Source organism: Leiobunum rupestre, chromosome 9, assembly GCF_980474605.1.
Source record: "Leiobunum rupestre chromosome 9, qqLeiRupe1.1.hap1, whole genome shotgun sequence".
NCBI classification, from domain to species: domain Eukaryota; kingdom Metazoa; phylum Arthropoda; class Arachnida; order Opiliones; family Sclerosomatidae; genus Leiobunum; species Leiobunum rupestre.
In genome coordinates, this window is record NC_143392.1 from 14234272 (window position 1) to 14306360 (window position 72089).

Consider the following 72089-nt stretch of genomic DNA (forward strand, 5'->3'; position numbering starts at 1 on the left):
TAAATGGTGAGTAGTTTACAACGGTTCAATTATGCCACCGTCGGCTACGATACATTCTTGAGCTCGTTTAACGACGGAGTTCATAGTGTTGTCAACATTTCAATTGAAATGTCACGGAAGGCATTAATAATTTATTCTTGTTGTCACACCAATCTTACAGAAATCCGGTTCAATTCATTAACTTTCAATTTCTCGGCTTCTGATTGGTCAAATCCGATTGAGTCTACGCTATGTAAACCTAAAACGTGACGGGGAACACTTTTCTAATTGGAACCAACTTTCTAACACTTACGGTTCTCGAGATAGTTTTTGGATGACCTTGAAGACATGGTTCGAGGTCATCTAAATTTTCAAAAAAAAAATTTCCCTACACACTCTATGCGACCTAAAACTGTTTTGGAGATATTCGCCTTGGTCCATATTTTAGTGGACATCCTGTATAATAACTAGATTTAATATATAATAACTAGATTTAGTATATAATAACTAGATTTAGTATATAATAACTAGATTTAGTATATAATAACTAGATTTAGTATATAATAACTAGATTTAGTATATAATAACTAGATTTAGTATATAATAACTAGATTTAGTATATAATAACTAGATTTAGTATATAATAACTAGATTTAGTATATTATAACTAGATTTAGTATATAATAACTAGATTTAGTATATAATAACTAGATTTAGTATATAATAACTAGATTTAGTTTATATTAACTAGATTTAGTATATAATAACTAGATTTAGTATATAATAACTAGATTTAGTATATAATAACTAGATTTAGTATATTATAACTAGATTTAGTATATAATAACTAGATTTAGTATATAATAACTAGATTTAGTATATAATAACTAGATTTAGTTTATATTAACTAGATTTAGTATATAATAACTAGATTTAGTATATAATAACTAGATTTAGTATATAATAACTAGATTTAGTATATAATAACTAAAATTAGTATATAATAACTAGATTTAGTATATAATAACAAGATTTAGTATATAACAATTATATTTAGTATATAATAACAAGATTTAGTATATAATAACAAGATTTAGTATATAACAACTAGATTTAGTATATAACAACTAGATTTAGTATATAATAACAAGATTTAGTATATAACAACTAGATTTAGTATATAATAACAAGATTTAATATAGAACAACTAGATTTCGTATATAATAACTAAGCAACAACCAACAAATCTCTCTGGTCTTCCTGTACAGTGCACCCTTTTTATACTCCTCTCAACCCTAGAGCCATCCTAGTGCCACCCAAGCCATTTAGTCTACAAAGAAATATGGTCATATACTATTTGTTCACTAACATGTAGTAAGTACCCTAGTTGTTGGTTGAAATGAATGAGCCAGAACTCTGAGGATTGTTAAATGTTTGCGGAGAAAGCAGCCCAGTAGATTAAAACATTTTTAATTGCTTTGTACTTCTTCAATTTTGAAATTCGTTTTTCGAACGTCCTTTGTAATATATATTTGTTTTGGTGGCGCTGTTCGTCCAAAATAGAGTCTGCCATATAATTGAGCTGTCAGCTGTTGCAGTAAAAATATGAAATTTGCGCCATAAACGTAAAGGCTGGTTCACACGGGAAGTGTTTTCCTGGTTTTCTCTATTTCTCGTTTTACCGCCTTTTGCTGTCGTTGCGCCGCACAGGAATTTGACTGTACAAAATTAAGGACCTAATTGCTGGGTTTTACCACCGCCAGCGCTGCCGGTAATGAAGAAAGCGGAGGACCTTTTTTGAGGCGCGTTGGGCTCGACCAATCAGCAAGCGTTATGCCGTCACGTGATAGACGCAAAAATTCCAAGCCTACTTTTAAAGACTTTAAAAATTGCTCCTTGTATCACGTGACAGCGTAACGCTCGCTGATTGCTCGAACTCAAATTGCTTCAAAAAACCGGGAAAATAAAGTAGAGGTATTTCAACATTTTTTTCTCTGTTTTCTCGTTTACCGGCAGCGCTCGCGGCGGTAAAATCCGGCAAATTTTGTCCGTCTGAACAGTCGTTTTTCCGTTTAAGGGGTTTTCCCACGAGTTCTTCGGTTTCCCCTTCCATAAAAACTTGTCTAGGTTAACGTTAATAGTAAGTGTAGGGAGCTGTTGGCTCGATCTTGTGGCATGCAGGGCTTTCCACCACCCTCCTACGCATTGTAACCCGGCCACCTGAATTAAGGGCTTCAAAAGTCGCATGACGACTTAGGCCTAAGGTGGTGCCTCGGGTATTAGCCTAGCTGATTATTATTATTATTATTATTAACTGGAAAAGGTGGTAAAACTAGGAAATCAGGAAAACACTTCCCGTGTGAGCCAGCCTTTAGGATTATACCTCGAAGTCCTTTTTACACCCAATCCAAGGGATTTGTGTGTATTGGTTTCAAGTAACAGTGTAGCCAATGCCGCCAATGTCTCCGTGTCGTAAATAACTATTTACCAGTTATGGTTATAAATTTCAAAGATATCTAGTTCGACGCTTCATTTACCGGCCTCGGTATCCCAATATTATTTTTTTAAAGAAGTTAATAATTTTTCAATTTTTGTGGTTTTGGGCGATTTTCGCCTTAGAATCTACTTGGTTGAATATTATATTTTTAGTTAGTACTGATCATTTCTGAACTACGATTTCGGTTGCATTAAGAAATTTCAATTTTAAGTCAGATTTCTGGCCCGATCGCGGGACCCCACAACCCGCGTACGCACTTTTGTCAAAAACTAATTTCGTGCCAATTGTTACAGGCGCCATCTAACTCGTTCGAGTTTCGTTACCTAATTTCAAAAACCAGGTAACTTGCAAAATTCGGGTTGTCTGAAAATTAATTTATATTAACGTGTTCGCGTTTCGCTTCCTTATTTCCAAAACCAGGTAACTAGAAAAATTAATTTTCCTTTGGGTTTATTAAGATGTACAAAATTATTGGAAATTTGTTCAAATTTAAATTTAATGTTTAAAATATATTTAATACATCGGGCGGATTGAGTGTTTGTTATGGAATGTTTTTCTTTCTTAAAAAATGTAAAGATTAACAGTTAGAATTTTGCTCAGACATCGCATTTTTCTCAAAAACTATAAAAATTGGATTTTGTAAATTGTCATAGAAGGTAATAGCAGTTTTCGGGTACAGTAAGAAAACACATTTTAACATTTAAGCATAACACAAATGTACCAAGGATTAATGTTTTTATTCAATCAAAACCAAAAAAACACACAAACCAAACACGGGGGGGGGGGAGGGGTTAAACTATTGGGATTCAATCAAAACCAAAAAACAAGTTGGCAAGCCAAAATATACCTCTCCTCGGAAGAGGTTTTAATTTTCAGTGAAGCGTAACTGTATCCGTGGTTCTGCGGTAGAACGCTCACATGTCGTGCAAGAGGACTCGGGTTCGAATCCCGGCCGATTAAAATTTAAACTATACTCAATGACCAAAAGAGGGCGCAGGCCTGACAGACAGACACGGTGGTTGTATAACCCCTCCTAGGGTACAAAGTCCCCTCGGAGAGGTAAAAACTTATAGTTTATGAGAAAAATACGATGTCAGAGCTAAATCAGACACCCTGTATATTATTTTCCCATTTTTAGTTTGAAACTATTTTTCGCAAGATGGAAATAAGAATATCAGCCACGACTTATTTATAAATAAATTTTATATTATATGTTGGGTCTACAGTCACTTATTTTCCAATTTGGTCAAGATTTCCACCTATAGGATGTAACGGGGAGCCGTATCGGGAAGCCTCGGTGGGTTCGTTTACGTTCATAGTACCCTCGGGAGTGGAGAGATGGCGCCACCAGTCCAGCGGCGGTCGGCCGTATCTGGAGTTCAAGGGTCGACAACAGCGGGCTTTCGGATGGATATAAAGAACGTGCTGGAGAGTCCGAGGTCATTACGAATCTGGGGACCGATCAACGATCGACCTACCTCCTGTATTAGTTTAATTTGTAATCGTTGGCTTAATAAAGAGTTTTAAGAATGAATCCTGTGGTTTTAATTCGGTTGGACAATAAGTAACTCAGTGACCAAACCTTGGTCCCCCGTACCCCTACAAGGGTACACGACGTTAGGAGAATTAGTTTTCTGGGAATTTTATTTATAGGCAAAAGGCTGAACATACAAAAACCACAGCTTACTTTAATAATGTCATATATGTTTTTCAACAAATATGAGTTTTATAAAACTTTCCAAAGGCCTGAAGTCTTATAGAAACTAAAATGCAGTTGACTGAACGACGCTCATCTAATGTTGCTAGGCGCGTGCATCACATTAAGGTGAAACTCTTTGGCGATCCTCTCAGTAGGGGCGCTAAAATCCTGTTGCTCTAAAATAAAAATTTCTAATTTGATAAAGTAACTGAAATGTGAATCAGGAAACAGTCCAGCAATTTAACGAGAACATTTTTCATAATTTTATTAATAATGATTATACTTTACAAAGTCAATGTCAGAGAACATTCATTATTTACGTTCTTATTTTTGGCTTTTCTTTTATTTTATTAACATTATTTATTTTTCATTTATTTGTCAAAGTAACTTTCTTTAGATGGAGCAGTTCCTCATTAAAGATTTTTCTTTAGGCCGCGTTCATTAACGCAAAGTATATAAAGTTACCGTTGTCTTTAATTAAAAGGTAGGAGGTGTCCCGTATTATGGCAAGCGGAAGTCCAGAAACCAATTAACTAAAATCCGGATAAGGTAGACACATAACACTTTTAATTAAGCTACATTTTTAATTATCCAAATGCAAGTGGTTTTCTCCCAGAACGATAAGAAAATATTACAACTTATGCTATACAAATAATTAGTTACTGAAGTGCGTAGGTTAAAGATTTGGCAAAGATTAATGTCGTTAATTTTTTTCCTTTGCTCACGCTATTCATTGTTAAAAACTTTATATAAGTCTAGCATAAGAAACATAATAACAATAAGTATGACATTTTTCATGGTTTCAATGTTAATTTTCTGACCGAACTTTTTTCGGCACTTACAACTGAACTGGGCAGTTCGCTATCGTCCTTGGTAGTAGCATTTATACGTTTGGAATATCTAAGGACTCATTGGCACCGGGCCACTAATACCCCTCGAAAAACGCGCTGGGTTTAAATAACGTCGAATATAAGACGTTATAGAGCGTTTTTTTTTTCAAATTGATGTCGCTAAGAACCCTCGCCATGAAACCTGAAAACAATTTTAAGATACCCCTATCTATTCCCCGTAAAACCACATATTTATAGGCTTTAATAAGAGCACAAAGTAATAGAACATTTTTCTTGGAGACAAGATTTAATGTCGAATCCGCTCCGAGATTTAGTTAACCACTGCCAGACCGAAAATCTCGGTTGTAATGTATTTTGGCTTGGGAATATTTTAGACAATAAGCTCTGTACCGTACCAAACCTTAATTGCGTAATAACTCTGAAAATCAGTTTAGTAATATTAGTAATAACAAAAGTGACATAAGACCCAAAAGTGTGTCAACTCTACCTTCGCGCCCGTTAAAATATTTACTGAGAGCTAGTCTCACAATAGACTACATAAACTACTAGTTGGAATAGTACTAGTAACTTTATATTTAGTCTATGGTCTGCCGCGATTTTCTCTCTTCGATTTATTTTCCCGTAGACATACGTTCTAAAACGCCTCACTCGGCGGCGCTGAAGTGGAGGAAATTACAAATTTTGATGACGTATTTTCAACCCCCTCTCCCACTCCCTCTTTTTACTTCGCGACAAACTCTCATTAAACATTATACCGTTCTGACACACTTTTGGGTCTTATGTCGCTTTTGGTAATAACAAAAGTGACATAAATACCAAAAGTGTGACAATCCCTGTACTTTCGTATGCTAAAGGTTTAATGAATGCTCGACTCGAGATCGACCACATAAAAGACTATTTATTGTCGCCTCTCTGGATCTTTTTTTAGTTAATCCAAAAAATACACTAACTTTGACCAGTGCTACTTAGTTCCCCCGTTCCTCACTACGAGGCGTTATTTGTTGGTTTTAACTTCCTTCCCTCCCCAAGGCACAAGGTTAGTAAATTTTAGGCTATAAAAGGTTGCCTCGATACGCTGGGGTTGCTAAGGGCTAAGGTTGGTAACTTCGTTGCTAACGAACATCGTGACGTCACTGAGATGAGATACTATAGAAAATCAATGGGATCTCATCTGGGTGACGTCAGCAATAGACGAATTTTGGAGGCAATCCAAAAATTATTTCAAACCGATTCTCGATCGAGACCCCGTTGCCCAAGGCATACTTTCCCTTCTCCCCTCCCAACTTGTATTTCGCTCGTAACATTCATTAAAAATTAGGTCCGATTGACACACTTTTGGTAATTATGCCACTTTTGGTAATAATAATATAGTAATAATTTTTATTAATAAATAATAATAATAATCAGCGTAGGCCCAAGTCATCTAGCGACTATTAAAACAATTAATTCAATTTAAATTGCGTAGCAGGGTGGTGGCCAGCCGTTCATGCCACAGTTCTCTACACTCACTATTACAGTTAACCTCAGCAAGATTTTATGGAAGTCATACTTATGTTATTATGTTAGTTATGGTCTAGCAGACGACTTTAGGAGCCAAGAGTTCGATTTTGGTAATGTAGATAACACTGTATTGTATACGCACAGGGATAATTATCAATCATTTATATGACATTCGTGAAATCTGACGAACAAGACGGACGGAAATGTAATTCATAAATGCAGAGTTTCATAATTAACGCACCCAATTATGCTTATTTTATAGCTATAGCTACCAACGGCCAACTGATCACGTTATTCAGGTCGCAATTATCCGAGGTCTGAAGATATTCAGGTCGCAATTATCCGAGGTCTGAAGATATTCAGGTCGCAATTATCCGAGTTCTGAAGATATTCAGGTCATAATTATCCGAGTTCTGAAGATATTCAGGTCATAATTATCCGAGTTCTGAAGATATTCAGGTCACAATTATCCTATATCTGAAGATATTCATGTCGCAATTTTCCGAGGTCTGAAGATATTAAAGTCGCAATTCTCCGAGGTCTGAAGATATTCATGTCGCAATTCTCCGAGGTCTGAAGATATTCATGCCGCAATTCTCCGTTGTTTGAAGATATTCATGTCGCAATTCTCCGTTGTTTGAAGATATTCACGTAGCAATTCTCCGAGGTCTGAAGATATTCATGCTGCAATTCTCCGAGGTCTGAAGATATTCATGTTGCAATTCTCCGAGGTCTGAAGATATTCATGTCGCAATTCTCCGATATCTGAAGATATTCAGTCAGATCAGGTTCATATTTTATATTCCCCTCACTCGGCAATCTGATCTCAAATTGTATATGATTCATTATCATTATCCCATGTAACCGATCTGAACTGGTCGGCTATAATTCATCTCATCAGATTCAATTAGCTAAACAGTTGTCGAAGGAAATTTAATCTGGGGATATGTTAAATCGATAAGTGTGCATCTGAAATAAGCTCAGTTCGGTTTTTCTGTTAGCAATGAGTTCATAATATATCAACGTATATTTGATATCTGATCTATCATAATTATTTGATCAGGCACATATGTTATATGAAAATCGATTGAAAGCGGTATTTATAGCTGTATTTTGACAAACATAAACTTAAAATGAAAAAAAAAATTATCGACGGAGACCAAAATGCAAATTGCAATTTTACAAAAAACAGGATCAAATGGTTTAGAAGGTAATTGTTAATGGCTTCTGCTTTTCCTGACAATAAATAAACGTTTTCGAGAGTGATTTGTCTCGTTCTTTTCTTTAAACTTATTTTATCAAAACAGTTGCGGAAAAATTCTTTAAAAGATTAAGGCGACGACTAGACGACTAATAAGAGCATTAGAGACAGTTATTCACTACAAAGTATACAGGTTGGAAATCTGGCTTGGAGAGTTTTTATCAAAACAAACCTATTAACAGCATCCGCGGCTTTTCAGGTTGATCCCATGACGCGCGCCTTCGACAGCGTTAAATATCGAGAACGTGGTCGCGTGGTAACACTGCCCGGCTGTTTCCAATTTGAATACAAATTGGTCGTCTTTAGCTTCGTCGTATTCGAGAATACCATCTGGTGGAAACGCGAAACCTTTTGAGCTTTTCCATTTTCAGCGGAATCACGATACGCATTCCGCAAATATTTCAATCCACCAAAATTAGGAAAATTTAGAAGTTGGATTTCACATTTTTACGGTTGAAATTTGAATAATTACGAGAACCGAAGAAAGGTCTTTGTTAAGATTGGAAATTCGGAAATTCACAGAGGAGACGAGTTCCCCATATCGCATTCCATTTCGAACTTTCCATTGGAATTTCTCGGGGTCAATTTCACGTGTACCCTCAGACCGCCCGACCTGTCGTCGAGACGCACCAGATTGGTTTCGGACATCCGGCTCACGTTGGTTCTTCGAATATTAAATAAAAAAGATTTTAAAGGTTTGCTGTTTTTTACCTTCATAGATGGCGCTCAATAAAGATCGAGTTGATTTGGAAATATACCTGAAACTGTGTTTGGTGGAACGTCCAGCCACTGAATCGTTTAAATTCCCGTCCTGACTTCGACCGTAAAAGCAAGGGAATTTTCTCCTGAATTCCCTGTTAAATCTCTCCTGGAAAAGCAAAGAAAAATAACTTGTGTAGAGCGACTGGCAAATAGGCGCTTCAATAAAACTCTTCTCTTTTTACTCTACCACCCCCCGCGTGGCGAAAGGCGATCGCTGATTGAAATATTTCCGGTTCGTCGGTTACCAGGGAGGCTATTCTATCATTCTCCGTCAAAAATGTCAATGCGCGTGTGTCGAAGATGCTTCTATCGAAATATCAATCTATCGATAGTATTTGTCAAATTCAAAATCTTGGCGTTCTGTAATGCCAACGTTAGTCATTTTAATGGAATCCTACCACATACGGTCGTTTCTTGGAAATTTAAGCCTTGGGCACCGAAAATAAACCGATATTTTACGTCCGCTTAAGCATAAAATTTAGTTTATGATTTGACTAAAATATCGGATATAGCGTAACTTGCTGCCACCTAGGAGCAACAATTACAACACCCCGCACAAGGAGAACGCAACCCGTCAAAAGTCGTGGAGTTTCTTGTGTACGTTTTTCATTGGCTAGACGCTTTAGCGCCTGCTGCCGTCGGACGGCGAAAATTCGGAAAATGTCTTCCCCCCGCCCGTAATACGTTCAGCGTAAAGGCTCGTGACGCTCGTCCAATGAAATTCGTACACAACCCTTCGTTAGCGTGTTTAAAGGCTAGCTGCGTTCTCCTTGTGTTTGTTGCTCCTAGCTGCCACATACGGTCGATCGTGGAAATTTAAGCCTTGGTCACCAAAAACAAACTTATATTTTTAGTCCACTTAAGCATTTATTTTATGATTTGACTAAAATATCGGATATAGCGCAGCATACTGCCACTACTTAAAATTGAACTAAAACAATTGATAGTTTGATATTTCGATATCCACCCCTTCTCCATATGCCCATTGCCCTTTTTGACGGATCAAAGTTTTTTTGTCAATTTTGATTTTTTACAGAATAGACTTCCAGATTCACCTGGCTTGAAAAAGAAGTCAACTGCAATCGATACTCAGGGCCAATCAAGTCAATTAGGTTTAAAAATGCATAAACGGCGACCAAAAAATGTAAACCTCGTAGATTCGAAATAACTGCCTCGCGTCAATAGCAACTTTGATCTCACGCTGTTCGCGACACAGCGCGTCATCAAAGTTGGCCGTGATAGGACAATACAGCGACTAATGGAGGCCAATTTTTCGGAGGTCACGTGCTGGAAGTGGGTAAACGCTTCGTTACAAAGTCTTTAATCGGAAAGCTACCAGAATTCGAATCTATAGTACGGAGTTCTATATTATCTTTGGTTCGGCTTAATACAGTTATTTCTCTCCGACGCAAAAATTATCCGTTAGGCCTAACACGAAGTTTTACGGTCGACGCTCACAAACTCGTCGTTTTTGAGTAGATGGCATAAATAATTACTAGCGAATCTTTGAATGGTTTTATTGAAGTGCCTTTCGCTTACAGGGAAACAAACATTAAGAGCGAAGCCCTTTCGCTTACAGGGAAACAAACATTAAGAGCGAAGCCCTTTCGCTTACAGGGAAACAAACATTAAGAGTGAAGACCTTTGAGGTACGATTTTATTGGCACCAATTTCAAAGTTTTGGTGGCTAGGGGATAAATACCGACGAATTTATTTATTTAAATTTTTTTATTACGAAAACAACTTCTAACGCTCTTTAAAGCGATGATTAATGTGAATATTTGGAGAAAATTCGGCATAAACAAGAAAAAAATTGTATTTTTCGCGGTATTTAGATAATCTAAAAGTTCTACTTCTCAGACTATTAGCGCCATCTGGTAAGGCTACGGGTGTTTAAAAATCGGCATCTAATGGCTTTACCCTTTTCAAATGTTTCAAATGGGGATCGGCCTTTTTAAAGAGGTGGAAGTACGGCTGGAAAAATACCAGATCTGTGAAGAGCTTCTTGAATTTGACCCAGATTTTTCAAACGCCGTATTTTCGAAGATTATAACTGTAAAATTTAAAAGCGGGGCTAGCTATTGAAATTTATTTAATACATTGATACCTCTGATTATCTGAAGTTGCGTAAAAGCCCCCTGCAAAACCAAAGCCACCCTACAAATCCATTAAACACTCTACATCGATTTAAATATCAATAAAATTGTGGAAAATAGAAAGAAGGGAGAAGATCCTTTCACAGGAGTAATGCCATTAGAGGGCGACCCGAAGACTTAGCAGATGGCGCCAGCAGTCGGAAACGCCGGAACTTTAAATTATCTAAAAACGTGGAAATTTAAGAATATTTTCTCAGTTGAACATTTGTTTATATATTTTACCACAGCAAACATCGCTTAGAATAGTGTTAGAAGTTTTTGTTTGTAATAAAAATCACTTTCCTACTTGCTAAAACGTTCGCCAACCAGTATATCCAAAAGAACTTAAATAGAACCGCTAATGGGTAAACATTTTCTGATTCTTTATTTTACATATTTTTGCTCCACTTTACCGTTGTTTTTCTTTCATTTATATAGTTGAAAGGGTTATTATGAGCAACATCACCGTATTTCCCGTTATGCACTTACGCACGTGCGTATTGCGGCACATTTTTAGTCTAGGGGCGGAAAATTTCTTTCTTCAAATAAATTGTTTATTTTTGTTTGTTTGTTGTTTAATTTTAAGGGCGCCATTTTCATTAGTGCCTAGGGCGTCAAATTTGTAAATCAGACCCTGATGAGCAAGAATGTAATTATTTCTACCATAAGTGTATAATATTAACATAAGTGCGATACTTCCTATTCTTCCATTGTAAAAGTTTTACTATTAATTTTAAGAGCTATTAACTGCATTACGGGCTTCGTCGCCGTTTTGCGTCCGCTTGCTCCCGCGTCACACGTCGCCTTAGACAGCACCTCGCTAGGGGGAGATTTCCATCTGGTGATGACGTCACTTCGTTACTAGCTCTTAATAGAATATTCCACAAAGTGACAAACTTATGGAACCATATTATAGACTTCTGTTTCTACTTTGGGAGACTGACTAACAATTGTAAGTAGAAATGATTTTCAACTTGGCTCCGAATCCCAGTCATATTCTTGAGTAAGCATCAAAATCTAGCCTATATGGTGCGGCGTTGATTGGCTTTTCGGAATCACGTTACTATTAACTTATTAATCACGTGGTTTCGGGAAGCCAATAGATCTCAGACAATTCGCCTTTGCCTTAAGTCCTCGGAAGGTTCTGCCACCTATAGACGCTTTTAGAAGCATTTTTGTAAACTTGTTTTACTTTTTTGATAGAGCCGCCACTTGCTAAGTTTAAGCAATAAATCAAATCAGCCCTGAATCTCATTGGTTTCCTAAAACTGACGTCATCCGAAGCGATTGAAGCCATTACGGTCAGGTTCTCCCGAAATAACATTTGTAACATAATTACTCATAAGTATGCCACTGGCTCTATTTCATCACTAACGGTTCGTTTGACAGATATTGCGTCATCCGTACCCTACGTAATATTTGACGTCATATTTGATGTCATATTTGACGTCATCGAATCTCAAATGCCGATTATGCCATCGCACAATTAGCTCTACGTCTGATAAACCAACGGCCATTATTTTATTAAACAAACCGGTTTGACCAACCAAGGCTTAGGAGCTAAAATGAACTATAATATACTCTCAAGTGCTGTTAATGCAATTAATGTGCAAATTAATGAAGTTTTCGGAGACTCAGGTTCTAAAATAAATTTGCATTGTTAAATAAAAGATCAGGTGTATTTGAAAAAATTGTTGAAATTCAGGTTGAGCTTTTCTGGGGCATCTACAAAGTTGAAGTCTTTGGCTTCTTTGCAGATTCTTTTGAGTATAGGCCTAACTCTTCTAGGCTTGGTACGGTTTTTAATAACGCTGATGGAATATCCCACTTCGACGACCTGTTCCATTTTCGGAAAGCGATCACTGAACCGTATTGGTAATTTTCCCCAACCTTTTCTTTTTCTAAACTACTCATTATTTAACTTCATCCGCACAAGCCGAGAGAGTTTATAAATTTCAATAAAGCTACATTGGTCTAACTAAAACTTCGACACCAAAATTTCCTTTTAAATTTAGAGGTTTTCCATTGGCTTAAATACATATGTTAGTAGCCAATACTGTGACTCCCAAAATTACTAGGATGAATAAAAAGGTTAAAATCTAACGTAGTCCACCTTTTTACTGGTTCGTGGTGAAACCAACCGTTAGTGAAGATTTTTACAGTGGCATACTTATGAGTAATTATGTTACATATGCTAATAATATAAATAAATACATTTTTGATAATTCGCGACCGAAACGAGTCTAGGTGGCGTAACGGCGCTAGCTTCTCCGAGGTAGCGCCTACGATATAGTGTCTACTACGGACAAACTAAAAAGTCATAAGAACGTTTTTCTTAAATAAACTTATCAAAATATAAGAAAACGATTCAAAAATTATATTAAAATGCAAATCGCATTATCTATTAAGTCAAATTTACGAATAAAGATGTGGAAAATCTAATAACGTCTACTTTAGCCGCTACCAATCTAGGTTCCAATGTCGAACCAAAGGGGGCGCACGGTCCGCACCGAAAGTTTTCGGTGGCGAATAGTAAAAATTTACTTATAATTTGGATTTCTTTCAAATTTTCTACTGAAACCAACAAAATGGGCTCATTTCTTTAACAGGTGATCGATTATAGGTTTACTTTTAAAAATTCTAATCTATGGACGACTTTTTTATTTAGTTTGATTTTCATTTGAGTACTTATACCGGATTGAAAAAGCGACGTTATTATTTCAATATTACAACAATATGAAAAGCTTGTTGAAATAATTAAAAATCTCGAACAATGTAAACTTATCCATTTTCAAGCGCTTCCCGGGGACTTAAAGCAAAGGCGAGTTGTCCGCGATCTATTGCCTTTCCGAAACCACGTGTTTAGTAAGTTAATAGTCACGTTATTCCGAAAAGCAAATCAACGCGAGAAGCTCCCAATTTGCCACGCCTTAAGGGGGGGGGGGGAAGACTACAGTTACCATTGTCTACTTTCGCGCCATTTCAAGCTGAACTATTTTAATTTTGTATTTTAACTTTATTTGCAAAGGCAAATAAAGATATTATTATTATTATTATATAGTTCATTACTTCCCACATATACTTTTACTCTTAAGGTTCGACTTTTACAATAAAGATTGAAGTGAGATTGGAATAGCTCGTAGCACGCGTCGCGATAGACTTCATCGCCATCTCTTTTTAATAAAAGAACTAAAAGCTACCTATGTGAGAAAATTCAGTGCGTTTAAGGATTTATTTTGATGCTTACTCAACTTTTTTCATTTATACGCTAACGACATTTAGTGGGAGCGAATGCAACTAGACCATAGGGCGCCAAGTTTCAGGGTCGCCTCAGTGGTAAGGAAAAATAAAATTAGGGGCAAGCAAGGGGGCGCCATGATCGGATCTCGCTCCATCCTAAAACTTGCCTCGGGCCGGCACTGCAGACAGGAGCCGCTACTTGCTTTAAAATTGTGACTCTATTTTCGTTGATTTCGGGGCTTTGTGTCACCATTCGTCTACTTATATAACTTATCAGTATTTTCCAGCAGAGTTTATGTTTTGTTTTTTAAAAGATTTTGGAAACCCTAGTTTCGTGTTATTAATTTTCATTCCGATATAAAGCCGTGAATTTTATCCGGATTAGCGTCTACGTATCTGTTTATTTTCACGTTCAAAATGTGACAATTTAATCTTGGAATATCCGGTTATTTTTGACACAAAGATTTTTTCTTTAGGAATTGTTAGTTTACCAGTATCGCGAAATACGAAATACAAATTGTTATTTGTGTCAGTTTTTCCCGACCGAAAATAACACTAGATATAACACCGATTGCAAAATATTTTTTGTATTGGTTTTAGAGGACATATTTTTTCAATTTAAGATGAATAAAATGCGTGAATAAAGCTACAAGTAACATAATAAGCATAAGTTAGACACTTGCAGCCTTGTATATCGCATACCCCTGTTGAAATATTCGTGAAGGAGTTTGAATCGTCAAAATTCGGAAGCTTTGTATTCATTATAATTTATTTCTACTTGTCAGTCAATATTGAAATTTATCCATTCCATGAAATTTCAATTTCAACTTGTGTAAATATAATATTTAGCACTTAGACACGATAAACCTTTTTAAGTCAATTGAATGTTAACAATTTTATTATTCATCTTTGTGAAAATATAATATTTGAAATATTTGGCAATTAGACACGATAATACTTTTAAACGTCAATTGAATGTTATCAATTTAAGAATTCATCTTTGTGTACATATAATATTTGAAATATTTGGCAATTAGACACGAAGCTAATGCTTCTAAACGTTAATTGAATGTCACGATTTAATAATTAATCTTTGGGTAAATATAATATTCGAATTATTTGGAACTTAGACACGAAGATAATTCTTTAAAGGTCAATCTTGGGGTCAATTGAATCTAACGATTTATTAATTAATTTTTATCTCACCAAAGTAAGCGTTAGTCAGTAATTTAACAGCTTTAAATATTAAAGTATACTTTACGAAGTCGCTACTAGATGTATTTCGATATATTTTTTAGTGACACCGAAGAAAATATATTTTTCAAACCCCGGAAATCATTGTATATTAACAGTACATTTTTTACAAGAGAACCTAATTGATGGAGAACAAAATCAACCACTAATGAACACCTTTGTTTGTTCGAAGAAAACAGGTTCATTTTGGTTTCTCCTTTGGTCAAAAGAACACGGACCAAAAAAACTAGAAGATGACAATCAATTTTCGAAGAGAGCTAGGCTTTGTCAAAGTTATTTTTTTTCTTTCCGGTTATTTCGTTAACTCGGCTTCCATTCTACGAAGGGTTTCTCGTTTATTTTTATAAATGAGGTTTACAGAAACGCTCCGGGAGGTTTTGGTGGTTTGGCCATCTTAGTATTTGGGGAGACCATAGATCCCCCCATCTCGTCAATTTCTACGAAGAAAATTGAATTGTCCCGTTACTTACGTTGTAGATGGCGTAGATGAAAGGGTTGCAGCAAGAGTTACTCATGGCCAACCAATGGAAGCTGAACCAGATAATATTGATGTATTTGAAACTGAAACGAGATTAGAAGAAAGTTTAAAGTTAGTCGATAATATTTCATAATGTTGTTAATTTTCCGGAAAAATTAAATGCGGAAATATTTACAGAAGTTTTTACGGAAAAATCGGAAAAATAAAAAATTGAAACATAAATTACTTTTTAAGGGATTTTAATGTTTTTAACTTTTTATCGATATAAAATGTATAATAACAGTAATCATACTACAAAACATTAATAGTGTTACATTATTAATCAGTTTAAACTAGTCTAGAGGTTTAGTTTTACTTTTAGATTAGGCGAAAATGCCGCTTTATTTAAATTGGCAAACAATATATTAGACTAATCATGGAATTAAAACTTTTTTTTATTTTTTTCGGAAAAATACGGATAATTTTCCGGAAAAAAAGGCCTCGGTAATTTTCCGCGGAAAATTTTCCGACTAAAGCCTGGTTTTCACTGGGCTAAAAAACGGCGAAAATTGTTTTACGCAAAAATATTTCCGGCGGATTTTCCAAAGCTTTTCCGCACCTGGTTTTCACTGGGGATTTTTTCAAGCGGTTTGTAATTTGGCGGTTTCGAAAATTGTATCTTTACTGACTCACCGAATTAAAATGGACGCCACAGATAGCTCCAATAGCAGTCCACCGATTTTCTTTCATTTCATGGTTTTTAAAACATCTATTTGCTTTGTCATATAAATAAGGATAAGCGCGAACCTCTTCTATGAATAACTCCTGTTGACTACCATTCATTCTTTTTTGTTTAGAAGTCATCGTGATAAACTGACTAAATTACAATAACAATGTCTAACAAATTGAATCAAACCGAGAGTAGTGAGCTAGTGACGTCAACGCATGATCTTCACTGATTGGTTAGCACATTGCGTTGCGTTTTAAAAATTCGGAAAAATAGAACTTCCATTCCGCGCTTGTTCGCGGAATATCGCGAGCTTTCCGTAAAATTTTGCGGAAAATATTTTTCCGCAAACGGCGCGGAAAGCCAATTCCGCTGTTCTTTAGCCCAGTGAAAACCAGGCTTTAAAATACTAATATTTCATCTAGAGAATAATTTAACCTTAATGTTGAGACGTCATGGTAAAATTTCCCCCTAACGCGAAAAGGAGCGAAAGAGAAACGTCGCCGGGGGCGCTTCAATCGCTTGCGAATACTTATGTTTTGGTTTGATTTTTTGGAGCGGAAGGAGCTTACTTTTAGGTGGTGAGTGGGATTACTCATTCTCCCGAAATCAAAATAAATACATTCTTCGAACGGCTGCGAAAAAAGAAGTATATATACTTTTTTTATAAATAAACCTTACAAAGTGCTTCAATAAAACACTCTCTTTTAGCTTCTGCCTTCGTGGCTATAAGTTGGATATAGCATTATAGTACGGGTAAAAGAGGCTAGCTCACCGGCAAAATTCGTCCCAACTTGCAATGTGGCCTAAAAATTCTATTTTGGTGTCTACTTTGAGGATGCGATGCGATGTGGACAACACAGGTTTTTTTTGGGAGTTGGGGCAAGGGGGCAGGAGCCCGCGAAATTTGCTTTCACTGAATTGGGCCGTGTTTGGTGTTTTTCCCGATGGTAAATTTCACCCTGAGTCGAATTTGTACTGAATCACGTGGTTTTTTCTCTAATATGAAAAAATAAATCCCCAAATGTTAAATTTAGCAATCGAGTCAAGCTGGGACTAATAGTTTCGGAGTTATGACCAAAAGTACACTAAATTTATTTTTTTCGAAATTTCACTAAATGTTGAAAAATTATATCAACCATTTGGCCAGGATAATAATCAGCTAGGCTAATACCCAAGGCACCACCTTAGGCCTAAGTCATCAAGCGACTTTTGAAGCCTTTAATTCAGGTGGCCGGGTTACAATGCGTAGGAGGGTGGTGGCCAGGCCTGCATGCCACGCGTACGAGCCAACAGCTCCCTACACTAACTATTACCGTTAACCTCAACAATATAACCATACGTGTTATTTTGTGCCGAATCGAATGAGACCAACCGCAATTCCGTAGGATGAATCGTTTCCAAGTTGTAACGAAATATGTGCCAACCATAAATGGTGTTTTTTTTTCAAAAAGTTTCGAAAATATTCACGTAAACCGCCACCCGTGTCTAAAAATTGCTCCCCGAGGCGTGAAATAAACAAGTTGACCTAAAGGTCATGTACAATATCTGGATTAAAAAGTAAGTTTATAATCTAAAAAATGTAAAAACAACACCATCGCTCTTCGGACTATATTTATTCACGCCTCGAAAACAAGTTGGCCCGTTAGGATAAGTGTTTCACGCGCTTCCATAGGGCCTTCCACTCTATGTGAGTGGGTTACTCATGGCAAAAACTTAACGACAGGAAATGTTTATGGAGAATCTCTGTTCAGGCTGGTTTTCACTAGGATCAAAACTCCACGACTCAAAAATATTGTAATAGGCCTAGCGGTGATTAGGGGCGTATTAACCACTAGGCAGAGTAGGAACGTGCCTAGGGCGCCAAAACTCTGATAAAGCCCCACGGGGGAAATACTTGACTTGCACCTACTTAAAACAACGCCGAAAAGGTAAAAAACAAGTCGTACGACGGTCAGAATACACACAATACTTCTAATGTGTTAAGTTTGTTTGAGCTATTCACAGCAACCTGCAACGCCGGTATCGCAACCAAAATATATCCACGGTCACATATATACATTATAACAAAAACAGTTCTTCGAACTGAAAAAAACAGTTTAGAGCTCGTTAAATGTGCAGCCTTAAAGGGACATATATTGTTTTTATTGTTGATTAATATGTCAAATTCATTTAAAGTATTAAAAAATATTCCTGTGAACAACAGAATGACGTCATTCCGCCTTTCAAATCACAGTCCACTGCTCCTCCAATTTTTAACACAAAATCTTTGATCCAATTTTGCCCACAAAGGTATCCATATTTATATTTATTTTCTTCCCTACACATTTAACATAAAAAGTTATAAAATTTATTCTTTTTATTATTTTATTTTTGTTGCAGATTATTGCAATAAATAAATAATAAATAATAATAAATTTTAAACCTTTAATTAAAAACCTTACTTAGAATTAAATTTAAGGAACGTATTTGCAATTCTAGGTTAAGTGTAAACCACAGCTATTCAAAAATATAACTCTCGTGAAAATTGGACTTAAATATGTAGATTTTTAGGCGAAAATATTAAACCACCAAAATTGGGGTCCCGTAAATTACCCTGAAAACTATACTTACATTTAATATTTACTGATATAACCGAAGTTGTAGGTCCGCTGAATCCTAACCTATCCAATAATATTTTTTTTAACGTTATCGGACTTAATTTTAAACAAAATATCTACCACATAAAGGAAATCACCGAAAATAGTAAATTGGGCAAATTCCCAACTTCTTGGGCTCCGATTTGAAAACTTTATAAAAGGCTATCAATGGTAATGTCTGTACATCCAAACGAGATATCATTGACACGTCTAGCCCTAACCGTTGAAGAGGTATGCGTGACACGGCGCCATCGGCGGCATCGGCGTCATCGGCGGCAACGGCTACACTGTACGTGAGACTAATACACACAAATCCTTAGGATTGTGTGTAAAAACCATCAACGTTTGAAGAAACTAAAATATATTTATTTATTCAATTATTAAAAACCGATACGCCCCTACTTAGCTGACCAACCCTTTAGACAATGCCTAGGAGCTCACAATTTTTCTGAGCCTAGAGGCGCCGAAAGAGTTAATCCGCCCCTGGCGGTGATATTTTGTATCGACGCTCCCCGTCGTGGCATTTTGGTGCAAGTGAAACCAGCCTTTAGACCTAACACAAATGTTCTTTAGTTGGCGCTTGCCATAGCGGCGTTTTTTCGCTTTTGAAAACCAATCTTTAGGTTGGTCACCGCTTTACGCCCTTGAACCTTCTTTAAAAATTAAAACTAAACTCCTTTGAAACTTTAACCGGAAATACTTTTATAATATTCGTCATAATAAAAATATTATCGTCTAAAAGGTCTCAAAATACCATCGTATGGCTAAGACGTTATATATCCATGATTGACTATTTTTCCTATTTAAAAGATCCTCATTTTGAAGGTCAGGATCACCAATTTAAAGGTCGAAATTGTACGGTTTATATTAATTATTTTGTTATCATGTTTTAGTTTATGTTCGAGATAAACATTTTGAAGGTCAAGATTGCAATTTTCAAGGTTGAATCCGCTATTTACTAAATACTTTTTTAATGAATTCGTCTTTTACATTTGGATACGTTCGAGCAGAGTATATCTAATACGTGGATAGATGACGCTAGTTTACTGACATCGCATCTCATATGGCACGCCATTCAGGTCAAAATTAATAAAACTTGAAAATTTCCTCATTTTTCCAAAAAAAGTTAAAAACATAGCCTTTTTTTTAAAAAAAAAGGTAAAATGTTGATATATTTTCTAATTTTACAACCAAAATCAGCTTTAAAATTTTGGTGCTACGTTATTCCGTATTACTTCCTTGTTACAAATATGAAATTATCAAATGTGTCTGGTATTTTTTAAGTTCTGCCGCATTTTGGGGTCTTCCAAACACTGTGGAGGCGTGTGTTGAGTTTGAAGATCTGAAGATTTTTCACACAAAAAATATTTTTTAACTTTATACATCCCTGAAGGATTTTTCTGCTATTATCGGTTGTCGAATCCCATTTTTTGATAAGGCTTATTACTAAGTCCCTTTAGAGCATAGGTCGTCCATGATTTATTTTACTGTTATACAAAGGGTGCCATCTATGTTTATTATTTCCGCAAAATATTTTAGAAAATATTTTTATAACACAAATTTTTTTCACACACTGAAATACTTTTCTCACACACAGAAATACTTTTCTCACACACAGAAATACTTTTCTCACACACAGAAATACTTTTCTCACACACAGAAATACTTTTCTCACACACAGAAATACTTTTCTCACACACAGAAATACTTTTCTCACACAGAAATACTTTTCTCACACAGAAATACTTTTCTCACACAGAAATACTTTTCTCACACAGAAATACTTTTCTCACACAGAAATACTTTCTCACACAGAAATACTTTCTCACACTGAAATACTTTTCTCACACACAGAAATACGTTTTCACGCACAGAAATAGTCTTTCACGCACAAAAGTACTCTTTCACACACCAAAATATTTTTTTCGATATTTTTTAATTTTGACCTAAACGGCGTGCCATAATCTCACATTTAGCTTAAATGATTAAAAAAAAACAGAATATTTTACAAAACTCATCCAAAATAAATATTTCGTTTTGGCCTTCAGTACTCACCCAACCGTTGAGGGAAAATTAACAAAAACAACACACAAATATTTATACTCAGTTGCAGGTTAAGAAAGGTAAAATATCTAGTACATATGGCGGAAAGATACTATCACGATTTTCCGGTAAATCGGCGGTGGAATTTCGTATTTCGCCTATTTTCTGTTGAATTCCTAAAGGTTCCTACGCCTGTTATATTAATCCATTTTAGAAATGTCTGTTGCGTAAATTTCAAAGTGATCAATAAATATTTACCATAGATTATTATTTTTAAGCTTAAAATAATATTATGCTCCGAATTAAGCTTAATTATTGCGAATTTTTAATATCATGCTCCTAAACAATCATCAAATGTACGTCAACGTGGTAATCTCGGCATTACCCGTTCTATACTTACCCTGGAATCGCCAAACGGGAATTTTTTAGGAATGCCTCACTTGTAGTATAAAAAATAAATTATTACAACTGTTTTTAAATTTTATTTATATTAATTAATTAATTATCACTTTGAAATAAAACGCAATAGACGGTATTTTGAAAAATTATATAACGCACGCTAGTATACTTAGAAATTCAACCGTAAACAAGCAAAATTCAAAATTCCAGCCGATGATTTACCGGTAATTCGTGCAAGGATCTTTCCGCCAAATGTATTAGATATTTTGGCGGCTCTAGCCTAGTGTCTGGATGGTACGATAGATGTCGTTTCCAACTTTGAGTATTAGGTACGATTGGTTGAGATTTTGAAAGCTTTCGAACAGGGACTAAATAAAGGCTGATAGAAGGGAACAGGATGTCGTAGAAGCGAAGTTTGAAAACGTGCAGAATTCATCGCGCAAACCTCAAGATTTAGTTTCCATGGCAACCTTTTCAAAAAGCAAGCTTCAATAATATCTGACACTTGCGAAGTTAGACGGAAAAGCGGATGGTGATGATATTTTGACGTCATACCTCAGCGTGACCTCGGTAGCATCCTAATAGTTACCACGGTAACCTTTACCACAAAGTATCATTGAAAAAATTTTCTATTGAACTGTTATACTAAGTCATACTTATGAATAATTACGTTACTTATGATCATAGCGAAAGAAAGTTTTATCCTCCCCTGCCTCGATAAATTCGTATAAAAAATATTATTATATACAGGGTGTTTCAAAGGTTTATGCAAAAAATTTAAGGAGTTGTAGGGTGTGAGTTGAGAAGTATGCCTGTTTTTTGCCCATTTTCCTACGATGAGTTTAAAGAGCGCCAGAGAGCTTCAAAGTGTGGCCTACTAGCCCCTGTAATTAGGCTGCAACAAGCACAAAACTAAGCAGCAGGGACTTCAAATACTGTTTAAGATTACTTTTTTACGCTGGTTACCTCGAATTGTTTACAAAGTCCTTTTTTACCTATCACACGAACCCAAACCTTAATGTTCGCGTTTCCCTGCTGCTTGGTTTTGCGCTTGTTACAGCCTACTTCCAGTGGCTAGTAGGCCACACTTTAAAGCTCTCTGGCGCTCTTTTAATTCGTCGTTTTAAAATGGGGAAAAAACAGGCATACTTCTCAACTAACCCCTTATAACTTCTTAAACGTTTTGCATAACTTTTGAAACACCCTGCATTTTAGTTAATAATAAATTTAAACATAACTTTTGGAACTTTTACAAACGGCTTCAAACCATAGAAATTAAAATTATATTAATTTTTGGTAATTGTTTGTTGCGTTAGAAATAACTTTTAAAAATACAATTGAAAGAAATTGTGTTTCACTACCGCGAACTTTAGTTTTAACTTTATTAAATACGCTAATATACAATGTTTCATCTTTCCGGTGCCTCTATTTAATATCCCCGAGGAGTCGAAATACGGGCTCTAGTCGGAAATGAACTCTAATTAAATTAAAGATAAATTCAGCAGTGAAACGGCGGTCAAAATAGAAGCCGAAATAGAGAATGAATATTTGTCATTCTCTTAGGGCATATTCTCTGAAGCTGAAACTTTTATTAAACAGAAATATTGAACGGGAAAATGAATGGTTAAAACGAAGGTATCTCACCAAGGTAAACTGAATTTGCCTAGGATAAGCTTTGTCAAACTTTCGCTAGATTTTAATCAAGACAGGGCAGCTTTGCCAGGTCGTTAATTTAAAATTAGAGTACCAAGAGAAGTATCAAGATTTGAATTTGGTCGGAAAATTGACTTAAAACTTGGGCAGGTAGATAATTTAAAATTAACCACGAAAAGTATCTGAAAATGGTTTTAAACTTACAAGGAGAGCCCCCAAGGTGTTTATTTCCGATTTTGTTCAAAGTCGGCCGTAATGTAGACCTATATGAGAGATGAAATTTCCCAAAAGGAGACGTTGCACTACCCATTCGATTTTCCATGGCAACCAAAAATGTTTTCACCACTTAAAACCAAAAAAATCTCCATTTAAAAAAGTATGGGATTTTCTCGGTTTCACAGGGACCTACGAAAATTTTGAAAAAATTTGAAAATCACCAAATGTGTAATTTAGGTAAATGTCATCAAGTTTGGGTAAATTGGAACATTTTTGGGGCAAAATTGTAATGTTTGGTTAAAAAAAGGAAAAAATCTTATTTTTGCTTTAAGTGGTCAAAAACATTATCGGTTGCCATGGCCAATCGAATGGGTAGTGCAACGTTCCCTTTGGGGAAATTTAATATATCATATTGGTCTACATTTCAGCCGACTTTGAACAAAATCTGCAATAAACACCTCGGGTACTCTCCTTCTTAGTTAAAGTTGTATGAGAAAAATTATTTACGGCTAATTCAAATTAGAACTATTGACAGTATTTTTGACAAAATAAAAAAATATTTCAAATTTAACCTGTTTTCCGTGAAATAGCGTAAAATATGGTGCCACTTGAGATAAAAAGTCAAATAAATCGAGGTACGCGACTTTTGAAAGAAATTCTGAATATGAATCGTACAGCGTTTTTCATAGTGCTCCGCAGATCCGGCTGTTTGGAAAGAGCCGAGCCGGCTCTTGCTCTTGAGCCGACGTTGGCTCCTAAAAAACCCAGAACCGGAGCCGGAGCCAAACGTCGGCTCCCAGATTTTTAAGGAACCGCCTCAGGAGCCGGCTCTATTCTCTTAAAAAAACAATTGAAACAATAAATTAACAAATGAACGAATACTACATAATCATTTTATTATGGGTATTTTAATATAAGGAAATACAAAACTCATTTTTAAAAATGAAATTACGCAGAAACACCAAACATTTTGTCTTTTAAACTTTCCATAACAAACTTTTTAAACTCTATACTGCGCTTGCTTTTGATCAGAGGAAGACGTTCCATTATCATTTTCCTCGTCTTTAATTCGTTATCAATATCAATATTAATGACCGACCTATCGCGCTCCATAATAATCCGAAGTTTGTTAAATCAGTTATAAATTGGATGCAGTCACTGACAGGAGACATCCCGAAGTGTAACCCACCGCTTTTGTTCAAACTCGGCGGATTGGTAGGGATTTTATTCAATGGGCAACCGTTTTCCCATGGCAACGAAAAATGTTTTTGACAACAACAAATTGAAATATTCCCATTGAAAATAACCTGGGATTCTGACCTATTCCTAGTCCCCCCCCCTTCCCCCACTGTGAATTTTTTTAACAAATTTCGAAAATGCCAAAAATAGATAAAAGTATACAAAAAACATCAAAATTGATTAACTTTTGATCAATTTAAAATGAGATCTATGCAAAGTTAGTTTGGATAACTATAGGAACTAATTTTTACAGGCAAGTCTTCTTCCCTTTTCTTTGTAATAGATTTTTCTGACTGAAAATCTCTCATGGAAGGACCATGCAAAATACTTAAATACTAGCGCGCTTATTGGTTTTTATATTATTCATAATACTGAAGCCTCTTTCTGCTTCTGCACTTGAGGCTCCAACACAGCATCCCCGGATCGCCACTACCCACCAGGCGGATATCCCTCTCTCTTTAGCACAGCACAGATTCACAGTTACAGAATAGACTATCAAGTATCAACTTCAGTAACTCGGTACTCTCTCATATTTTTTGCAAAAATGTTCATATTTTTATTTTCTAGAAAAGAACATTCCAAGTTTATTGAAAAAGTTGTCGGACAAATGTCCAATGACCCCCCTAAGATTTTGAAAAGTTATCGGACATATGCAAAATTTATCGGACAATGTCCAGTGTCCTGTACTTATTTCATGCCCTGACTAAATGTAGTAAATATAAACCCAATAGGAACACACTACAGAAATTTGAGATTGAAACCGTTTACCAGTCCATACTGAAATTTTAGACAAATGAACGTCAGTTTGGTATACAATAATTGTGAAAGCATACCGCTAATAGTAGACGACTACTACAAAACATTTTCACTATTTGATGCAAAAAGGGAAAGAGCCGGAGCCGTTTTGATCGGAGCCGGAGCCGTGCGGAGCACTAGTTTTTCACTAGGTTGTCCGATTAATTAATTTTTAATATTTCTTTCACAGGTCTTCTTTTTAGTATATTTCAATTATAAGATTAATACTATTACTCTCGTGGTTAGTTTTTCTCAAAATTAGGGTTGTTAAACTTGCTTCACCTTTGCTCTGGCGTAGCGAGGATTGGTACGATGTTGAAATTATCGTACGGCCAAAAAAATTAGCTCGAAATTTACCAGGTTTCGACAAGATCTCCTAAGAGAAGACTATTCTTTTGGATGGAGGCGATAAGAAGGCTTTTGTACCCGACTTTTTTCTGACGGTTTTTTTTTCGTTTCCGTTTTTGGTTCCTATGTTTCGTTGTTCAAGGCACCGCTGTTGCCTTATTTCCTGGTCCATTTTTGTAGTACGCTTGATTTTTTTGGGATTTCATCATTGAAAGACCAAACCTTCTACCAGACTACCACCTCTCTTAAATTAATTAGCAAATGGACACAGATGGCCAAAATATTAATTTGGAATATTGACATTGTGGAAATGAAAAGATTTTTGTCTAGTACCAATTCAAGTCATCGTTTTAACATTTACGCCTAAATAATATTTTTATGTGTAGATAAAATATTCTTCTGTTACTAGCGTTGCCAGATGTACGATAATTATCGTACACGTCGATAATTTAGAGCCGATATAATACGCTTTTTCTGATAATTCTATATAAGCGTACGATAATGTGCGATAATTTTTGAATTTGCTGAAAACCTAATAAATCTGTAACTTTTGATATTATTTTATTTGTTTTAGGCATAATTATAGAGATCGGCGTTTGAATAAGAAATTATCCAATTATTTATTTTTATTCAGAACCGCAAATTATCCAAAACATATACGAAAAACCGATTATTTTTGCATGTTAAATCGTTGTTTATTCGCATAAAATGTTCATAAAAAAACAATTAACCCAACTTTTTATGGTTAATCGAAATTTTGCTGGTTAATTTATTCGTTCCGCCGACCTCTACATAAATATAACCTTCGCTTAAGTTTAACGTCAATATTCAAGCCAATTTTCAAGCTTATGATAATTTGTTTTTCTGAAATCTATAATTATCTGCCTTTGGTATTATAATTTGATTTCCAGGACCCGGCCAGGTTACTTAAAATAGTTTTCGTAATTTTTACTTGGCTTACATTGCAAAACTCAAAGGTAGTTTTGTGGGCGTAGTCAACTCTAGTTATGAAAAATTTACCTCTTTTATTGGTTCCGAAGTTCAAACTAATTAGTTATTGAAATTAAATTTTCCAAAGTTATTTTTAACGCTAAAATAGATGTGGGCTGGTCAGGTCTGGTTCACACGGAAAGTTTGTCTAGTTTGAAAACAAGATAAAACCTGTGTCTGAAATTATTACGACGACCACTTGAATTTCGTAATCATTTTGTAATCGCGATAATCGATCTGTAAATAGGGTAATCAGTATACAGAAGAATGTAAAGTAACCAGCAACCCTCGTACAGGTATCAGTATGTGGTATATCATTTCAACGCAAAACAGATTTTAAAATGTATTAAATCTTAATTCAATCACGGGTAACGAATCAATAACGTTTTATTACGAGTAAATTCGACAAGGTGCCCTGTTTTTAAGCAAAAAGTGAACTGAACTTCTATGTAATTCATGACGAATGAGTAGTGATCGGCATTCGATTAATTTTTTTCCACGAATAAAATAGCTCGGCGATATTTAAATAATATTTATTTAAATAACCAATAGTTGAATAAAAATTGTAAAATGTTTAAATAATCGAAAGTGAATAAGCCTATTATTTAAATAAAACAAACAATTATTTAAATAAATACCACTTTTGTTCAAATAAATGCTTGGATGCGTAAAAAACATAATTAAATAAGTTAAAATTATATTCTTTTTACCAACGTTTTTTAAATAAATCGGAAAATTTGTGGATAATGAATAAACAATTCCGAGCACTACGAATGAGCTACATAAAACAAGTTCAGCAAGCGTAGCTTATTTTATAGAAAGGCCTATTTAAACCAAAAGATAAATAATACCAATGAGAACCAAACTTTAAAATTTATTTCAACGTAATTTTGTTTCGCGAAAATTTTATTCAAGCGGGCAAAATCCGCTTTTAGTGAACAGCCCGTTTGGGAATAATGAATTATCAGAGTTTCAAAAACTCAAAGCTCTCTTTAATAGTTTTACGTGATAATATATTTCGCTTCCGATGTCACGTAGCGTATGAAAGGGATATAGGAGCTATATTAATTCATTCTATCTCACCTTACACTTTATTGTCGATTATTTCAAGACGGGGTTACGTAGTTGAATCACGCGCTATAGACCACGGCGTTACCTCGTTTTAAATTAATTAGAGCTAATGGTCAGTAGTAATTGACTCTTCCCGTCTCACGTATTCTGGAGAGTAGTACTGTTGGAGAGTACTTAGCGCGTATTGGTCCGTGTTGCGGATTTATCTACTTACTCGTTAATGTCCGGGTAGATGTCCTGCACCGCGTTGTACACCTGCAGCGGCAGCCAACAGACGGCGAAGAGCGTCACCACGATGAACATCATTTTGATGACCTAAATGGAATTGTAATGAAATATTTGGGATGGCTCTTTACTCTTCAGTGGATACGGCTCCGTTATACAGGCTGTTTCAAAAGGTTAGGCAAAATTTTGTAGGAGTTGTAGGGGGTGAGTTGAGAAGTATGCCTGTTTTCCCCCATTTTACTACCATGAGTTTAAAGAGCGCCAGAGAGCTTCAAAGTGTGGCCTACTAGCCCCTGGAAGTAGGCTGCAACAAGCGCAAAACCAAGCAGCAGGAACTTAAATACTGTTTAAGTTTACTTTTTTACGCTGGTTACTTCGATTTGTTTACAAAGTCCTTTTTCACCTATAACACGAACTCAAACCTGAATTTACGCGTTTCCCTGTTGCTTGCAACAAGCGGAAAACCAAGCAGTGAAATATATGCACGCCGATGAGTTGGATAAGTCGGACGACTGTGTGTCTTTTCATTGTTTTTATTTTTGGCGCATTTTATATTTGTATTTAAAGTGCTAGCGTATTTCGTTTTTTATTTTTTACCCGCGAATCCAGTAAATGGTTTCCTCCCTGTTATAAAATGGATTTGTATTTCAAAGGGAAAATAAATATTCATTCATTCATTCATTCGCCGCAGGGAAATGTGAACATTAAAGCCCCATTTTCATCGTCGCTGGTAGCGGGTAAAAATCGACAAAATCCGCTTCCGCTACACACTTGTTCACTTACCGCGTCGTTCTGTTTCAAACAGATATTTTAGCTTTATTTTCACGCTTGCGAGTGGCGGATGCGAATTTTGATGATTTTTATCCGCTACCAGTGAGCATGTAAATGAGCGTTTAGGTTTGGATTCGTGTGTAAACAAATCGAGGTAACCAGCGTAAAAAAGTAAACTTAAACAGTATTTAAAGTCCCTGCTGCTTGGTTTTGCGCGTGTTGCAGCCTACTTCCAGGGGCTAGCAAGCTACACTTTGAAGCTCTCTTGACGAATATTTACTCTGGGAGAGTTTTCTCTTTTTAATTTGTTCCCTAAATTTAACCAACTGAAAAATTAAATCTAGGGGGGAGCTGCGCCGCTTTTGGATTATTTATTTTTACCGCTTATATTTATACCGATGAATGAAATAATTTCTCAAAACAATTTCCGTTCCGAATTACCTTTGTTTATTTTTTCCGAAATCCGAAATTTGGGATGCTTCCCAACCGACTTCAATACTCCGTTCTCTCTCAACAAGTACCTTTTTTTTGAATTCAAACAAATTTTCAAAATATCGAGGGAGCCTAGCGGCCAGTTCCAACCAATGGTTGACAGCTGACCCCTTAACCCCCTCGCTCAAATTTCGCTCGCCTGATCTCTTGGCATCACGGGTTTTTTCCAAGAAAACCCCGCGCCACTCTGAATCTTACCTTCGCCTCGCCTTTTTGGCGTCCACAATACAATACAGTATATAAAATAAAAACCGTTAAACATTTCCACAAAAAATACAAATTTTACAAACATTTAAATGTAAATACAAATTTTTACATTTTCCCCAATAATATACACTTAACACCAAATAAAAAATAATATATTTAAAACAGCTAGTCAAAGTTTTCACACTCTGGCGCTCTTTTAACTCATCGTAGGAAAATGGGGGAAAAACAGGCATACTTCTCAACAAATCCCCTACAACTCCTTCAAAATTTTGCATAACCTTTAGAAACACCCTGTATATAGTTCTAACAGGGACCTTTTACACCTTTTAATTTACCTTCCTTTAGAGGTCACCTTCATTTAATTTCTTTCGTATCAACTTTGTTGGCTTACAAAATTGGTTTTCGTAATTTATGACGTATTGAGGGGTCTACAATTTTTATCTTTAATAAATTTATTTTCGGTTTTCATCATACCTTAAAAAATCGCGCTTCGTGGTCATTTTTCATCGGTCTATCGATTAACTATCCTTTTAATAGGATCCTAACGCGGGGCCTTCGAGCCGCGATAAGAAATGAATTTTCGGGTTTTTCGAATTTACAATAAAGTATTAGTTCTTTTAGTTTTACGCGCGGAAGTTTTTAGTATCGATTTAGCGCGTTAACTAGAATGAAAGTGTGGTCTTAACTTACTTTTTTCTTGCTTCTCATAACTATCGCGTCCCTATCGGTTTGAGCGTTTCCTGGAGCGTTCCATTTCTTGAGCTGAATTCCCATGCGCGCGTAGGCGAAAGAAATGAGGCACAGAGGTACGAAATACTGAACGAACACGAGGGAATGGTTGTACCACCTCCAGTTCTCGGGAGACAAGCCTTCGTTCTTGCAGAAGGGAATGGTACCGTTGGGAGCCGAGTCATCCTTCAGGATGGCCACCTTGAGCGCGATCGCGCACGGGACACTCATGGAGGCCGAGAAGACCCAGATGCAAGTAATGATGACCTTGGCCTTCAACGCGCTGGTGCGAGCCATCAACGGATGGATGACGGCCCGGTACCTGTCCAGGGCGATGGCCGTCAGCGTAGAGATACTGACGTTGACGCTCAACACTTGGACGAATGGGCAAAAGGAACACATGAAATAGGGCAAGACCCAGCGCTGCAACAGGGCAGCCTGGAACTGGAAGGGGATCGCGAAAGCCCCGATGGTGATGTCCGCCACCGCCAGATTGGCGATGAAGTAGTTGGTCACCGTTTGCATCCTCCGCGTCGAACACACGATCCACAGCACTAACAAATTACCCAACACGGCTAACAAGGAAATGACGCCGTACAGCGTGGCCAGAAGGCAAATTAACGAATTCGGGACGTCGTAGATCTCCACGCTCTTGCCCACAGTCCCGTTTGGGAATAAAGTCGTCACGCTGAAATTACGGTCCAGCGTGTAGTTGAGCGCAACGTCCAGCGGCTGTCCATTCTCGAAGCCCGTTTCCATTTTCGGGACCGGACTTGCTCCGCTCTCACGCCAACAAAGTTTCAAGAGAATCCCGCTTCCAGATCGAAGAGGAGGACTTTGTGGAGGGAAATACAAATCTTCCGGGTGCCGGTCATGCCTTCCAACTAACCTCTCCGGGCGTTGGGAAGTAAAATGATCAGCTTCTCCGTTTCCGCCTTTCTCCGCTCTCCTCTTTTGGCGCTGCGGTCAGGTGATGCCGCATTTTTTTATCGTTCTCTCTTTACTCAGAGTCCGGGATAGGAGAGATCGAGGGGGGATGAAAACTGTCAACGCTTCCACCCCCCTACATCCCAAGTTCTCATCTTCTACGTTCCTATAGTCAATTCCATTATCACCCGGTTGCCTGTTCGCTACCATAGCAACCCCGCCTTTAACTCTATATCACCGGCTCTCGATATTGTTGTTGATACATTGTTGATATTTTTTTTCCAAACAGCGGAAGAGAAGGTATTCAAAGGACATGATTAAAAACCCGTTAATAGGTCTTGAAGATTATGCCGAAAGTTATTTAAGGACCAAACTATCCATAATGCTCTACGCTTATATTGATTTAGTGATTTAGATTAATCAAGGAAAGGATTTTCAGTCTTTTTTCCCGGAGCTAGGCCGAACAAGCTGCGACATTTTGACAGCCCGCTAGAAACGCCTCCCCACTTGGACCCCCCTTGGGATATTTTAATTGTGATTTAGTAAGTCATTAATTTTATCTAAAACGATGCCTCTGGGTACCTGTTCGGTGTCCCTGTCGCTAATAGACAGGCTAGGCATCCGCTAGAAAACGCGTACGGAGATCGCGTACAGTCTGCGCGCGATAAAGACCCGTCTACACTCGTACAAGTTCCTTACACAAGTTCACCCTCGCGGGATTAAATAGTCTAATTAAGGGAGACATTAGTCTCTTTGATTTTTCCCTCGTTACCTTTCTCCATTGATTTTCCTTATTTTCTCTTTTGAGATTTTTTAGATTTTCCGATTTACGCGGTTGTAGTCGCCATCTATCATCGTTTCCATCAACTATGCATTTAACTTACTTAATTTTTTCGTATATTCACGTATTTATTTAAACTTACTAGACGTTGATTTTTATTTTCCGGCTGTTTTCAAGGGTTACGATTAGATTAGGACGCCATCTTTGATTAATCACGTCGGATGTCGCTGTACTATTTTCTACGATATCAATATATCGATCTTAAGCCAGTTTTCGGAACGTTCAATTAAGAACGCCATCTATCCTTGAAATATTATTATTATTATTTTAAATTTTTAATACTGCTAAGATATATTTTACTCAAACTTAAAATTCGGTATTCGTTTGATTTTAATATTGACCAAATCAAATTAAATATTTTTAATTTTGGAAATACATAATCATTTAAAAGCTTATATAAATTAAACTTCATACTTATCATTCTAAGCAAGAAATAGCACTGTCTACTACTTCATCCCTTTGAAAAGCACATTTCAAAAGCTCCATTTCATTGACAGATGGTGCAACCCATACGTACCATTCGATAGTGAAAGTTCAACTAATCAATACGTTTTCTTGCAAAAGGTACGCAAAGTACAACAGAAGCCTTTCAAATCTTCATTACGATAAAAAGCACTTGTCCTTCTTTTAAGCTATTCTGTAAAAATCAAAAATTACAAAAAATCATGATCCGTCAAAAATGACAATGTGGTTGTGCGGAAGAGGCTGCTATCGAAATATCAATGCTGCCACTACTTTAAATGGAACTTAAACAATCGATAGTTTGATATTTCGATATCCGCCACTTTTCCACATGCGCATTGCCATTTTTGACGGATTTATTATTTCTTTGCCAATAGTCTTCTCGTTAACACTAAAATAACCGATTTGTTTTTGCCAATTTGGTTTTTCACAGAATAGTCTTCCTGAGGAAGTCAATCGGCGATAAAAAATTGTTAACACTAAAATAACAGAATTTTTTGCCAATTTTGATTTTCCTGGGGAAGTCAACCGGCCAGAAAAACTCGTTAACACTAAAATAACCGATTTTTTTTGCCAATTTGGTTTTTCACAGAATAGTCTTCCTGAGGAAGTCAACCGGCGATAAAAAATTGTTAACACTAAAATAACCGAATTTTTGCCAATTTTGATTTTTACAGAATAGTCTTCCTGAGGAAGTCAACCGGCGATAAAAAAATGTTAACACTAAAATAACCGAATTTTTTGCCAATTTTGATTTTCCTGGGGAAGTCAACCGGCCAGAAAAACTCGTTAACACTAAAATAACCGATTTTTTTTCCAATTTGGTTTTTCACAGAATAGTCTTCCTGAGGAAATCAACCGGCGATAAAAAATTGTTAACACTAAAATAACCGAATTTTTTTGGCCAATTTTGATTTTCCTGGGGAAGTCAACCGGCCAGAAAAACTCGTTAACACTAAAATAACCGATTTTTTTTGCCAATTTGGTTTTTCACAGAATAGTCTTCCTGAGGAAGTCAACCGGTGATAAAAAATTGTTAACACTAAAATAACCGAATTTTTGCCAATTTTGATTTTTACAGAATAGTCTTCCTGAGGAAGTCAACCGGCGATAAAAAAATGTTAACACTAAAATAACCGAATTTTTTGCCAATTTTGATTTTCCTGGGGAAGTCAACCGGCCAGAAAAACTCGTTAACACTAAAATAACCGAATTTTTTTCCAATTTGGTTTTTCACAGAATAGTGTTCCTGAGGAAGTCAACCGGCGATAAAAAATTGTTAACACTAAAATAACAGAATTTTTTGCCAATTTTGATTTTCCTGGGGAAGTCAACCGGCCAGAAAAACTCGTTAACACTAAAATAACCGATTTGTTTTTGCCAATTTGGTTTTTCACAGAATAGTCTTCCTGAGGAAGTCAACCGGCGATAAAAAATTGTTAACACTAAAATAACAGAATTTTTTGCCAATTTTGATTTTCCTGGGGAAGTCAACCGGCCAGAAAAACTCGTTAACACTAAAATAACCATTTTTTTTGCCAATTTGGTTTTTCACAGAATAGTCTTCCTGAGGAAGTCAACCGTCGATAAAAAATTGTTAACACTAAAATAACCGAATTTTTTGCCAATTTTGATTTTTACAGAATAGTCTTTCTGAGGAAGTCAACCGGCGATAAAAAATCGTCAACACTAAAATAACCTAAATTTTTTGCCAATTTGGTTTTTCACAGAATAGTCTTTCTGAGGAAGTCAACCGGCGATAAAAAATTGTTAACACTAAAATAACCGAATTTTTTGCCAATTTTGATTTTCCTGGGGAAGTCAACCGGCCAGAAAAACTCGTTAACACTAAAATAACCGATTTTTTTTGCCAATTTGGTTTTTCACAGAATAGTCTTCCTGAGGAAGTCAACCGGCGATAAAAAATTGTTAACACTAAAATAACCGAGTTTTTGCCAATTTTGATTTTTGCAGAATAGTCTTCCTGAGGAAGTCAACCGGCGATAAAAAAAATGTTAACACTAAAATAAACGAATTTTTTGCCAATTTTGATTTTCCTGGGGAAGTCAACCGGCCAGAAAAACTCGTTAACACTAAAATAACCGATTTTTTTTCCAATTTGGTTTTTCACAGAATAGTCTTCCTGAGGAAATCAACCGGCGATAAAAAATTGTTAACACTAAAATAACCGAATTTTTTTGGCCAATTTTGATTTTCCTGGGGAAGTCAACCGGCCAGAAAAACTCGTTAACACTAAAATAACCGATTTTTTTTGCCAATTTGGTTTTTCACAGAATAGTCTTCCTGAGGAAGTCAACCGGTGATAAAAAATTGTTAACACTAAAATAACCGAATTTTTGCCAATTTTGATTTTTACAGAATAGTCTTCCTGAGGAAGTCAACCGGCGATAAAAAAATGTTAACACTAAAATAACCGAATTTTTTGCCAATTTTGATTTTCCTGGGGAAGTCAACCGGCCAGAAAAACTCGTTAACACTAAAATAACCGAATTTTTTTCCAATTTGGTTTTTCACAGAATAGTGTTCCTGAGGAAGTCAACCGGCGATAAAAAATTGTTAACACTAAAATAACAGAATTTTTTGCCAATTTTGATTTTCCTGGGGAAGTCAACCGGCCAGAAAAACTCGTTAACACTAAAATAACCGATTTGTTTTTGCCAATTTGGTTTTTCACAGAATAGTCTTCCTGAGGAAGTCAACCGGCGATAAAAAATTGTTAACACTAAAATAACAGAATTTTTTGCCAATTTTGATTTTCCTGGGGAAGTCAACCGGCCAGAAAAACTCGTTAACACTAAAATAACCGATTTTTTTTGCCAATTTGGTTTTTCACAGAATAGTCTTCCTGAGGAAGTCAACCGTCGATAAAAAATTGTTAACACTAAAATAACCGAATTTTTTGCCAATTTTGATTTTTACAGAATAGTCTTTCTGAGGAAGTCAACCGGCGATAAAAAATCGTCAACACTAAAATAACCTAAATTTTTTGCCAATTTTGATTTTTACAGAATAGTCTTTCTGATGAAGTCAACCGGCGATAAAAAATCGTTAACACTAAAATAACCGAATTTTTTGCCAATTTTGATTTTTACAGAATAGTCTTTCTGATGAAGTCAACCGGCGATAAAAAATCGTCAACACTAAAATAACCTAAATTTTTGCCAATTTTGATTTTTACAGAATAGTCTTTCTGATGAAGTCAACCGGCGATAAAAAATCGTTAACACTAAAATAACCTAATTTTTTGCCAATTTTGATTTTTACAGAATAGTCTTTCTGATGAAGTCAACCGGCGATAAAAAATTGTTAACACTAAAATAACCGAATTTTTTGCCAATTTTGATTTTTACAGAATAGTCTTTCTGATGAAGTCAACCGGCGATAAAAAATTGTTAACACTAAAATAACCGAATTTTTTGCCAATTTTGATTTTTACAGAATAGTCTTTCTGATGAAGTCAACCGGCGATAAAAAATCGTTAACACTAAAATAACCTAATTTTTTGCCAATTTTGATTTTTACAGAATAGTCTTTCTGATGAAGTCAACCGGCGATAAAAAATTGTTAACACTAAAATAACAGAATTTTTTGCCAATTTTGATTTTTACAGAATAGTCTTTCTGATGAAGTCAACCGGCGATAAAAAATTGTTAACACTAAAATAACCGAATTTTTTGCCAATTTTGATTTTTACAGAATAGTCTTTCTGATGAAGTCAACCGGCGATAAAAAATTGTTAACACTAAAATAACCGAATTTTTTGCCAATTTTGATTTTTACAGAATAGTCTTTCTGATGAAGTCAACCGGCGATAAAAAATTGTTAACACTAAAATAACCGAATTTTTTGCCAATTTTGATTTTTACAGAATAGTCTTTCTGATGAAGTCAACCGGCGATAAAAAATCGTCAACACTAAAATAACCCAAATTTTTGCCAATTTTGATTTTTACAGAATAGTCTTTCTGATGAAGTCAACCGGCGATAAAAAATCGTTAACACTAAAATAACCTAATTTTTTGCCAATTTTGATTTTTACAGAATAGTCTTTCTGATGAAGTCAACCGGCGATAAAAAATTGTTAACACTAAAATAACCGAATTTTTTGCCAATTTTGATTTTTACAGAATAGTCTTCCTGAGGAAGTCAACCGGCGATAAAAAATTGTTAACACTAAAATAACAGAATTTTTTGCCAATTTTGATTTTCCTGGGGAAGTCAACCGGCCAGAAAAACTCGTTAACACTAAAATAACCGATTTTTTTTGCCAATTTGGTTTTTCACAGAATAGTCTTCCTGAGGAAGTCAACCGGCGATAAAAAATTATTAACACTAAAATAACAGAATTTTTTGCCAATTTTGATTTTCCTGGGGAAGTCAACCGGCCAGAAAAACTCGTTAACACTAAAATAACCGATTTTTTTTGCCAATTTGGTTTTTCACAGAATAGTCTTCCTGAGGAAGTCAACCGTCGATAAAAAATTGTTAACACTAAAATAACCGAATTTTTTGCCAATTTTTATTTTTACAGAATAGTCTTTCTGAGGAAGTCAACCGGCGATAAAAAATCGTCAACACTAAAATAACCTAAATTTTTTGCCAATTTTGATTTTTACAGAATAGTCTTTCTGATGAAGTCAACCGGCGATAAAAAATCGTCAACACTAAAATAACCGATTTTTTAAAAGCCACGTATTTTTTCAAAAATGTGATTTGTTTTGCTCTGTTTAGACCAAGATAAGGTTTAAGAACAATCGCAGCCCCTCTGGCCCCCGTATTTCCACTTTCCTCCGAATTCGGTAGGTTCCTCTCCCGAATTCTTTTTATTGTTATTTCTCGTTTCGCGGAGTTCCTGCAAAGCGAAAAGTTCTAATCACGCCTGAGGAAACAGGAAAAATGCATCCTCCGAAACAACGCTTCTCTGAACCGATTTCTTCTCCCTCTCGCGTTCCCCTTCTTCTCCGGGATATATCAGCCTAGAGTATATCCAGGGAATAATACTTTGTAGCTGCGAATCCACCGCCGCCCGCTGTATTCAATGGCTTTTCATTCTCTTTTACGCCGTTTCTTTAGTTTCCTAAACGTACACGAGCCAAAACAACTATAATGAAAAATATATCCGGGGGGAGGCGGGTCTGGCTGCCGGCCAAACCTCGGCCATTAAAAAGTTTCGCTCTTATAAAAAAAAAGTCGAGAAACTTCGTTGCCTTTAAATTCGCTCTGATAAGAGTATGTTTCTCTAAAAACCCTGCCAAAATTTGGGAAGCGTTCGAGCCTAAATGTTGGCTTCACTCGGCACATTTGTGTGCGGCGTGCGGAACACTTCTACAGGCGTTTGTAGATGAAAAATAGACTAAATTGTTTTCCTTTGAGGATTTTAAATTTTTATTTTGAATTAGCTCTTTTGTCATTGTTATGTAAATACTTAGTTGGTCAATTATAATTGTAATGGAGGCTGTGGTCTTTCATTTAATGTTAATGTTATCACTAAACCCGTGTTGGTTTGTATGAGACGTTAATAGTAGACAAATCCATGCCTCTAAATTACTGCGTTCAATGCGAAATTTGTTGATATTCATAACTAAAAATCCACCTTTTACCATGGCGCCATCTATCGTGCAAGGACGAAACTTAATGAGGTTGGAAATTAAGATAAATGTAAAAAAAAAATAACTAAGAGCTACTTTTATGGTCTAAGCATTTTTAACAGTAACCTTTAAATTTTACCCACAAACTACGGGAACATAAACCATAAGTCTGACACTCTGTTCATTCACCCCCCCCCCCCACCGTTTTTTACATAATTTTAATTTTTAAGTTTCCCATAGCGTGAAGGCCATTACTAATACCCTAAAGAAGGTCCCCCCCCTTAAAATTACAATCTTTTAAGTCGATTATTTTATATAAATAACACCACTAGGTGGAAACTTCGTGAATTAAACTTCCGGGAATGTAATCCCCTACGTTTGCTTGTTTATCATTTGAACCCAAGGCTTAGCAGAATTTAAAAGGATTTTAAAATGAACAATGAAGCTTTGTTTCGAAATCTAGTAATTAAATATTGAACCGGAACATTAAATTGAAGAAAAAGAGGAACTTCTCCCCCGAAACGTTGGATTTTTTAAATAAATTATATTTTTCTTTTTACGCATTAATTTGGTTTCTAAAAATTAATTATTTAATTGGGTATTTTTTTAAATAAGACAAACACTGTGCTTAGTAAACATTTTGACTTTTGATATTGTGCTTAGTATTCCTCGGACGTACAATTTTGCAAGGATGCAGTGGTGTTCGCTTGTTTTATATAGGGCAGGACCGCCACAGTGGGCGATCTTTACTAAATGGCCATCTCGACCTTCAAAATAAAGACCTTGACCTTCAAAATATTTATCTCAAAAATACATTCCAATTTGATAATAAGAAATCACTATTATAAACATGGTGGTCTCCACCTTGAGAATGGTCATCTCGACTTTCAAAAAGGTGATTTTTCGAATCGGAAACTTGTCCACCCCTGCTATAGGGTTACAAACTTCCCGGTTGATTATGCCGAAACATTTTTAAATCAACTAAATATAACAGGCCTTTATTCAAATATTTGTATGAAGCACTAACGCTATAAAATTTTCTGGATCATGGATTTGCAACTACCTCTACAGTGGTACAAAATAAATGTTACGCACGCGTTAAGGGACAAGTGTCATAGTTACGCTTAATACTTAATAGACAGGTTCTTATTAAGGTTCTTATGATAGTCTTACACATCTTGTAACTATAAGCTATTAAGCATGTGGATTAGTAAATCAATGTTTTCCAAGTTTAGTATATTGCCGGAAGTCTCCATCACGTGGCATTTTTATGATATTTTTCCACTAATCAATTTATTAATAAATTAATGATCACTCTAACATAAATCATAGTCGATTAGACTGTAAAAATTTAATTTTTTGAATAATTTATTCAATTATTACTCTGACTTAAATCATGATTAATTTCACTCTAAAAATTATATTTTAAATAAATTATTTAATTATTACTCTGACATAAATCATGATTAATTTCACTCTTAAAAAATATTTTTAATAAATTATTTAATTATTACTCTGACTTAAATCAAGATTAATTTCACTGTAAAAATTTAATTTTTAATAAATTATTTAATTATTATTCTGACATAAATCATGATTAATTTCACTGTAAAAATTTAATTTTTAATAAATTATTTAATTATTATTCTGACATAAATCATGATTAATTTCACTGTAAAAATTTAATTTTAATAAATTATTTAATTATTACTCTAAATCATGATAATGTTAACTTCGGAAATCGAATTTATTCATAAATTAATTCGTTATTACTCAGAAATAAATCCTGATTGCTTAAACTGCAAAAATCTTATTTATTCATAAATTAATTCCTTATTACTCTGAAATAAATACTGAAAAATTTAACTGTAGAAATTTATTAATAAATTAAGAATTTATCTCTTTGAAATAACTGGCGTTTAATTATTTTACTTAATGATTATAAGTTCTAGATAGTGGTAATATTTACTAAGACGATTCTACTACACAGAAAATATAATCGATACCGATATTAACCTTAGACGATATCTAGGGTCAAAGTTGAATCTCGTACTCGGAAGATCTTCCACAGTTCTAAACGACTTCGGAAGCCATAATAGCTAAAGGGCCAAATCATTTCCCCGATATGTCGTCGTCAAATTCTATCATTTCCGAGACACCCTAAAGGATATATAAAATTGCCCTTAACACTCCCCACCCACAAACCAAATAGAACTTGGAAAAAAGTATAATCCGTCAGGATTATATATATATATATATATATATATATATAGAGGTATTGGAAATTTATTGATGTAGAAAAGAAGATTGTATCTTGACCAATACCTATCGGAGGAATTCGTGCAGCCTTTTTTCGATATCTGTTGTGTGTCGCTGTTTTCGTATATACAAAAAATAGAGAACTCTTCTAGGCGGTTTGCTATCAGAACCGAAAAAAAAGTGTAGATAAAAATTCTACCGATTTTATGGGCTAGAAAAAACGTATTTCTTTTAGTGCTTTCGTGAGGTGACTCTCACCGTTTCGAACAACGTGGGGCAAAGTGAAAGCTGGGAAGAGAAATTTCGGAACGTATTGAAGACTACCTTAAACACGTACGTGAACGTGAAAGGATTTGGACGTTCGGGAGTTTAGACGAACTAATTCTTCGAACCTTTCGTCGGGAGTAAACGAGGCGATAGTTTTTTTCCACCTCAAAGAACACTCGTAAATATCCAGTTTTCCGCCTTTGTTTATGCGACGGTTGCCGGTTGCGGAATGAAAATTTGTCACCCCCCCCCCCCCTCGCATCGCCAAATGGCTCTAACGAGCGTTTCTCTCTCTCTCTCTCCCCTACTGTGTCACTGCAAGCTTGCTTTATTTTATTTATTTTTAGGTTTTGTTCTCGGTTTCACGTCCCGAGTTTATTTCTCCTACGTTTCCAAAATAAAAAATGACACTGAAAAGTAGAAATTCATAAAAAGCAGAAGTATAAACGAGAAGTGTCAGACACTGAAAAATACAATTTCATAAAATCAGAAGTATATAACGAGGAGTGTCAGACACTGAAAATTACAATTTCTTAAAATCAGAAGTATATAACGAGGAGTGTCAGATACTGAAAAATACAATTTCATAAAATCAGAAGTATATAACGAGGAGTGTCAGATACTGAAAATTACAATTTCCTAAAATCAGACGTATATAATGAGGAGTGTCAGATACTGAAAAATACAATTTCATAAAATCAGAAGTATATAACGAGGAGTGTCAGATACTGAAAAATACAATTTCATAAAATCAGAAGTATATAACGAGGAGTGTCAGATACTGAAAAATATAATTTCTTAAAATCAGAAGTATATAACGAGGAGTGTCAGATACTGAAAAATACAATTTCATAAAATCAGAAGTATATAACGAGGAGTGTCAGATACTGAAAATTACAATTTCCTAAAATCAGACGTATATAACGAGGAGTGTCAGATACTGAAAAATACAATTTCATAAAATCAGAAGTATATAACGAGGAGTGTCAGATACTGAAAATTACAATTTCCTAAAATCAGACGTATATAACGAGGAGTGTCAGATACTGAAAAATACAATTTCATAAAATCAGAAGTATATAACGAGGAGTGTCAGACACTGAAAATTACAATTTCTTAAAATCAGAAGTATATAACGAGGAGTGTCAGATACTGAAAAATACAATTTCATAAAATCAGAAGTATATAACGAGGAGTGTCAGACACTGAAAATTACAATTTCTTAAAATCAGAAGTATATAACGAGGAGTGTCAGATACTGAAAAATACAATTTCATAAAATCAGAAGTATATAACGAGGAGTGTCAGATACTGAAAATTACAATTTCCTAAAATCAGACGTATATAATGAGGAGTGTCAGATACTGAAAAATACAATTTCATAAAATCAGAAGTATATAACGAGGAGTGTCAGATACTGAAAAATACAATTTCATAAAATCAGAAGTATATAACGAGGAGTGTCAGATACTGAAAAATATAATTTCTTAAAATCAGAAGTATATAACGAGGAGTGTCAGATACTGAAAAATACAATTTCATAAAATCAGAAGTATATAACGAGGAGTGTCAGATACTGAAAATTACAATTTCCTAAAATCAGACGTATATAACGAGGAGTGTCAGATACTGAAAAATACAATTTCATAAAATCAGAAGTATATAACGAGGAGTGTCAGATACTGAAAATTACAATTTCCTAAAATCAGACGTATATAACGAGGAGTGTCAGATACTGAAAAATACAATTTCATAAAATCAGAAGTATATAACGAGGAGTGTCAGACACTGAAAATTACAATTTCTTAAAATCAGAAGTATATAACGAGGAGTGTCAGATACTGAAAAATACAATTTCATAAAATCAGAAGTATATAACGAGGAGTGTCAGATACTGAAAATTACAATTTCCTAAAATCAGACGTATATAATGAGGAGTGTCAGATACTGAAAAATACAATTTCATAAAATCAGAAGTATATAACGAGGAGTGTCAGATACTGAAAATTACAATTTCCTAAAATCAGACGTATATAACGAGGAGTGTCAGATACTGAAAAATACAATTTCATAAAATCAGAAGTATATAACGAGGAGTGTCAGATACTGAAAATTATAATTTCTTAAAATCAGAAGTATATAACGAGGAGTGTCAGATACTGAAAATTACAATTTCATAAAATCAGAAGTATATAACGAGGAGTGTCAGATACTGAAAATTACAATTTCTTAAAATCAGAAGTATATAACGAGGAGTGTCCGACCCTAAAAAATACAATTTAATAAAATCAGAAGTATATAACGAGGAGTGTCCGACCCTGAAAAATACAATTTCCTAAAATCAGAAGTATATAACGAGGAGTGTTCGACCCCTGAAAAATAAAATTTCCTAAAATCAGAGGTATATAACGAGGCGTGTCAGACACTGAAAAATACAATTTCTTAAAATTAGAAGTATATAACTAAAGTGTTGGTCCATTTGATCGAAAAATAAGTGATCGACAGTCGATCATTATACGTTGCAATTGATCGAAATTCCATTTGACCGAATCCCATTTGTCATTTGTTTCATAAGATCGAACCTTCAAATGATCGAATACTATTTGATCGAATTCAAAAGTATTTATAGTACCAGTTGGTATGTTTTTATTTTACCGTATGTCAATATGAAGTGCAGAAGGAATAATGATGGAATAATTTATTGCTTAAGTGCAGAAGGAATAATGATGGAATAATTCATTGCTTTAACTGTATTAAGCCACAAAGATGAAGAGATTTTTACTTTATACACTATATGATGGAATTTTTTATGACATCGACGATAACGGCCCGTTGTTTTTGATATATATAAATAGGGTCAGGTTAGGTTAGGTTAGGTTAGGTTGATGTACGCGCGCCGTAGGCGCGTATGCACCGTTGTATACGAGGGGTCTGACCACGTTCACGGCCCTTCTATTGCTAAAAATTAGGTACAGAGTTCGTTTTTTTAATAGGTCTTTCTATTAATTATGTCCGAGATAATATTTTGTTTTCTACGTCACTGCGCTCAGGTTTTGCATATTTCTGTTGTTTGTTTTAGTTTCTTATTATGGAGAAGTACTATGGTTATTTTTCTTTAGTACAGTTTTATTATTCATAGAGTCTACTGTATCTCATTCTGACTAGATGTTGCCTTTTCGATTTACTCCCAAAAACTAGTAGTTTTACCCTACAGTAGCTTTCGATCAAATTTCGTTCGATCAAATGCAATTCGATCAAATGGGACCCGTTCGATCATTTGGGAATCGATCAAATAGACGCACACCATAACGAGGAGTGTTAGATACTGAAAAATACAATTTCTTAAAATCAGAAGTATATAACGAGGAGTGTCAGACACTGAAAATTACAATTTCCTAAAATCAGAAGTATATAACGAGGCGTGTCAGACACTGAAAAATACAATTTCATAAAATCAGAAGTATATAACGAGGAGTGTCAGACACTGAAAATTACAATTTCCTAAAATCAGAAGTATATAACGAGAAGTGTCCGACCCTAAAAAATACAATTTCCTAAAATTAGAAGTATAAATAACGAGGAGTGTCCGACCCTGAAAACTAAAAAATACAATTTAATCTAATCAGAAGTATATAACAAGAAGTGTCAGACCCTGAAAACTACAAATTAATAAAATCAGAGGTATATAACAAGAAGTGTCAGACCCGGAAAACTGCAATTTCCTAAAATCAGAGGTATATAACGAGGAGTGTCCGACCCTGAAAAATAAAATTTAATAAAAGCAGGAGTAAATAATCAATTTCTGACGAGATAAGTTATCATCAAGGACGTAAGAGTGAAACATGTAACTTCGTAGGCTCAAGGCAGTTTCCCAAGTCTCTTCCTATGCTTCAATCAAATATCATTAGCAGTAGAGAAGGAAGAATACTCATCTAACTGATATATTGTGTACTTCTGGTCAAAGGGAAGCGTTAACAGTTTGAAAGTCCCCACACATGAGGGGCGTCAAGTTATCAAGAAAATTTTCTTATTTTAAGAACAAATTTTAATAAACCATTACACGTATAAATTTCTTCTATTGAGAAGTAACTAAGATCTGTGTACGATAACATTCAAGGTTCGTAAAAATGAATGCACTAACATTGTCCTCTGCTGCCATGATCTTATACTTCTCGGAATGGAAACGCCTTAAAAAAACCTGTCTGTAGCGCCATCTGGATAATGCAAAAGTGGGATATTTTTTCCTCACTCTGATTGAAGACAATTTTTTTAAATAAAATTTTCTGACTGAAGTATAATAATTTTAATTATAAAAATAATGATAATAACCATAAATAACAATAATTATTTATGTTTTATAGACTTAATTTTAGGCGACTGTACGGAAATGTAGGCAGTAGAGGGAGCCAGTCAATTCACTGAGCCAGCATTTCATATTTTACAGTTCTTAGTTACATCAATGGGTTCTTGCTTCTATTTATTATAAATGTTGATTTTGCTCATTAAAGTTTACGAGCAGAAATTCTCAATTTGAATTTTTTAAAGGACTTCAATTTTGAATTCTTGTTAAAAGACCTCGAAAAATGATCTAACAAATCTTGAAATATTCGTTCATAAAAAAGTCAAGATCGTGAGGTTCCTGCAGGAGATATTATCAACTTGACCAAAGGACCAAGAATCTAAGGGAACTCACTGTTCAGGTTTTAAAAAGCACACGATAATACTGGGAATAGGAAAATCACGGTTAATTTTAGTTCAATGTGGACAAACTTGGCGTCGCTGAAGTCGATTTCCACTGACGTAGTTTCGTAGAGAAGCAGGAGCGTTCACGTTCAATTTTGACAAAATAGCGCCGTTGTTGTCGGTTAAATGATTAGGCTTAGTAAGTTTAAAACCTTTTATTCTAGAAATTGTTTCTGTAATAGTAATGGTAATTAACCATTGTGTTAAGTAAATATAACCAATAAGCCGCATATGGTTAAAGTTATTTAATAAAATTCACTGGAATCAATTTTATTTCTATTGTTTAAAAAAATTAATGAACTAAGCTTAACCTAACTTTCTCGCACGTATACTTTCGCCTAAGCCCCGACTAAGTCTGTCGAAGTGATAGTTGAACAGAATTCTTGAGGCGCTCCAATGCGGTGCAAGTACCTCAGTAAGCCTTCCGATTTAGGCCATGCCTACCGTGTCAAAATATCGGGACCAGTGAGTCCCCTTAGATTCTTGGTCCATGACTTGACGTACCCATAGTAGTACTGCACAATGTTACCGTTTATGGTAATATTCATGCGTTTTTTGTGTAGACTCTCTGGGGTGGATAGATATTTTTGGGCACGAATTTACTCAAGGTAATATAGTATCCTAGATTCGAATTCAGAGACCTTGCCGATCGACGATTTTGAAACAAAGCGATTACCCACTTCCGGCACTTGACCTCCGAAAACTCGGCCTTTATCGGTTACAGTAAGGCGCTATCTGTAGTTGGTTACCATGGTAAATATGGGGGTAATTTTTTCGGAGTTCCAGCAGTAATTAGTAAGTAAACGCTGTGGATTACGTTCAAAACAGGGATTTCTAATCTATATTATCTTTGGATTTTCTAAACTCTGATTTTCTGTAATTGTTTATTTTCTAAAATATTAGTGATTGTGGGATTTATTTTGTGATTGTAGTGGAAAATATTCTAAACAAAACTGGATATGGATCCCACCTGTGATATTAAGTGATATAATATATTCCTAATAAATAATAATGTAACTTAATAATAAAATAATAGTTGTTGTATAGAAAATTACCAAATACGAACTATGGAGGTCACTACTATATTATAAGCACTATCCTATTCTCGGTCATCTCCTTAAAAAGATACTTGTTCCTCAATGGAATTCTGAAGGTTAGAAAAGATAATATTGACGGTGCGGTGGAGTGAGTACCTGACGAAACAGAATTAAACTATGGTCGTAACTACGGCGTAAAACATTACAAACTGCTTTTAAACTTTAATAACATTACGGAAAAAGTTATCTAACCGACTGAAAACTTTGTTTACTATTAATAATAACTCGAGTTACATGACTTTAGCCGATCAAAATTTTTATTTATGAAAATTTAGGTAAATTTTTCACTAGTCCAATTTGACTAGTGAGCCCCCAGATTTTGATTAATTTTAGTAGTCAGATCATTTATTTTAGTAATCAAATGCCTTATGTCCAACCCTGGTCTTGGGCCCCCTAATGGCGGGCTTACCCGGGTCGGGCTGATTTTCGATACCGAAGTTTTTGGCGGGTCGGGTTTAATTTTATAATTTTTTTCGGGTCGGGTCGGGTCGGGCTTTATACATACGCGTGGCATGCAGGGCTTGTCACCACCCTCCTACGCATTATAACCCGGCCACCTGAATTAAAGGCTCAAAAGTCGCTCGATGACTTAGGCCTAAGGTGGTGCCTTGGGTATTAGCCTAGCTGATTATTAACTGACCAGGTCGGGTCGGGCTTTTTTTATATTAGTGATCGGGCCTTCAAGTTCCTATTTTACATACAGAAAGCGAATCATTATCACGTGTTAATCCATATACAGTATACAGGGTGTTTCAAAAGATTATGCACAAATTTTAAGGAGTTATAAGGGGTTAGTTGAGAAGTATGCCTGTTTTTTCCCCATTTTCCAACGACGAATTAAAAGAGCGCCAGAGAGCTTCAAAGTGTGGCCTAACCGCCCCTGGAAGTAGGCTGCAACAAGCGCAAAACCAAGCAGCAGGGAAACGCGAACATTAAGGTTTGGGTTCGTGTGATAGGTAAAAAAGGACTTTGTAAAAAAATCGAGGTAGCCCGCTTAAAAAAATACTTAAACAGTATTTAAAGTCCCTGCTGCTTGGTTTCGCGCCTGTTGCAGCCTACTTTCAGGGGATAGTAGGCCACACTTTGTAACTCTCTGGCGCTCTTTTAACCAGTGACGGCGATCCCGTGGGGGCTCCGGGAAAACCAAACGAGGGCAGAGCCCCCACAGAAATAAATCTAAGTAAAAATTGCAATCAGGGAAAAATTTATTATCTCACTGCCTTTATTTGGGTCCGAATTCAGTCTTTTTACAGAAGTTATTTTGAGATTGCAGATGCGAGTAGCGTTAAGATGATAAAACCGTAAAATTGATTTCGATAGATTCGTCCAAACAGAAAATCGCCGCGTCGTGTACCCAATTTTACTTAAAATACCTTCGTTAAGTATGAGACCAAGAAAGGCTTAAATTATCTAGCCATTTACACAGATATTTTTGTTATCAATGTATTCATTAACGGATTAGATGTAAAAAAGAAAATTTTTAAAAATATATATGTTATTAAAAATTTAAAGCTGCTTAAGTTTTAATATGAATTATTGGTTTAAAAAATAGTGGCCCGTGCTCCCCTGAAATGTTTTCCGATGGCCGCCGCTGCTTTAAACTCATCGTAGGAAAATGGGAAAAAAACAGGCATACATCTAAACTCACCCCCTACCACCCTGATAAATCCAGAAGGGGACGAGAAATCGCCTAGCTTCCACTGCGCTATAACGTCGCAGTTTCTCTCAACGACGCTCTATTATTGAAATCTCCCGTTTTTAAAGTACGGTCGTCTTTATTCAGTTGCGGCCCTTGCATCGATACGAACTCTTGAAGTTGACCGCAAATGGAATGTGGTGGTTTCTGAAAATCAGAGCGTATTCTGGTCCCCTTAGAGATATATACTGTCTATGGTTTCACAAAGAGCTCCAAGTGCCATCTACTATGTGTATCAGATTTGTAGCCCGGTGTACCGCAAACAGAGTGTACACCACCGGAGGTACTCAAAATTTGGATCTAGGAGGCCACTCGCGGCTCTAGCATTAAGTACAAGCGTATACTATAAACATAAGTATAAGTGCATGTTTTTCGGGTCGGGTCGGGTTTCAATTTCATGGGGTCTGTTCGGGTTGGGTTTAAAATTTCAAATATTTTCTCCGGCCGGGTTTTCACTTTGGCGGGCCGGGTCGGGTCGGGTTTTCGAAATAAATAATTTAGCGGGTCGGGTGGGGTCGGATTTCAATTTTGTATTTTTTAATCGGGTCAAATTAACTCCCCACTGTTAAGAGTGGTGTCGTTCAAGTTCTTCGGTTTCAACTTTCCATAAAGACTTGAATAAAGGTAATAGTGAGTGTAGGGAGCTGTTGACATGAGGGGCATGTCACCAACCTCCTAAGCAATTTAACTAGATGACTTGGACCTAGGGTAGTGCCTTAATATTATTATAACACATTTTCCATGTGGTCTCTATCCTGATAGCAACTATCACTTCTGCATCTGTGATGTATGCACGGTATGTTCCCATTTATTCCAATTTTACCTTCTCCCAAAGTTATCAGTTCTCCCAAAAACATGGTGTCCCATTTGTCACAATTCCATTTCTCTGAACCGGAGTTCATTTAACCCAAAAATATGTATTCCCATTTTTCCCAACGATCAAGTTTCCCAAAAATATTGAGTCCCATTTCTCCCAACGATCAATATTCCCAAAAATATGGATTCCCCTTTCTCCCAATCATTAATTTCCAAATATATGGTAATTGCTAGGTCTTAGATCTCACCGGTACGAGTCGATATGTCGAAAAAAATACAGCGTAACATTTTGACGGCATTATATTTTTTGACGACATTGTCTAATAAAATAGGAAGGGGCCCAAAACGAGAAATTTACGCCATAGATCATTTACGAGTAATCAAAAAACGTGCAGTGATTGAGATGAAGACGGCAGTTGAGTCCAGTCCTTTGGAATCGGTAAACAAAGTAAGTTTACCGTTTTGTGAATATGTGAATTGACTTGGCGTTAGGTTAGGTTAGGTTAGGTTAGGTTAGGTTAGATTAGGTTAAATGGGCAAAATTTGATGTACTTGCATATTAAAATAAAACTTAGATTCATGTTTATACCAAGTGTAATTTTGGGACAAATGGGATTTGGGATAACTATTTTGGGACAAATGTGATTTGGGATAACTATTTTGGGACAAATGGGATTTGGGATAACTATTTTGGGACAAATGGGATTGGGAGAAATGGGATTGGGAGAAATGGGAATTGGGAGAAATGGGATTAGGAGAAATTGGAATTGGGAGAACTATTTTGGGCGAAATGGGGGTAAACCGTATGCGCCTTTTGCGTTTATACATCCTGTTCCAAAAAATATTTAATTTTGAAGAAAGTCTTTTATCTTTTAACTTTATTTTTCAGAAAAAAAACAGCTTAAATTAAATTCGGTGCTTTTTTAGAGAAGATGTGACAATTCCACCTAGGAGCAACAAACACAAGAAGAACGCAGCTAGCCGTTAAACACGCTAACACAGTGTTGTGTACAAATTTCATTGGACGAACCTTTACGCTGCACGTTTTACGGAAAGGGGGGGAAGACAATTTCCGAATTTTCCCCTTCCGACGGCAGCAGGTGCTAAAGCGTCTAACCAATGAAAAATGTACACAAGAAAATGCACGATTTTTGACGGGTTGCGTTCTCCTTGTGTGGGGTGCTGTGTTTGTTGCTCCTAGATTCCACTAACCGCGAAGCGATTAATCAGGGGTGAAATATGTGGAAAGGTCACGCCAAATGGCAACCATTCGTTGTGGAATTGGTGTTCGTCCTCACAAGGCCAGCCACATTCTCCACCTTCCAGACTCTTGGGATTACAGGACAACGCCACTAGTCCCGGTATGTACTTACTGATCTTTCAATTCTAAAAACCGTTAGAAGAGTAGCAGATGACCCATTTTATTAAAAAACCACGTGATTGTCTCCCCCCCCCCTCCGCCCGTAAAACGTTCAGCATAGAAGCTCATCCAGTGAAATTTGGGGAGAGTTTCGTTTGGCCGACCACAAAATACACGTTACCCCAACTGTCCATTTGGCCGACTGCACATTTGTCCGACTGAGAAGTCGAACAAATGGACTGCTGATTTGAGCGACTGCTCATTTGTCCAACTACTCTTTAGGCCGACTGCTCATTTGGCCGACTGCTCATTTGGCCGACTACTCATTTGGCCGACTGCTCATTTGGCCAACTACTCATTTGGCTGACTGCTTATTTGGCTGACTGCTTATTTGGCCGACTGCTCATTTGGCGGTTGGACGATACTAGGTGCGTGTGGCTAGGTACTGTCCTCTAGGTCGCGTTTTAGAAGACCCAGCTTGGTTATAAAGAACGGGGCTCGGGCGAAGCGAGTGCGCGGCGCCGTCAGGTGCCAATACTTATAATACATTGCCCGTTCTATAAGTAAACCAAACACTAGGACTGGCTATAGTATAACAATCGTCCAAATGAGCCATTTATTTGACCGACTGAGCAATCGGCCAAATTAGCAGTAATTCAAATGAGCAGTCGGCCCAATGAGCAGTCGGCTAAAAGGGCAGTCGGCTAAAAGGGCAGTCGGCTAAAAGGGCAGTCGGCTAAATGAGTAGTCAGCCTAATAAGTAGTCAGCCATATGGTCTGCTCATTTGGCAGACTGAAAAGTCGACCAAATGAGCTGTTGGCCAAATGGGCATTCGGACATATGAGCAGTCGGCCAAATGAAAAGTCGGTCAAATGAGGAGTCGGCAAAATACACCCCACTCGAAATTTGTACCCAACACTGCGTTAGAATGTATTAAGTCTAGCTGCGTTCTTTTTGTGTTTGTTGCTCCTAGCTTTAACTATTTCTTCGCATGATTTTATGTACCACTTTCTAATTCATATGACTTTAAGGGTAACGATGTTTGTTGGATCTGACACGGCTTATATATTACACAGATTAGACTTGTCGCGCTCCGAGAGGGGCCACTTAATCGCTACTCCCGCATTCGGAAATTTCCAAATCACGTTCGCTACGCCATCTCGGATAAAATTGTAAAACTATTGACCAAATTTATATATATATCCAATTAGTACTGTTTCAATAAATTAGATGGCGCAGCGAGCGCGATTTGGAAAACCGAGTTTCCAGTCAGCAGAATTTAAGCAGCCCCGTCCCGTACTATGCGCGAAGCTACGGACAATTCTAACCTGGTTAATATATAAACCTTGGATCTGAGTACTAACGTATGTTTATGGTAATAATATTTAAAAAACTGAATTATATAGAAAGGTAGAGACAAACGTTATAAAACGTGTGTACTGTACTACTGTGGCTACTTTCGCAACGCCAATTTATGGGAGAAGTACAAACAAGTACAGTAACAAATGTAAAAACAACACCATCGCTCTTCGGACTATATTTATTTACACCAAGAAAACAAGTTTGCCCGTTAGGATTATTGTTTCATGGGCTTCCAAAGGGCCTTGCAGTCTATGCGAGTGAGTTAATATATGGTACTGTACTATTGTGGCTACTTTCACTACGCCAATTTATGGGAGAAGGCGTCGTTGCTTAAAATTATTTAAATTATAAATTATTTTATTTGTTTAAAAAATAATTTTTATTATTTAAAACAAATGTAGACTTTACAGGGGCGTAGGAATGTTTTTGAGTTTGGGGGTACGTTGGAAGTGAAGCGAGTCCAAGTTTACTTTAATTTGACCAAAAATCGAAAGTTGAATTTGAATTTGCTCTTACATTGTTGTTAAAAGTTTTAAAGGACAAATTTATCTTTTTGAAAATTCAAATTCACAATATTTCTGGGGGAGGGGACAAACACAGCTGTTGTCCCCTAGTAGAAAATTTAGGAGATGACATTGCTCCCTTGTAACCTTGGTTGCTACGCCGCTGATACTTTATAGCTTTGTAATCAAAAATTTAAGCAGTTTCAGGGGAATCCGTTATTTATTATTTACATTACAGCTACATTGCGCTAAACCGGGAACCCTCGGGAATAAATCTACACAATATCATGGTGGTTATAAAAATTTAGTATCCTCCACCTTCTAAATGTCCACCACACTGCAATGTTTAAATAGACTTATTAAATTTACGATTTTATCATTTTTAAAATTGTTATTTTGAGGATTTAAATAATTAAATTTATTTTAATCGTGACCGTGTGGCGTGTATAGTTTTAAAAAGCACCGTCCCCAGCCTTAAATTGCTGATAGGGTCCAGGTGGGGCACCCTTTTTAACTACATATTTTTCAAGGGCAAACTGATGTTGTAAAGTAAAATAAGTTGGCATTTAAACCAATTATTTAAACTGACAATACTTTTATATTTACAGATATACAAATAAATTTTAATTGTATTCCTTAAAGCATCAATAATCCATTTAACAAATTTACTTCTGCAGTTTTTATACTGAAAAGTGTCACCTAGGAGCAACAAAACCAAAGAGAACGCAGCTAGCTTCTAAACACGCTTACGCAGTGTTGTGTACAAATTTCATTGGACGAGCCTTTACGCTGAACGTTTTACGGGCGGGGGGAAGACAATTTCCGAATTTTCCTCTTCCGACGGCAGCAGGCGCTAAAGCGTCTAACCAATGAAAAATGTACACAAGACAAGTTGGCAAGTTTGCCAAAATATACCTCTCTTCCAGAAGAATTTGCCCTTGAGTGTATTAACTACTGGACACGGTACTCAATGATATTTCACCAACAAAAGCGTCCTCCAAACAAATGTTATTCCGGTGCTATCCCAACCAGTAGATTATTTTTTATTTTAATTATAATAAATATTACAAATATTATTGCATTAAACAAATTTCCAATATCAATAGAACAAAAAACCAACTCGGTCCGTCCCAAAAGTCAATAAGAAGTTGGAGAGAAAATACCCATAGATACAAAACACAAATACAACAAACGTAACATCCACAACCGCCATAACACAAACTCAACATCCTACACTACACATAAACATTACAATAACACAAATTTCTATTAAAACTGAGTTGAAACCGTCGCGACAGTGAATGTTAACGTAACCAAAAAAACCAAACCCAACTCAACCGCAAATTTATCCGTTAACGCTCACCGTCAGACGGGATTTTGCCAACCTTTAAACTGCATACACCGTTTTTCGACTTTGCCCGGGTAACGCGTTTTGGACTTTGCCCCCGCCCCCCACAGACACACACACAGACAGACAGACAGGGTGATTGTAAAAACCCTCCTAGGGGACTATTTCCCCTCGGAGAGGTAGAAACCTTAACTGAATAGTGAAGGCTAAACAACAGCGCATATCTCAAAATATAAAACCAACGCAACCACATTAATGAAAATTTATCACACATTTAAAGCCGATAAGAAAACACGTAAAATAAATTACGAAGTTACGAGTAAAGTAAGCAAAACGAAAAAAGCGCGTAGTATACCACTTGAAAATGTATTCATAAATGACCCTTAACGGTTCAAAAGTACCGATAGACAAAAAACTAACTAAGTGGACCACCCACGGGTTCTACCCTTTAACCCTCTTATCTCTGCTGACTGCGCTAAAACAAGATTTGACCTTTAAAATTTCATACGTAAAATATGTAAGAATTTAAAAACTATTAATATACTCTTCCGCTTAAGCTGAGATTATAATTTTCAATGAACCGTAACATGTATTGGTGGTTCTGTGGTAGGACACTCGCCTGTCATGGAGGAGGGCTCGGGTTTGAAACCCGCCCGATGCGATCGCAAAATGATACTATGACGTATACCGTGAACATTTGGTGGAAACCCTGCCATTTGGACGTTGAGACGTTTACCGTAACCCTCAGCACTCGGTCCGTTCTAAACGTCGAAGATTCTTCACGTACAATCACAATTCGCAATTGAAAATTATAATACACCCAATGACAAAAAGAGGGCGCTTTTGGGAAAACCTTTTCCCTAATTCCAAGAAACTGCGTACGTAGCGATTACACTTTGCTCCGAAAATGCGACAGACCAACCCACACACCCTCCGACAGACACGGTGATTGTAATACCCCTCCTAGGGGACTATGTCACCACGGAGAGGTAAAAATGGACGGGTTGCGTTCTCCTCGTGTGTCACTTACCAAGAACTGAATTTTGACAGCGCAACTCGTCACTCCGAGGAAAAAACCGGGAAAGCAGTACCTCCCTCAAAGTCAGTGACGATTTTATTTGTGTGGCCGGTACAACGAAGACCAATAATTGAACTAACTTAACCAAGGAAGGGAGAGGGAAATCATGCAGTCCGGCGGCAAGGCTCTATTATCGAAAGTAAAACCTTTTGGAGGAAAGTGAAAACCTAGTGATTATAGTACATGTACACTCATCAAAGAAATAAAATTTAAAAGAATACTTAATTCACATACTAATTAATTAGTATGGTAGTTGTAATTATTTGTGGTGTAATTTTTCTAATAGCTTGATTGAAATAAATTGTACTCCTTTTTGTTGGTTTTGAACATTTGAATCAGATATAATAAAATTATTTCCAAGTTTAGCCTTTTGTAAAGGGTCCAAGAAGATAGAAGAGACCAAGAGCTTTGACCCCATAAAGGTGCTATGACTAACCCACAGCAGGCATTATGGCAGGGAAATACCAAAACCTTTAACCGATATCCGCCAGAAGTGGAACTCTATAATATCAGGTGTCAGCGCTAAAGCAGAAATGATATAATTTAAATTTAGTAAGCAGCAAATAACAGAGAAACTTGATAAAAATCTGCTTAAAATGGTATGTTAAGAAATGATGATTAAAAACTGCCAAAAATTATCATCCGAAAATGAATATAGCAAAGACGTAGAAACAGCCAAAATATATACATTCAAAATCTAAAAAGCCGCAAAAATTAAAACAGTCAAAATATAAAAAGTAACAAAAATTAAAAACAAATAAATTTAGTGATTACAAAAGAGAAATTCCTCTCCAAGTCATTTCATGTTTCTAAGGAATGCTCCTGACTCCTTCCAGTTTGTGGATGAAATGACCCAGTAAATAAAAGCAAGCTAAAAACATATCTATATATGTATCAACGACGACGACTAGTTTCGCGTCTCATTCGAGAGCATCATCAGGTCTGATGATGTTTTTATCTTGCTTTTATTGCGTAATTAAAGTTGTAATGTTTAAAAAAAATTATCTCTTATTTTATACGTAAGTTAGTCTTCTATTTATTTTAAATATTGAATAGAACATTGATCGATATATCTCTTCTATTCAATAATCTGAGGTGAAATATTGTTTTGTCGGCAATCTAAAAACGTATTTACATGTAGGAGACGGTTGTTCGGATATGAAATTGAGTACTTCGGGTATGGTAGGCCCTTTCTCGTGTTCCACTAAACTCTTCTTCCCCACTGTAGCGTAATTACAAGTGCGACATTTAAAAGATTTTTCTCCAGAGTGGCCTTTCTCGCGTTCCACTAAACTCCTCTTCTTCACTGTAGCGTAATTACAAGTACTGAATTTAAAAGGTTTTCTGCAGAGTGCCCTCACTCGTGTTCCACTAAACTCATCTTCTTCATTAATTCAGGTGGTCGGGTTACAATGCGTAGGAGGGTGGTGACAAGCCCTGCATGCCACGCGTTCGAGCCAACAGCTCCCTACACTAACTATTACCGTTAAGCTCAACAACTTTTTATGGAAGGGGAAACCGAAGATTTCGGGGGAAACCCCTTAAACCAGTGGGGTGAGAACTTGCGAACTCTACGCAGAAGGAGTTGTTCCGAACTTTCACCCAGTGACACAAGCTGGGATCGAACCCGGCTCCTCTTGCTGCGAAGTGAAAGTGCTAACCACTCCGCCACCCCGCCGATTACAAGTACTGCATTTAAAAGGTTTTCTCCAGAGTGCCCTCTCTTGTGTTCCACTAAACTCCTCTTCTTCAATGTAGCGTTATTACAAGTACTGCATTTAAAAGGTTTTCTCCAGAGTGCCCTCTCTTGTGTTCCACTAAACTCCTCTTCTTCACCGTAGCGTTAATACAAGTATTGCATTTAAAAAGTTTTCTGCAGAGTGCCCGCTCTTGTGTTCCACTAAACTCCTCTTCTTCAACGTAGCGTTATTAAAAGTACTGCATTTAAAAGGTTTTCTCCAGAGTGCCCTCTCTCGTGTTCCACTAAACTCCTCTTCTTCAACGTAGCGTTATTACAAGTACTGCATTTAAAAGGTTTTCTCCAGAGTGCCCGCTCTCGTGTTCCACTAAACTCCTCTTCTTCACCGTAGTGTTATTACAAGTACTGCATTTAAAAAGTTTTCTCCAGTGTGCCCGCTCTCGTGTTCCACTAAACTCCTCTTCTTCACCGTAGCGTTATTACAAGTACTGCATTTAAAAGGTTTTCTCCAGTGTGCCCGCTCTCGTGTTCCACTAAACTCCTCTTCTTGACCGTAGCGTTATTACAAGTACTGCATTTAAAAGGTTTTCTCCAGAGTGCCCGCTCTCGTGTTCCACTAAACTCCTCTTCTTCACTGTAGCGTAATTACAAGTACGGCTTTTAAAAGGTTTTCTCCAGAGTGCCCTTTCTCGTGTTCCGCTAAGCTCTTCTTCCTCACTGTAGCGTAATTACAAGTGCGACATTTCAAAGGTTTTCTCCAGAGTGCCCGCTCTCGTGTTCCACTAAACTCCTCTTCTTCACTGTAGCGTAATTACAAGTACGGCTTTTAAAAGGTTTTCTCCAGAGTGCCCTTTCTCGTGTTCCGCTAAGCTCTTCTTCCTCACTGTAGCGTAATTACAAGTGCGACATTTCAAAGGTTTTTCTTCAGAGTGCCCTCTCTCTCATATTCCACTAAACTCCTCTTCTTCACTGTAGCGTAATTACAAGTACGGCTTTTAAAAGGTTTTCTCCAGAGTGCCCTCTCTCATGTTCCACTAAACTCCTCTTCTTCACTGTAGCGTAATTACAAGTGCGACATTTCAAAGGTTTTTCTCCAGAGTGCCCTCAATCATGTTCCACTAAACTCCTCTTCTTCACTGTAGCGTAATTACAAGTGCGACATTTCAAAGGTTTTTCTTCAGAGTGCCCTCTCTCATATTCCACTAAACTCCTCTTCTTCACTGTAGCGTAATTACAAGTACGGCTTTTAAAAGGTTTTCTCCAGAGTGCCCTTTCTCGTGTTCCGCTAAGCTCTTCTTCCTCACTGTAGCGTAATTACAAGTGCGACATTTAAAACGTTTTTCTCCAGAGTTCACTCTCTCGTGGTCCACTAACGCCTCTTTCTAAACATTAACAAGCGGAAAAATAATTCAATCTTATAGTTGCGCACGTGGGCGAGCAATTAAAATTTTTATACTTTTTATTTAACTGAAATAACGTTCAAAATTGATACCGGAGCTGAGGTGACAGTGATTCCGGAATCTTCATATAAAATCCACCTTGGGAAATATCCATACCAGAAACCAAATAGACAACTTTTTGGCCAAGCTACGTCTCAACTTCAATGCCTCGGACTGCTTGATGCTGAATTAACATTTAATGGTTTAGCAGTGCAAGAAAAATTATACGTTGTGAGAGATTTTGAAAAACCTTCATTGATTTTGACAGCTAGTGAAAATTTAAAAACTGTGAACTATTCTGGATTTCAACACGTTCACAAGTCGACCCACAGAAAGAGTTTTCGAATATCTTTAAAGGGATAAAAAATGTTCAAGATCCATAAAAGATTCAGCTAACAGGTGATGTAGTGCCATATGAGTTAGCATCACTAAGAAGAGTTGCTATTCTCTTGATGAATAAATTGAAAGACGAATCTCGGCGTATTTGTGGTGATTTTACAGAATTTAACAAATACATTAGACAAGAACGATATCAATTGTTTTCAGTTGATCATACATTGGGGCGTTTGGCAGGAGCGAAAGTATTTTCTAAACATGATGTTATCTGGCGAAAAGTTCTTAAGCGTAAGTTTGGAAGAAAAAGAAGTCACGCTTAACCATGCCAAATGTCAATTTGGGGTTGATAAAGTTAAATTTCTGGGCTATAGTATAAATACTGAAGGTATACGATCTGATAATGACCAGGTTGAAGCGATAGACAAGATGTGTTCACCATGATCATCATCGATTATGTTGGAACTCAGATGATTTCTCGGGAATAAAAACTATCTACGCAAGTTTTTACCCAATATGTCAGAGATAATGCAACCTCTCTTTAGTTTGCTGATCTCTAAAAACAGTTGGATGTGGGAGGCATCACAGAAAACAACATTTGAGAATGTTGTGAAGCCTGGAAATTGTCGGCTTATGTATAAACCATGTACGAGAGTCAAACTGTAAAATACTCTTTATTAATAATAATATATAAATAGTTACCAAATGCATGGCTATTAAGTAAATTCTCTAGAAGAGAGAATATAAAAGATGTGACTGGTTAGGTCGCACTCTGTAACCAAGAGGGAGAGTCCAGTTTCCCGACGTCCCTTATTTAGCGGGCCCCTCGGATGACGCTACCGGTCTCCAACCTAATTAGCTGGAGAAGAAAGCCCGCCAAAAAATCTTTGCGGACTCACTGTGGTGCAATTGTAAGCGTCACCGGTACTTTATCCAAAGAATATAAAGCCCAGGAACGGAAAGATAGATATTTTTGGCCGCTAATATCTCGGTGTGTACGGCACTTACGGCAAGAGAAAAATAGCCAGCGCGTCGTCTGCTAGATCTGTTTCGGGCTAAGGGTAGCTACCTTGCTAAGGCTCTCTCGTCACTTTGCTCTCGCCATGGGAAACGACAAAACAAAAGGTAAACAAACCATTTCTCTTATTTAGATTATTCGAACCACTAATATTTACGTGATATGTTATTTAAATAGGTTCAAGAGCTTGTGAAAGCAAAATCAAAATTGAAGACGATTCCAGGGAAGAAAAATTCACCTACTAAAAAAATGCCAAAATTATTTAATCAAACAACTTCGACGAAGAACTCGAATTTTAGTTTTTTGAACGGCGATCCAGACGCGGATTTATTTTTACAGTCATAAAGAATTCCGAAGGTGGACGACGCGAGCGAGGATGAGTCATCTTAGGGCCCGTTGCAAAAGTCTGCTTTGCTAGAATGTTACGTCATCATTCTAGCCAAAATAGGCGTGGTTAGCCGATTGGCGATTCTAGCTGAGAAACGCGTTGCAAAAGTATAATTTTCAACTCGGCTAGCGTTAAATATTTCTAGCCGATTGGCGACTGGTCTAACCCACTCGCCAATCGGCTAGAACGGGGAAAATGGCGAAATATTTATCAATTTTTTATTTAGGCGGGTTTTTTAATCGTGAAAACGAAGCTGGAGAACCTGTTTTAAGACGTAGAAGAGTGCAACATATACGCCAAAATCCAATTGGATGAAAAAGAGTTTTTGGGGTATTACCGACTACCAAAACACGTATTTAAGAAGTTATGGAAGTGTTGAGAAGTCATTATAATTTGGTACCATATTTTTTTAAGTTTCAACCCCAAACTACACAAAATTATCAAAAATTCTTGAAAGCAAACTTCACAAAAGATAATTTTCACCGAGTTCACGAAAACCGTTTCTCTGTCGTCTGCCTAAAAAACTCGCGATTTACCGCGAAAATAGGACTCTCCTATTGGTTATAAATTGGGCGGGGCGTAATTTCGGCTAGAATTATGTTGGCTAGATCTCATTTTGCTAGATCGCACTTCGGAGACTTTTGCAACCCATTTTTTTCTAGCTCGCCAAATCGACTAGCCGATTTGCGATTTCTAGCCGATGGACTAAAAATTTGGCTAGAACTTTTGCAACGGGCCCTTAGTCTTCCCCAGCAGCGATGGCCCAAAACAACGAGAGAACTCTCTGAAGTAAAGGGACAGAGTCCGTATTTGCAGATGCAAATGCGGGCTTTACAATATGAAACACATTTTAATTAGCAAACCAGTTTGGGGAATATACCCAGCGATTCGTCAGCTTATGGAATTCGACGTGTATTACAAGAAATGGGAAAAGTTGGTACTATACGAGTCAGGGGCGTAGGAACGTTCTAGAAGTTGGAGGGGGCAAAGAGAAACGAAAAAGGGTCTAAAGAATGGTTTTGAATTTTTAATGGAGTGTAGCTTCTCCGAGTGCATGTCTAATTTTTACTTGTGTGAATTGGTGGGAAAAGACTGAAAATTAAACACAGTTGTGGTGCTATAAGCTTTATATGCGTTTAAAATGAGCATTTGAGCCTTTTCAAGATTTCAACAGACCAAAAAGTTGGAGGGGGCAATAACATTAGTTGCCCCTCCCAGCAAAATTCTAGGGAGGGGCATTGCCCCCCTGCCCCCCCCCCCTGGTTCTACGCCCCTGATACGAGTGTTTGCATATTCATCGAAAACCTTATCGGATGCGGAACGATGTTACGCGCAATTACACGAGGAAGCTCTAGCGATTGCCTGGTCATGCGAAGGTTTCCGTGACTATAATACTGGATTTCAATTTACCATTGAAACGGACCACAAACCATTGTTAACGCTACTACAATCAAAACAATTGGAAGATCTTTCTCCAAGACTCCAACGTTTGAGAATTAGATTAATACGCAAGTTCGCAACAATTATTTAACGTATATACCTGGAAAGTAATTTGGTAACCGCTGACACACTTTCGAGAGCACCATTGCAAGAAATAGGTGACTTTGAGTTATAAGATGAATTAGCTGTTCATGTTCAGCACAACACTACCTTCATCCGATGCCAAATTACTAGTAGAGGTGTGCAAATACCATTTTTCGGGGATCGAATCGAATATCAAATATTTTTTTCAAGGCACGTCAAATACCAAATCGAATATTTATAACGTCAAATAATTTGGTCGAATATTTTTAGAGCAAAATTTTAAGCCAGTTAACTGATCAAATACCAAATAGTATTTCGAATACCAAATAATTCGACGTATTTGGTTTTGAAATAACCAAATAGTTTGCATATTTGTCAAAAAAATTAAAAAAGTAATTGAAATCACTGTTAATTTTACTTGCAAGAGTAAAATACTAAACCAAATGTATAATTTATATTTCATTTTTTTATTTAATAAATTTATACTATAATACTAAACTTTTTCAAAGAAAACTTTTACAAACAAAATTTAAAATACACATTTTTAAAGTTTAACTACCCCAGGTCCAAGTCAGCTAGCGACTTTTATTCTTAGTGACTACTAACTACAATTAAAATCAAAGGATCTGCTATATTTTTCACGCTTTGCAAACACTTCATTAAAATCTCGAGTTTTAAAATATATGTAAAACACGAAGGAGCAAATCTTTTATTACAAATAAAAATCATATTTAGTTTAATTTATAATAATTCTAAACCAATAATTTAGTGAACTCAAAAATTAAAAACCGAAAAATCCAAAAAAATTACTTACTTCAACCTTTCTCCCAGATATTAGTTCTGTTTTGAACTTGGTTTACGTTTTAGTTTTACTTTGCTATTCTAGAAAATTCCATAACAAAGAACACCCGAATAATCTAGCCAATAGGCGCTAGAATAAACAGCTTCTGCCTTTCGCTAAGAAGTTTTAATACACACGGTATGTATAATGGACGTGCAAGTTACTCTTTATATGGTCCTTGCCGCTGTGGCCTAAAGAGATGTGCCAAAAATAAGCACTAGTTCGTAAAATTTCACAACGTTCTACTCTGATGGCCTTGAAACTCAACGAATTAGAAAAAGACCCACGGTTATTCGACCAGTTTGCAAACTATTTGAAAATACCAAATACTTTTTTCCTATCTTTTCGAATATTCGACTATTTTATCAAGAAAAACGAATATTGCTGTTCGATTCGACGAATCGAATATTCGAATTGGTATTCGATCGAATTATTTTTTCTAACCAAATATTTTGCACACCCCTACAAATTAGCTGAAATTTGGGAAAACCAATAAAAAAGTTATGAATGCCAAACTATCAAGATCTATGTCGAACAAGGTTATGCTAGAAAGAACAAAGTCAAGTCAATTTGTTTAACATATTACCCTTATCGTGACACCATAACTGTGCAAAATTGTCTGATAATGATGGGATTCAGAATCCTTATGCCGAAAGCCTTGCGATTTAATATGCTAAATAAAGTTAACGAAGGTCACTTACAAGGAGACATCCCGAAGTGTAACCCACCGATTTTGTTCAAACTCGGGGGATTGGTAGACCTTCATGTAACTTGAAAAATCCTAAAGGGAATTTATTCAATGGGCAACCGTGAAATTTTACCTTTGAAAATAACATGGGATTCTGACAGATTCCTAGGGCCCCCCTGTAAAAAATTTGAACAAATTTAAAATTTTGAAAATGCCAAAAATAGATAAAAATTGACGAAAAAAATCAAAATTGATCAACTTTTGATCAATTTTAACAAAATGTGTGAAAATGAATCAAATTGGCTAAAATTGAAAAATGTGATAGAAAAATGAAAAAATTAATAAATTTATAAAAATTTTGATCAAAGCAGTAAATTTGATCAAAAACGATTATGACTGATAGCAATTGATTGAAATAGATTATTGTGAAATATCGGAATATTAAATAGATAAATTTGTGTATTTAAAAAAAATAATATTTTGGTCAATTTGGTCAACAAATATCAAAATTCGAATTAATAGATCAAAATGGGCCAAATTTAAAATTTAAGCATATAGTGGTCAGGTGTATCTCGTGACACTAAGACAAAATTAAAAGCTGCACAAGATGTATTTAGGAATCAAAGAATAACCTCTAACGGACAGAGCTTGACAAATAGTCGCTCTTGATCTATTTTATTTCGATTTAAAGTGGTATTTGTTAATAAACGATTTTTACTCGTGATTTTTTTAAATAGCGGAATTGAAGGACGAAATCGTCCAGACAATAATTTTAATAACAAAGAACATTTTCTTAAGGTACGGTATTCCTGAAGTTGTATGAAGTGACAATGAACTGCAACTAAAACTACTCTGCTTTCATCGACTTTACTAAGGATTACGGAAAAAAACACATCACGTTGAGTCCTTATTTGGCCAAAGTAACGGCTTTTCGAAGCAGCTGTGAAGTTGGTAAAGTGTTGAGGCGACAATGAGGCCTTCAAAAAAAAACTAACTTCTGAAATGGAGCCAGTGTTTATAATAGTTATTTTTATCTTCTGATTGAATAATTCATAATTATTTTCCAAAATTAAGCGTTATTTACACTTTGGAAAGCATTTCAATTTTAAATAGGCCTTAACTGGTCAATCGAAAAGGCTGCGGTTTTCCGGGCTTCCTCCAAATACAAGAAGCAGTTTGCGGATAGTTGTCAGTCCGTCGGTACTTAATGGTTAACGTTGTCATTGGCGAAACAGATTATCATTAAAAAATTTGCATTGGGTGAACAGGAAGTGTCAAACTTAGGTTTGCTATCCACTTATGCAGTTATGTACAACAATAGCGACTGCGCCCGGTCAATTGGAGCCCCGAATTCCACCTAAGAGCGACGTACAAAAAGCGTTACAAACGGTACATTATGACACAAGAGATGGTGTCAAGGAACTTAAAGGGGAACGGTCAAGCTTTAACCAGTTAGAAAGCCCTATAGCCCATTAAAAACCAAAATTTATGTCGAAAACCGCATCAAAAAATATTGAGTGGTTAATTTTTAATAAAATAAAGAAATTTCGGGAAATCGAAAAGCGCGCGTCCGCCGCGACACCTGGTGAGAAGTCGGTGAGACAGAAAAACAACGTAAAAGTGCGCGCTGCTGAAGATGCGAAAAATATGTTTTGCACGTGCGGTGTGTTCCAGTTATAAGAGACCTAAGTCTAAATTGCGCGATTTTAAAAGTTAGGATAGTTCGCAAATCGCTCATACGGGGTTAGGGGCGCTGGCGGCAGCCCCTAAGATGGCGGCGAAAATTCAATACCAAACACCCGTTTTTACCTCTCCGAGGGGTTTTACAATCATCGTGTCTGTGTGTGTGTTTGTCTGTCTGTGTGTCTGTGTGTGTTTGCGAACCCGTTACCGGGGGCAAAGCCCAAAACGCGTTACCGGGGGCAAAGTCCAATACGTGTTACCGGTGAAAAGTCGGGAAATCGTTGTTAAAGGTTGGCAAAACCACCGTCTGACGGTGAGCGTTAACGGGTAAAGTTGCGGTTGCGTAGGGTGCGGTTTGGTCGTTTTTTTCGTTAACGCTCGCCGTCGTTTCGGTTTCGGCTCAGTTGTAATGGGAATTTGTTGCAATGTTTATGTGTAGTGTAGGAATGTTGAGTTTGTTTGTTATGGCGGTTGTGAGTGTTGAATTTGCATATGCGTCTTTGCTCTCCAACTTCTTCTTATTGACTTTTTGGGACGGACCGAGTGCTGAGGGTTACGATAAACGTCTTAACGTCCAAATGGCAGGGTTTCCACCAATTGTTTACGGTATTCGTCTTAGTATCAATTTGCGATCGCATCAGGCGGGATTTGAAACCAAGCCCTCCTGTTTGACAGGCGGACGTTCTACCACAGAACCACCGACACTTATTACGCTTAATCGAAAATTAGACCCTCAGCTTTATCGGAAATCAATCTTGTTTCGGAACCGCTTTTTTGTTGTGTTTTTTAACTGATCCCGATTACGTTCTTTTTTGTCTAATCTTTGGTATTGTTGGTTTTTCTGTCTCATATTTGTATCTACTATTTTTTAAGTTTATTTCCTTTTCCCCGCAAAATCGTCCAGTCTTAGAACCTTTATGAGCGTAAGTCATGCCCAAAAGCTTATCCGGTTTCATTATAATAACGTGAAAAATCATACTTGTGAATGGTAAGGTGTTGCGCTTCTTGATATTATATTTTCTATTGCTTGATTTCTAAGTATTTGAACTAATTTATTGCTTGACTGCGTTATAATATTTTTCTATGAATTATTTTGATTCTGAAGTCTGATTGCTTGACTGCGTTATAATATTTTTCTATGAGTTTTGTTTCTGAAGTCTGATTGATTGGGTTGTTATTGTGTATTTTTCTATTCGTTATTTTTACCTCTCCGAGGGGACTATGTCCCCTAGGAGGGGCTATAAAACCACCGTGTCTGTCTGTCAGGCCTGCGAACGCGTTTGCATTTTCGGTGCAAAGTGTAATCACTGCGTACGCAGTTTCTCGAAGGATTGGCAAAACCACCGTGTGACGGTGAGCGTTAACGGATTGATTTGCGGTAGGGTTTGGTTGGTCTTTTTTCGTCAACGCCCACCGGATATTTCGTTATTGTTATGTTGTAGGTCGTGAATGTTGAGTTACTGTTGTGGGTGTTGAGTTTGTGTTATGATTGTTGTGGATGTTGAGTCAGTATGGGCGTTTTCTCTCCAACTTCTTCTTAATAACTTTGGGACGGACCGAGGGCTGAGTGTAATGCTACCTCTCAACGTCCAATGGCAGGGTTTCCACCAGTTGTACACGGTACTCGTCTTAGTATCATTTTTTGATTTTTGGCGCCGGCCGGGATTCGAACCCGGGTCTGCCTTGTGCAAGAGATGTACTCTAACCACTCAGCCACCAACGCTTGTTAATTTATGGTGTTTTTCTAAAAAACAGCTTTGGCGAATGTCCTTTACAAAGTTATAACGTTAGGTACTATAATTTATTCTACATCATTTTAAATATTTATAAATTAAATCAATCTTATATTTAATTAAATATTTATAAATTATATTAATCTTATATTTAAATAAATATTTATAAGTTATATTAATCTTATATTTAATTAAATATTTATAAATTATATTAATCTTATATTTAATTAAATATTTATAAATGATATTAATCTTATATTTAATTAAATATTTATAGATTATATTAATCTTATATTTAATTAAATATTTTAGTATTTTAATGTAAAATTTGATCGCGATCAGGAATTGAACTCGGGTCGCATTGTTACAATGCGAATAGTTCACCGCCGAGCCATTGACTTCCTTAGGGAAAAAATTCAAGTAAAGGAACAATTATGATAAGGCGGATTTTTTACCTTTTAATAACGCTTAGAAAAAGGATAATTATTCAAAACTCCCGCGGAAACTATATCAAAGTAATAATATAGCGCCACCGTGTGGAGAACTATCAATCAAACCGGGTAAAAAATATAATCTCTTCCATTTTTCGAACTTTAGTCAAATCTTGACGGGTCTAAAAAATGCCAAATAAACGTATATAAAGCCGTTGCCGTCAAAATGGAAGATTTAGTCTTTCTTAGTTCTTGGCTGTCAGACGAACTACTACAGGACGGGGTTCTGGTGTCGGTCAAACGTTATGAGGTAACTTTGCGGTTTTAATTAGAATTTTCGGTCTTCGGTCAAGGAAAGAGTTAAATTGTGTTTCGCGTTTGGAACGTGAGCGAATGGACTTAAGTGTATGAACAGTGCGTGTTAAAGTAATTGTGAACTAACTCAAGTCAGCTGTAAGATAAAATTGATTGTTTTTATTTTTTGAATTGGAATAACCTAATTATACCCTTGAAATTATCAACTCAACCTGTGAGGCTAATTAAGTAGATTGGAAGTAATTAGTAGCGAACAGCTCTCAGCTGTTAATTAAGACAAGAGTTTATAGTAAGGTAGTTTGAATTTAGTTAAAATTACTCAGTATAATTTATGATATTTACTTAAGTGTAAGTATGTTTTGGTTTATTTTTCAATCACGATGAACTAAGACAAATCTAGTCTTAGACACTTGAGTACCAGTTCTGTACAATTACGTAGGAGGGATATATATTGTTGGGTTATTGATGAAAGTTAAATCTAGAACGTTCCATAGACTGTTCTGAATAAAAATAAACATTTATAATTTTGCATAATTCTGGTTGCCATTTGCTTTTCTAATCACTCGCCGACAACATTAAAGTTCTGGCAATCCCGAATCAACTAAATTGTCGATATAACGGCGACGGGAAATAATTCTCGTAAATTTATCGCGCGGCCTTAGGGAATATTCTTTTAACAAAATTTCGATAAACTATCGTTTAATTAAAATCAGCCCGATTCCGTTAAAATTATAAACCAAAAAGCGAACGGTCGTTATAATACCCTCTGTAGATATATCTTTCATTAAAATTTGCTTTGTATTATATTCAACTGACAAACTTGTACCGTAAATAGGGTTAAATTCAATTGTGCATTGTTATAGTACGTCTAACTCACTGTTGTAACTACTTAACTTATGATATTCTGAATAAATTAAAATTGGTCGTTTCGTCTCAATTATTATAATTAAAATTTTATACCAGGCGGGATAGAACTGGGATAACATTTTTAACAAGTAACTCTTAATTGCGGAGATATATCTTTAAGGGTTATCTCAAGAAATTAATAGCACTAGGGACAATTCTTCCGAGGAGAGGTATATTTTGGCTTGCCAACTTGTTACCTCTCCGAGGGGACAAAGTCCCCTCGGAGAGGTTATACAACCACCGTGTCTGTCCGTCTGTCTGTGGGTCTGTCTGTCAAGCCTGCGAACGCGTTCGCATTTTGGGGGAAAGGTTAATCATTGCGTACGCCAGTTTCTCGAAATCCGCGTTCGCAAATGCTTTGAAATAGGGAACGAAGTCGAAAGATTGGCAAAACCACCGTGTGACGGTGAGCGTTAACGGATAAATTGGCGGTTGGGTTGGGTTTGGTTGTTGCTTTTCGTTAACGCTCACTGTCGCGGGGGTTTTAACTCAGTTTGATTGGATATTTTTTTGTAATGTTTATGTGTTGAGTGGGAATGTTGAGTTGGTGTTATGACGGTTGTGTTTGTTGTGTTTGTGGTGATTGTGTTTTTTCTCCAACTTCTTCTTTTGGGACGGATCGAGAGCTGAGTGTTATGGCAACCTCTAATCATCCAATGGCAGGGTTTCCACCATTTGTTCACGATATTCGTCTTATTGTCAATTTGCGATCGTATCGAGCGGGATTTGAACCCAAAACCTCCTGTATGACAGGCGGACGTTCTACTACAGAACCACCGATACTTATTACACTTCTTCGGAAATTAGACTTTCGGATTGATCGGAAGTGTATATCACTAATTATATCACTAAGAATTTAATTTCTGTGTTTATTTATATAGAATGAAATTTCGTGTTCGATTTAAATTTTTGCATCGAAGATATTTTAATGTAGCGTCTTCTCTGTTGATTAAAAACAAAGCGCCACCCAGGTTTCGAAACCGGGCCGTTCAGTTAGGCAGTTGAGCGCTCTACCACAGAACCAACGATAACTCCTTAGCTATACTTCAAATAAGACACTCATCGTAAGCATAATAGTTAATAAAGTCTTGAATTTTTACCTCTCCGAGGGGACAAAGTCCCCTAGGAGGGGTTATACAACGACCGTGTCGGTCTGTGGGTCTGTGGGTGGGTCTGTGGGTGGGTCTGTGGGTGGGTCTGTGAGTGGGTCTGTCTGTCTGTCAGGACTGCGAACGCGTTCGCATTTTCGGTGCAAAGTGTAATCACTGCGTACGCAGTTTCTCAAAGGGTTGGCAAAACCACCGTGTGACGGTGAGCGTTAACGGATGCATTTGCGGTTTGGTTTGGATGGTGTTTTTTCGCTCACCGTCGTGATGGTTTGGTGTATTACGTTTTTGTAATGTTTATGTGTAGGTTGTGAGTGTTGAATTTGTTGTGTTTGTGTTCTGATGGTTGTGCATGTTGAGTCTGTTGTGTTTATATAAGCGTTTTCTCTCCAACTTCTTCTTAATGACTTTGGGACGGACCGAGTGCTGAGTGTAATGCTACCTCTCAACGTCCAATGGCACGGTTTCCACCAGTTGTACACGGTATTCGTCTTAGTATCAATTTGCGATCGCATCGGGCGGGATTTGAACCCGAGACCTCCTGATTGACAGGCGGACGTTCTACCACAGAACCACCGACACTTGTTACGCCTTATTGAAAATTAGACCTTCAGCTATATCGGAAGCGTATTTAATAGAGTACGAAATTTTGGTTTAATTGAAATAGAATTGAAATTGAAATTATTGCATCGAAGAAATTCTAATTTAGCGTTTCTCTATTGATTAAAAACAAATGCGCCACCCAGGTTTCGAACCCAGACCATTCGGCTTGGCAGTCGAGCGCTCTACCACAGAACCACCGATAGCTGCTTAGATTCACTGAAATTAAGACAGGCATCGTAAGCATAATAGGTAATAAAGTCTTTTTTTATTAATGAATTTATGAAGGCCTAATTTGGTATTTTTTAAAGGTTAAATCTTGTTTTAGCGCAGTCAGCCGAGATTAGAGGGTTAAAGGGTAGACCCTGTGGGTGGTCCACTTTCTTAACGACCTATATATAGTTCTGTTAATTCAAAGGAGATAATTTAACGTTAATTGCTTTAAGAGGTGGCGGTTAGTCAAGTGGCTCTCTGTGCTTTGTTGATGGTAAGGTTTTTGCTTCTTGTAAATACATTTGGTGTGGATATTTGGATATCTACGATTTCTAACGCAGTCAATGATTTCTTGGGTGTGCGAGTCATTATATGATATTGGAAATTGGACGGCATTGGTCTTTTTCATGTGGTATGCGTCACAACGTCAACAGGAAGTGAACGAGTCGTCCACTACCAGATATCTACGGTATCTTCATCAAGGGCGAGTGTTGAAATAAAATGAGCGTTAAAGATGCGGCAAGTATTTCGTAAGCGAGTAATTCCAAAAAGCCTCTGTAGATATTTCTTTCATTAAAATTTGCTTCGTATTATATTTAACTGATAAACTTGTTCTGTAAAAGGGTTTAATTCAATTGTGCATTGTTATAGTACGTCTAACTTACTGTTGTAACTACTTAACTTATGATATTCTGAATAAATTAAAATTGGTCGTTTCGTCTCAATTATTTTAATTATAATTAAAATTTTATACCGGGCGGGATAGAAATGGGTTAATATTTTTAACAAATAACTCTAAATTGCGGAGATATATCTTTAAGGGTTATTTCGAGAAATCAATACCACTAGGGACAATTCTACCGAGGAGAGGTATATTTTGGCTTGCCAACTTGTTCTATTTGTTATTCTGGCTCTGATGCCTGATCGATTGGGTTGTTATTATTTATTTTTCTATTTGTTATTCTGGCTCTGAAGCCTTATTATTATATATTTTTATATTATTTATTTTTGATCTGCACTGGTCTGATTGATTGGGTTGTTATTATATATTTTTCTATTGGTCGATTGGGATTTTGTATTTTAATTTTTTGACTGTGTTGAGCTTTTGGGCGGTATTGTTAGCTTTTAATTATCATTTTTCGTGTGAAGTGGTTTAAAGAAGGTTTTTGTGTTGTTATTTCGTAAGCGAGAAAAATACAAATACCCTCTGTAAATATTTATTTCATTAAAATTTGCTTCGTATTACATTTAACTGATAAACTGGTTCTGTAAATAGGGTTAAATTCAATTGTGCGTTGTTCTAGTTCGTCTAACTCACTTTTGTAACTACTTTTATAATTCTGAATAAATTAAACTCTGTTGTTTCGTCTCAATTATTTTAATTATAATTAAATTATATACCGTGCGGGATTGAACCATGATTACGTTTTTAGTAAATAACTCTGAATTGCGGAGATATTTTTAAGGGTTATCTCAAGAGATTAATACCACTAGGGACAATTCTTCCGAGGAGAGGTATATTTTGGCTTGCCAACTTGTTATTTTTTGATACTCTAATATTTTAAACTGGATGTGCGTGATGTGGAGGGTATTTTTACGTTTTATTAGGATCAGTTTTTTTAATTTTAAATATCTTTCGTTTTATTTGTATTTAATTTCGTTTTTTCAGTCGCATATTTTTATCGAGTTGTATACATCGTGCGCTTACACTTATGTTGGTCTGGTTTTTAACTGGGTCGTCATTACTTCGTTATTTATTTTAAACGTTTTCTCGACTGATTAAGATGTTTAATTTGAAAAAAAATGAGCGTTAAAGATGCGGCAAGTATTTCGTAAGCGAGAAAAATACAAATACCCTCTGTAGATATTTCTTTCATTAAAATTGGATTCGTATTATATTTAACTGATAAACTAGTACCGTAAATAGGGTTAAATTCAATTGAGCATTGTTTTAGTACGTCTAACTAGCTGTTGTAACTACTTAATTTATAATATTCTGAGTAAATTATACTCTCAATTATTTTAATTATAATTAAAATTTTATACCGGGCGGAATTGAACCGGGATTACGTTTTTAGTAAAAAAACTTGGCATTGCGGAGCTATATCTTTAAAAGTCATCTCGAAAAATAAATACCGCTAGGGACAATTCTTCCGAGGAGAGGTATATTTTGGCTTGCCAACTTGTTATTTTTCTTTTCAACTTTTTGGGCCAAAAGCTATTTTTTCAAGACAAAAAAAAGATATGTGTTAGTATATTGAACGTCTTGTTAATCTTTTGATACGGAAATAAGGCCATATTTGGAAAAGCTTGGCTGTTCCCCTTTAAAGAACTGAAAGAGGGAGATAAAGTTGGAATAATTGACATTCGCACAGAAGATCATATTGTCTAGAAAGCGTTCGAACCACGTTCCTAAATAGTTGAAACTCCGAACCACAAAGAACGAGAACAAGTTCCCTAGTAAATACCTAATCGTCCAGACAGTGGCGGATACAGAAAAAAACTCAAGGGGGAGGGGCGGCTAAAGGACAACTTGAGCTATGGGTGTAATAACAAATCATCAAGTCACGAGTCAAAGGGGGGGGGGGCGCAAAACTAGATATTACAACACGAAGACTCTTGAAA

At 36.2% G+C, this 72089-nt stretch overlaps 1 protein-coding gene across 1 annotated transcript; it reads right to left on the bottom strand.

The window, feature by feature from the left end:
- Positions 1-8303: 8303 nt before the first annotated feature.
- Positions 8304-30938, bottom strand: LOC149926619 (substance-P receptor-like). The gene is made up of 5 exons (XM_090157723.1): positions 30141-30938; positions 27970-28070; positions 15649-15739; positions 8546-8655; positions 8304-8451 (listed from the first exon to the last, which is right to left on the bottom strand). Exons 1-5 carry the CDS (start codon positions 30936-30938, stop codon positions 8304-8306), a joined length of 1248 nt encoding a protein of 415 aa, XP_090013849.1.
- Between the last annotated feature and the right edge of the window lie 41151 nt (positions 30939-72089).

Coding starts and splice junctions, on each gene's coding strand:
- LOC149926619 (XM_090157723.1), bottom strand. CDS start 30,938: ATGGAAACGGGCTTCGAGAATGGACAGCCGCTGGACGTTGCGCTCAAC. Junction 8,656..15,648: donor TCATCTACGCCATCTACAAC/GTAAGTAACGGG, acceptor TTGCTTTTCCAG/GAGAGATTTAACAGGGAATT. Junction 8,452..8,545: donor TCCACCAAACACAGTTTCAG/GTATATTTCCAA, acceptor TAATATTCGAAG/AACCAACGTGAGCCGGATGT.